General features: G+C 39.0%; 3 protein-coding genes and 1 long non-coding RNA gene across 5 annotated transcripts; 2 read left to right on the top strand and 2 right to left on the bottom strand.

Annotated features, from left to right (window-relative positions):
- Positions 1-2,273: 2,273 nt before the first annotated feature.
- LOC105672221 (uncharacterized) lies at positions 2,274-7,430 on the bottom strand. The gene has a single exon (XM_012367012.1). The coding sequence runs from the start codon at positions 7,428-7,430 to the stop codon at positions 2,274-2,276; it is 5,157 nt and encodes a 1,718-aa protein (XP_012222435.1).
- Positions 7,431-48,643: 41,213 nt separating this feature from the next.
- LOC136998496 (uncharacterized) lies at positions 48,644-50,825 on the top strand. 2 transcript variants are annotated; one of them, XR_010889072.1, is made up of 3 exons: positions 48,647-49,057; positions 49,401-50,022; positions 50,305-50,825. It is a non-coding gene; the product is annotated as an uncharacterized lncRNA (long non-coding RNA). The 2 variants fall into 2 exon arrangements; XR_010889071.1 differs by having other exon boundaries at positions 48,644-49,057; positions 49,401-50,825.
- Positions 50,826-50,861: 36 nt separating this feature from the next.
- Positions 50,862-56,681, bottom strand: LOC136998494 (putative uncharacterized protein DDB_G0294196). The gene is made up of 3 exons (XM_067351164.1): positions 54,180-56,681; positions 52,763-53,059; positions 50,862-52,686 (listed from the first exon to the last, which is right to left on the bottom strand). Exons 1-3 carry the CDS (start codon positions 54,322-54,324, stop codon positions 52,529-52,531), a joined length of 600 nt encoding a protein of 199 aa, XP_067207265.1. The 5' UTR covers positions 54,325-56,681; the 3' UTR covers positions 50,862-52,528.
- Positions 56,682-59,985: 3,304 nt separating this feature from the next.
- On the top strand, positions 59,986-62,330 carry LOC136998493 (uncharacterized). Its single transcript, XM_067351163.1, has one exon. It carries the CDS (start codon positions 60,120-60,122, stop codon positions 62,238-62,240), a length of 2,121 nt encoding a protein of 706 aa, XP_067207264.1. The 5' UTR covers positions 59,986-60,119; the 3' UTR covers positions 62,241-62,330.
- The last annotated feature ends 9,759 nt before the right edge of the window (positions 62,331-72,089 follow it).

The raw sequence follows: 72,089 nt of genomic DNA, 5'->3' as shown, positions 1-72,089 counted from the left end.
TTCGCATTCACGTTTGCAATCCGCCCCACAAGCCAAGATCTTCATTCCGTTAACCATTGATGGAGCTTGCTTGATTGCCTTCATGTCGCGGTGGCCAAGTACTCGATGCCACTCATGAATGCATAGCCCCTGCTCGTCCGCTACAGCATTTACCTGATGAATTCTCGTTCTCAATTTGTATAAGTTTCCATTTATGTCACCAACTCCGACTTGTCGTCTGCCATCTGTAGACCAAATTTCTCACGTTGTTCCATTGAAGTTTACTCGAAATCCTATGTCCGTCAGTCGCTTTACTGATACCAGGTTCGTTTCAATTAACGGAACGAATAATACTTCATTCATCAACACCCGTGATGATTCACCAATTGCGTTTGTCAAGTACAGGCGGACCTTCCCTCTTCCGAGCGCTTGAACTTCATCACCATTTGCCATGGTGATCACTTCATCGTGTGTCTCATCCAATTCGATGAAATCGCTTCGATTGCAACCAATGTGGCACGTTGCACCTGAATCTAAAATCCAACCATCAGTCTTTCCGACTAAAAATAAAAGCTCACCTTTGTCGTTGAATTGCTGTATGCAATTTGCCCCGTGCTTGGATCCACCATCATTGTTGCCATGATCCGTCTTCCATCAGTTATATTTTTGGCAGTCACGCTTGAAATGGCCCGGCTTCTTGCAAAAATGACATGTCAATTTCTTCACTGCCGAATTTGTCGCCTTTTGATTTCCTTTCGCGATTATCTTGAGTGCTGCATCACCATTTCCAGCATTCCCAGCACTGTCGCGTGCTGATCTTCTACGGTACTCCTCCATGATAACACTCTTTATTGTGTTGATGTTGATTTCATCCTCACGTCGCGATTGAATTGCTAGTACAAGTCCATCATAGCTTTTAGGTAGAGAATTCAACAATTTATGTTGCACACAACATAAATTCCGGTTCAAAACTACCGAGTGCTAACAGCTTCTGAAACATCTCGGTCATTGCATGCACATGTGCCAAAATGTCGTCATTCTCATTGGCACGTTTTCCGACGATTTCTGTCAATAATCGCATTTTGTTACCTGGAGTATCTCGCTCATGTACCTCTTTCAATGCTCTCCACGAGTCTTTGGCCGTATCAATTCCACGAATGTGCTTGATTTGGTTGTCATCCACTGACAATCGAATACATGTAACAGCAGCCGCATTTTTCTTTTCCCATGCCGCGGCCAACGCTGCATCTTGTGGTTTAACTTCCGTAATTGCTGTCCACAAGTCCTTGTGTTGGAGAATTGTTTCCATGCGGAAACTCCAATTAAAATAATTCGTATCATCAAGTAACTTTACTTGATATTTTGAGCTGTTTTCATCCAATACGACCGACATCTTACTTATCCGAAATCTCGTAGAAACTTTATTTGCTCGACGCTTCTGGGCCCATAACCTATTGGGCAATTACTTAATTGCTGTACGCACTGGATGAGCAAATAAAGACACACTGGAGCTTTATGATAAATACACTTTAGAAAATATATTTATTCCTCGAATAATGTCGTGAAAAGTATAAAGAGAGTATGAACTTTATATTGTAGTGATTGCGACTGTAAGTAAGAATTACGTGAAGAAGCGAAGAACAAAAAAAAGAAACAAAAACATGGCCGCTGCCATAGTAACAGATAAATAAAATATAATTGGTGGAAACGACAGCATGACCATTTGTTCTCGTCTCGCCGGTCGAAAACTCGCTCGTTGCGGTTGGAGACGGAGAGTGATGTGGATTGGAAATCGAGACGACGCTTCACACAGTTTACTTCACTCACAACGTATTTAATTGTTCGATAAATAAGACTGAGTTCACTCAGGTACAAATGAGCCGAAATACAGACACGTAATTCGGCCCCGAAAAGCCGTCGCTCGCTCGTGTGACGATCGATAGAAGCTCAGATCGCACACTCACTCTGAAGCGCGCGAAAACGATACGCGCGGGGCCTCCTTCCCCTTGCCCCGAGCTCCTCGATCCACCCTGCAAGCAAGGGGAAGGACGCCCGCGCTGCCGAATATGACAATACTAAATAAAGGGAAAAACGCTGAGTCGGCGCGGTGACAATAGCATGTTTTCGATATCGGGATCGAAAACATGTTTCGATCGCGCGACCTTCGTAATTCGGCCGCCGATATCTCGCGGATTTTCGCTCGCTCTCCAACATACCGCCCGCCTCGTCCTAGCGACGAAACAGGGTGGAGATGTAGGGCGGCCGCCCGCCGTGATTCGCTCGCCTGGTTGACTCTATGAGTCCGATGACCCGGGTAGCGGACAGATCTTCGCGATCGGCCGCTTCAACGTGGCGATGGCCGTGTCGACGGTCACCACGCGGACCAGTCCATCAGCTCCCGGATGTACCGCTCGCACCCGTCCGAGCGCCCATTTGGCAGGTGGCAGAAGGTTGTCTCGCAGCAGCACGAGGGCGCCGGGTTGGATGTTGGCCGTGCGTTCCCTCCACTTGCCCAATTGTTGGAGGTGCTGCAGGTACTCCTGCGACCACCTGTGCCAAAAATGATCACGCATATTAGTGATCAGTCGTGATCTGATCGTTATCTGTCCCGGGGGGATCCTCAACGTGGAGGGCTCCGGTACATTGATCGGAGCCTCCCCGATGAGGAAGTGACCGGGCGTCAGAGCCACAAAGTCCGTGGGGTCCGCGCTCAGCGGACAGAGCGGCCTCGAATTGAGGCATGCCTCAATTTGGCAGAGGAGTGTGGAAAGCTCCTCGTAAGTCGGGGTCTGCTCCCCGAGGACGCGTCGGAGGTGGTGCTTTGCGGACTTGACCCCAGCCTCCCATAGCCCGCCAAAGTGTGGAGCCGAAGGTGGGATGAAGCCCCACTCGGTGCCGTCGGACGCCAGCAACTCCTTGCACTCCTGGTGGAATTTCGAGGCGGCACCGAACATCTCGCGGAGTTCCCGGTCCGCACCCCGGAAATTCGTCCCGTTGTCGCTCGTCAGATGCGCGCAGCGACCTCGTCTTGCCACGAATCGCCTGAAAGCAGCTAAAAAGGTTGTCGTTGAAAGATCGGAAACCGCTTCTAAGTGTACGGCCTTAGTGGCCATACAAACGAATAGGCATATGTAGCCCTTGTAGGACTTGTGCCCTCGTCCCTTCGAGGTGCGTAGCTGGATTGGCCCGGCATAGTCCACTCCTGCGGACAAGAACGGGCGCACAGCCCGCACACGATCGGCCGGCAGCTGTCCCATCTGTTGCTGTGCCGCTGTGGTTCGGAAGCGCGCGCATCGCACGCAACGGTGGATTACGGCGCGAATGAGCGTGTTGGCGTGAATCACCCAATACCGACGGGCCAAGACGCTCCGCGTCAGTTGAGGCCCCCCATGGAGCGTACGGTGGTGCGCGTCACGCACCATCAAAAGCGAGAGATGACTCCCCTTCGCCAGGATGATCGGGTGCTTCTCGTCGTAATTCAGCGGCGCGTTCTCCAGTCGTCCGCCTATCCGTATCAACCCATCCAGTCCGAGGAATGGCCGCAGTGCCCGCAACGGTGACTTCCTCGGTAAAGGGGCTTCGCGAGTGAGGGCCTCGAGCTCGCCCGCGAAGTCCTGCCGCTGCACGATCCGAATCCATCGTAGGCGGCAATCGTCCAGTTCCTGGGCTGAGAGGTGAGTCGTTCTCGTCCGCGCCCCTCGTCTGAGGACCCTAAGACAGAACGCGCTAACGCGTATTAGTTTAGCGAGAGAGGAGAATCTTACGAGAAGTTCGTTTTCTTCGTTCTCGCCGCGTCCCACCGTGGCTGCGTGCAAGCGGCGCTCCTCGTTGCTCTCGACGTCGTTACGCGCCTCCTTCGGCCAAGACTCGGTTGGACCCGCCAGCCAAGGGGGGCCCTTCCACCATAGTCGAAGACTGGAGAGTTCGCTGGGCGAGATGCCTCTAGTGGCAGCATCTGCCGGATTCTCCGCCGTAGGAATGTGGCGCCAGCGATCGGCCGGCACGATCCCCTGGACAGCGGCCACTCGGTTGGCCACGAACGGCTTCCAGCGGGAGGGGTGAGCCCGCAACCATGCCAGAACTACCCTGGCATCAGTCCAGGCATAAAGATGCTCGCTTGTGAGTCCGAGTCCCGTGGCCGTCCGTTGTAATAGTCGCGCGGTGAGCAGGGCCCCACACAGCTCCAGTCGTGGAATCGACACCGGCTTCACCGGTGCGACTTTGGTCTTGGCGACAAGTAGGCTCGTTGTATGAGCGCCATTCGGCCCAGTGCCCCTCAAATATATCACGGCTGCGTAAGCTCTCTCCGACGCATCGGAGAACCCGTGCAGCTGTAAGTTCGTACGGCCGTCCGCGTCCGTGACTCCCGTCCACCGGGGAATACTCAACCGGTCCAATTCCGGTAAGGCAGACGCTAGTCGCAGCCAGCGATCTTGCAGCGTCGGCGGAAGCGGTTGGTCCCAATCCAGGCCGGCCATCCAGAGCTCTTGCAAAAAGATCTTTGCCCCTATTAGAACAGGAGCAGCCCAACCCGCCGGGTCGAATAGCCTCGCAACGTCTGAGAGCACGGTTCGCTTGGTCGGGTTTCCGATCGAGTGTAGCGTCGGAATTGCTCTCAGTGTGAGCTGGTCGGTGGCTGGGGCCCAGTGCACGCCGAGAGTGCCGACGGTGTCCGCCGTTGAGAAAAGGCGCTCAGTCTTGTCTCCCTCGGGGCAAAGAGCGGCGTGTGATCCGGCCCATTTGCTTAGCTCAAAGCCGCCCGCCTTGAGGAGGCCCACCACCTGGCTCTTGACCTCGAGCGCGTCCTCCAAAGAGCTCGCTCCCGCGAGTACGTCGTCGACGTACGTGTTGGATCTGATAGCGGCTGCCCCTCGAGGGAAACGTGATTCTTCATCTCGCGCCAGCTGTAACAGAACGCGAATCGCGAGGTACGGCGCAGACGCCGTACCGTAAGTGACGGTAGAGAGGCGAAAGTCGTGTACCTCCGCAGCTGGGTTCGCCCGCCATAAGATCCGCTGTAGATCCATGTCGTCTCGGTGGACGCAAATCTGACGAAACATCTTCACGATGTCCGTCGTGAACGCGAACTGATGCAGGCGCCAGCGGGTGAGAACGAGCCAGAGATCCGCCTGCAGTTTTGGACCTGGGAGCAGCACGTCGTTCAAGGAAACGCCAGTCGTGGTCCGGAACGAGGCGTTGAAAACCACCCTGATCCTCCCGTCAGGATCCGTCGGCTTTACTACTGCGTGATGCGGCATATAGTAAGAGCTACAGGCTTCCTTCTCCCCGCTGGGCACCGACTCCATGTGCCCTAACGACAGATAAGAACACATAAACTCTGCGTACTTTGACTTGAGCGACGGCATCCGCTCGAGCCGACGCTCCGTGCTGAGCAGCATCCGTTGAGCCCCCCGACGAGAGGCTCCAAGTCCCGTCGGCGGGTTCTCCCGTCGAGGAAGTCGCACGATATAGCGGCCTCCCTCATCGCGTGTGTGTGTCTCTGCGAAGAGTCGCTCGCAGTATGACTCCTCGGGGGTTTGGATCGGCTCCGTTGACACCTCCTCCAGCTCCCAAAACCGGCGAAGATCTTCTTGAAGATCCGGTGGTAGTATGGTGTGATGGGTGGCGATGCTGTTTGAATCTGCCCTGGTGAGTGGGCCCATCAGCACCCACCCGAAGACAGTCAAGTGAGCGGTTGGCTGTCCTGGGGGGCCGCGCTTCACGCCGCCGTCGAACAACATGCCGTATACGTCGGCTCCCAGCACGGCGTCAACCGCTGCAGGCTTATCAAACTCTGGATCAGCCAATTCCAGACCCTTAAGATGAGGCCAATCGTGCCTCGCAACGCGACTTCCTGGTGTCAGCGTGGTGAGTCTGGACAGCACCAATGCCCTCGGAATTGCTATCCGCAGAGATGGCGACCGGTCGGCTCCAACCATCAAGGTCACCGCATGAGTCGCCTGGCCGGTGGTGACGCCTTGCAGGCCTGAGACCGTGACGTTGACTCGACGTCTCGGCAGTCTCAGCTGCTGAGCCACGCGCTCCGAGACGAAAGACGCCTCTGATGCTGAGTCCAGTAGCGCTCGTACGGTCAGGGCTTTCCCCGACTCTCCGATGAGGCGAACAAGCGCCGTCGCGAGGAGAACTGTGCCGGAGGTGGAGCTGGACAGCGCTGCAACCTGTCCAGTCTCCTCCGAGGACGAAGGCCTCTCCGAGTGCGCAGTGGATTCTGCTGCAGCTCGAGGAGTCTCCTGCGAAGATGTCGTATCGTTCCCCGCCATGTGAAGGAACGTGTGATGCCTCTCGTTGCATTGGCGGCAGCGGAATGAGGATGGACAGGCTCCTGCTGTGTGACCCTGTCCCAGGCAGTTAAAGCATGCTTTCCGCTTACGCACCTGCTCTCGGCGCTGTTCCACCGAATATCCCTTAAAGCGCGGGCACGCCCGCAAAGGATGCCGTTCCTTGCACAGCGGACACGGCGATCCCTTTTCGTCGCTGTTCGTGGAGGTTGCGTGTGACGAGACGTCGTCTCGTCGCCCATTCCGCTTTGATTTGCTCGAGGTCGTCTGCGTCGAAAGTCGCGGCGCGGCGGCGTCCAACGCGCGCGACCGCGTGAGGAGAAACTCCTTGAGCTCCTCATACGTTGGAAAGTCACTGCTCGATTTGCGCGAAGACTCCCATTGGAGGCGGGTAGCGGAATCGAGCTTCTCCACTAGAATGTGGACGAACCAGTCGTCCCATTGTTCCACCGGGCGTCCCATCGCCCGGAAGGAGCGCGATGCCTGATTCACGACACTAATCAGGCGATTGATCTCTGTCGCGGATGATTTCGCCGCTGGCGTAACCGAGAGGAGAACTCGCATGTGCGTCGCGAGTAGCACCCGTCGGTTGTCGTATCTCGACTCCAGCTCTTCCCACGCCGACGAGTATCCTTCCGAGGACACCTCGATATTCGCCACGACGGCCGCAGCCTCCCCGGTGAGGCTTGCCTTCAGATACTGGAGTTTCTGCGTCGCGCCGAGCCCGTCCACGTTATGAACCAACGATTTGAATAGGTCGCGAAAACCCTCCCATTCCAATTGATCGCCGCTAAAAGTCGGCAGATTTATTTTCGGCAATTGGATTTGCCTCATTACCGCACTCGAGTCATCTTTTGACTCCGTGGATTTGGCCGGTGGAATGTACGAGGTAATGCGAGCCTTCATATTTATATAAAGTTCCTCGGTCGTAGAATAAAGGTCCCGTTTCATATAGTCGGACGCGTCCACCCTTTCAAAATCCATGAGCGCGTAATGAGCGTCGTAAAAGGTCGACCAGTATCGTTCTAATAAATCGAGGCGCGCCGAGAGAAACGATCGAGTCATTTTATCTTTCCCGACTTTAACGAGGTTATCCCAAAACCGTTCGATAAAGCCGGCCGTGGTCATTTGTTTTTTCAGCGCGATCTCCATCGTGGAGATTTATACGCGACGGAAAAGCGAGCGTGAGACAAAGCGCGACAACCGCACGTGAAATTCCGCGAAGATACGCTCAGCTGATCGCGGTCGCGAACACGTGAACGCGGCGTGTGCGGAGCGACGGATCGCCCGAGCCGATAGGCAAGATGGGCGCGGAACGCGGGACGTCACTAGCGCGAGAATCCGAGCGACGGGCGGTCGAACCGTAGGCGAAACGCGCGCGGGGGCGCGGAACGGCACTATTGTTTCGATCGCGTGGTCACTCCCGCACTTTCACTTATTTCACTAATCAAAGCGTCACTGTCGCGAATGTCACTAACTCTAATAATTGTTAATAAAAATAAAAATAAATTGTCTAGCAATGTCTAATGTCTAGCAATATAATTACACACAAAGTCTAGAACGAGATAAGATCGCTTACCGTGTGGGCGTCGTGCACGCAATCCGGCTCGAAGGACCAGCAATGTTCTCGTCTCGCCGGTCGAAAACTCGCTCGTTGCGGTTGGAGACGGAGAGTGATGTGGATTGGAAATCGAGACGACGCTTCACACAGTTTACTTCACTCACAACGTATTTAATTGTTCGATAAATAAGACTGAGTTCACTCAGGTACAAATGAGCCGAAATACAGACACGTAATTCGGCCCCGAAAAGCCGTCGCTCGCTCGTGTGACGATCGATAGAAGCTCAGATCGCACACTCACTCTGAAGCGCGCGAAAACGATACGCGCGGGGCCTCCTTCCCCTTGCCCCGAGCTCCTCGATCCACCCTGCAAGCAAGGGGAAGGACGCCCGCGCTGCCGAATATGACAATACTAAATAAAGGGAAAAACGCTGAGTCGGCGCGGTGACAATAGCATGTTTTCGATATCGGGATCGAAAACATGTTTCGATCGCGCGACCTTCGTAATTCGGCCGCCGATATCTCGCGGATTTTCGCTCGCTCTCCAACACCATTGACATCTATTGGTAAATGGAATTACTATTCTAACATCCCCTTGTACGCCGGTGGAGGTGGTGAAGGGGCATGCCGACGGTAAACGTCGGAAGGGTTCCAAGGATACCCCTCCATCGGGCGGCCGTCCGCTGAAGAGGAAAAGGACTCGCGACGGGCAACATGCTTACTCGGACGCTGCTGACCCTCTGGCGAGGGTGATTGTGGCGGAGAGCTACCCCGAGACAGAGATCACTGCTGAGCAGTTGACTCTGTTGAGGGGTGCGGTTTCGAAGGAGTTCGACGGGATCCAGGAGGGTCCGGTGCCCAGATTCCACGGCACCTCTCTAAGGAGTAGTGCGGCGGTGGTAAGATGCGCGGATGAGGCGTCGCTGGGTTGGCTCGTGGGGCGGATCGGCGGCATCATTCCGTGGGAGGGCGCCAGGCTCAAGGTGATGGGCTTGGACGCGCTTCAAAAGCAACACAGGGCGGTGGTTTGGGTCCCGGGACCTCCCGAGGGCGCGTCCACGGTCCTGAAGCGGCTAGAGAAGCAGAACCCAGGTCTCGTCACCGGGAGCTGGAAAGTGTTCGCGGAGGGGGTAGGGGCCACCAGGGAGGGTGGGAACCTAGTCCTTGGTGTCCCGGGGTCCAGTGTCCTCAAATTGAAGACACTGGACTTCAGACCATTCTTTGGGCTTGACAGGGTTGCCTTTCGGGTAAGTGGAGCCCAGGGGAGGGAGGGTAAAGGGGGATAAGGAGGAGCCCCCTAAAACGGTCTCGCAGCCAAATGGCGGGATCGAGAGGGGTGGCCTTCACCCAGATTAATCTGCATCACAGCAAAGGGGCCTCGGCTGTTTTGGCCAGGCAACAAGCTGGGAGGCAAACATGCATATCACTGATGTAAGAACCCTGGGTAATCCGGGGTTGCATCAGGGGCTTGGCGGCCTGCGGTAGGCTCTTTAGGGCCCCATCAGTGGATCGGCCCAGGGCCTGCGTGGCCGTCAAAGGTATGGAAGCCCAGCTAATACTTCACTTGTGTTCCAGGGACGTTGCGGCTGTAGAAGTGGATTTCACTGATGACTCCGGTGACAGGAAGAAAATGGTTATTTGCTCGGCCTACTTCTCTCACGACGGGGGGGAGGCGGTGCCGCCTGCACCGGTGATAAAACTGGCAGAATACTGCCAGGAGAAACGGCTTCCCCTTATCATGGGATGTGACGCTAACGCGCATCCCACTGTGTGGGAAAGCTCGGACACCAACAAAAGAAGAAGAAAAGTGTTGTAGTTCCTAGCATCTACGGATCTGGAGATTCTCAACACAGGAGACGAGCCCACCTTCTGCACTATAGCGAGAAGAGAAGTGCTCGATATCACTGTCAGTTCCAGGCAGTTGATACAGGAGGTAGTGGAGTGGAGGGTCTCGACGGAGTCCTCGCTCTCAGACCATAGGCAGATCACCTTCAGGATAGCTAAGGCTAGGGGGAAGGAGGTCAAATTCAGGAACCCGAGAAAAACCAAGTGGGACTTCTATAGGGAAGACCTGGCCAGCAAAGTTGCGCTGAAGCATGTCAGGGCTCTGATTTTGAGAGGGGCCCTGGGTGCTATGGTTACGACACCAGTGGCGGCGATGGGCGTAATGTTCGGCATCGAACCATTTTATCAGGTGGTGGTGGCTGCTGCAGCAGTGGCGACATACCGTCTAAGATGCGAACTAAAATGGAAGAAAGGAGCCCGGCATACGAGGCTGCCGGAAGACGTTCTGCTAGATCCGATATTCGAGATGCGACAGGACAGAATACCTATTTTTCGGGCTTCTGATAGGCGCTTTAAAGTGCATATACCGAGGCCGGAGGAGTGGGAAAAGGAAGGTGGAAACTTAGGGGCTTGAGTGCGTGGAGGGGACGTCTGGTATACGGACGGCTCCAAGACGGACACGGGCTCCGGGGCCGGCTTCTTTGGCAGTCGAGAGGGATGGAAGGAGAGCATTTCTCTCGACAGTTATGCCACAGTATTCCAAGCGGAGATTGTGGCTATTCTAAATTGTGCTCAGACCATACGGAGTAGGATAAAAGCGAGAGAGCACATTAGAATTTGCACGGACAGCCAGGCAGCCATAGAGGCGCTAGGGGCTCCGACAATAACGTCGCAGTTGGTTCGGGAGTGCAGAGGCGTTCTGAACGAATTGGCGAGAGAAAGAGAAGTCACCTTTACATAGGTGCCTGGTCACTCAGGCATCCAGGGTAATGAATGTGCGGACCAGCTGACAAAAGCGGGTTTAGAGACAACGATGGTAGGACCGGGGCCGGCTCTAGGAATCCCCTTTTGTCTAGGAAGGGGGAGGATCAAAGAATGGCTCCGCAGAGAACATCTAAGACACTGGAGAGTGGAATCTGAGTCCAAATGCAGACAGGCTAGAGCTCTGATGGGAGATACTCCTAATAGGGAACTGGCTTAGAGCATAAGGGCTTTGAGTAGGAGAGATGCCAGGACAGCGGTACACATACTGACGGGTCATGGCACCTTAAACTACCACATGTACAAGCTTGGGCGTAGCGATACATCCAAGTGCAGGGTATGTGGAGACGACGAGGAAACAAGCCTCCACGTACTCAGCGAATGTCCCGCACATGCAGGGTTGAGACACAGGATGCTGGGCTCAGCACTACTTGGGCCCGAGCAGATCAGAGAGCTTCCGGTGAGGGATCTGATTCTCTTTTGGAGAAAAACAGGTCTCTCATGAATAAGTTTATGAGGGGAGGCACAATGGACAATGTCTGGGTGCCGCGGGCGGCGCTTTGAAAGAGGAACGCCCCCCCCCCCCGTTACGTTATAATAATAATAATAATAATAACGGTATTCTATAATTATAGGGCAAGGTATATATATGTGAATACCGTGAATAACACATGTAATATATACAAATATATAATACAATAAAAAGTGATTTTAACAAATCACTTATAAAATAATAAGACGTCGCGCAATAAAAATGGGTAAAAACGACGTCAAAACATAACTGATTTTTTCAGTTCTTTATAGAAAATCTATATTATATAGATTTTCCGTGATAAGACTTGCTAGTTTGAGATTTATGTAATTGTTTTAACTGTGATTGCAATCTTTGCGTCATGCTCATATAAATGCCAACTAAAATATATATACACGTATATAAATCTTTAGTGCAATATTATAATTTTTCTTTTAATGTGCATTCTACATTAACAGAAATTTTATTAAATTAGAAAGGAAACATTTCCGAATTTTGTTTATAAGGTTTTTTTTATCCTTACTGTCTGAATATATATATTTATATATATGGGGCATTCTTTCTCAACTTTACACCCATGCTGCCCATTTTCTATTTGATCTAAAAATTTTTGAAAAAATCTTAAAATTTACAGAAAAATGTAAGCTTTCCAATGACGCGTGGCAAAATTATCAAATTCAATTGGATCATACTTAAAATTTCAGAAAACCGAAAAAAAAATAAAATCGGTAATTATTCAAGTGTAGCGATTATTCATTCGACGTTTTTTTCTTCCAATTAACACTTTCGAATACTCTGTTTATCTGTGCACTGTCACATGAATCTAAACTAAAATGGCGGATCCAATATGGCCGCCAAAAATTTAAAAAATTTAAGAAATTAACTGATTTTTATAAAACTTGGTATCAAGGGGTTTTTCGGGTTACTGTATACGAGTCTAAAGTTATCTTTCAAAAATACAAAATGGCGGATCCAATATGGCCACCATAACATTTTGAAAATTTTTAGAAATTAACGAATTTTTATAATACTTGGTATCAGGGACTTTTTCGGGTTGCTAATAACGAATCTGAAGTCGCATTTCGAAAATTCAAAATGGCGGATTTAATATGGCAACTAAGAATTTGAAAAATTTTTTAAAGTAAGAGAGTTTTATAAAATTTGAACAGAGAGTTTTACGGCCAGCTAAATACAAATTAAGTCGGATTTCGAAAACTGAAAATGTCAGATCTAATATGAAAACCAAAAATATTGAAAATTTAGGAAATTGACAGATTTTTATAAAACTTGATACTAGAGATACCTTTGATTCTGATGTCGCCTGAGCTCTTACCCCCTACTTTTTGAAATCTTGATATGAAAAAGTCGAACTATTACCAGCATTGGAATATCTCTTAATCACCATTTCTTTGTTGATTGGGACGAAACAGTGATTTCTCAGAATCTCTGGAACTGGTGGAGCTACATCAAATCGTTTTTTCAAAAATCTTTTTGTCTTTTGGTGCTCTGTCATTATATGACAGTATACTAATGGGGCATTCTTTCTCAACTTTACACCCATGCTGCAACATGCAACTGCATACTTTTTTTTAAAACCAATGTGTTTTCTTTATACCAATTGATTCGTCTCATTATTTTGTGCATAAAAGTATTAAGGTAAGATTCCCAAAAATTGAATATTTTACAAGTTTTTGTATTTGAATGTTTGTGAAATGTTTATTGAATGTTTTTGTATTTTATGTCAAAATACTGTAATTTACAAGCCTCATAACTCGAAAAGTACTTAATAAAAAATAACTTCATTGTAGTGTTTTGAAAAGCTCTTGACACCAGCTATTAGATTTTGGAATCGAAAATAGGTGTTTCCATTTAAAAAAATAATTCTGACCTTCAAATGACTTTGAAAATTGACTTCAAGGTCAAAGTCACTAGCATAAATAGGTGACCCCTATTGTTTTGAACAACTTTTGTCTGAACCATTTTTCTGTATTTGGCTTACTTACGGAGTTATTTGCGTGGATGGATTAAAATGGCCCACCCTGTATATATATAGAAGATTATTTATTGTATATATTATAATTATACTCATGATATACATTTTATATTTCAAGATTTTATATATCATAGTTTAAAAAAATCGTAGTAATTTAATAGAATGTAATAGTATGTAGAATATATCGCAGTATATTAAAACTATTGAAAAAGAGTAAACTGTACAGAATTTTATATTTCAATTCATTGTCAGTCAAGTCGGGCCAAGAAGGTAGAGTCAGGGTGGATATATGTTGAATAGATTGATTTATTCACTGTCTTCGTTTCATAAATTATTTTCCCGTAGTCACTACAAGCGAAACTTCAAAGTGTAATATGCGCTGATAGCAAACTTGTATATGACAACGCGCTGCGCACGAAATGCAGCGATTATCTATAAAGGTGTAATGTGGAAGGGATGCTTTAGCAACAATTTTAGTTAACTTTTCTTCCTCAAATATGTGATAACATGTTATTTTTATATTTATTTAAGGATGTTTAGTACCTATTTTTAAAATGTTAGGAATTTAACAAAAATTTTACAGATTGTTCTTACATATGTTCGTAGACTTGTGACAAAATTTGGGATCGATTTACTGAAGCAATCAAAAGTTATAAGGATTTGCAATTTACCCGTAACTTTATGGAAAACATATAATTATGTTGATTTAAATGGTTAAATTGATAGAAAAAATGATAGGAATTAGTTCAAAATTTGAGAAAATGTACCTTAGATATAGAAGAAATATTTGATTAAATAATTTTGACGAAGTACTGAATGATTCCAAAGATATTGAATATAATTCATCTATTATCCGAATTGATGCGTGATTCACTGTGAAAACGTGGCAACATCGCACTGTTATGTCTAAACGGCGTACATGTGTTACGCAGCACATATACGCGATTCTCTAATATTGTATAAGTTGAGAGTTGAGACCTCGTTCACACTGACATTAAAAAATAGTATACAGAAAATAAAATTTACCAAAATTAGAATTTGTTCATTATAGTAATATCAAGCCATTTATTACAACTAAATGTCAAGAAATTTCACACAAATTGCACATTTAAAAAGATTTATATTTATAATTACAAATACTACATAGGAGATAGGTTTATAACGATAATTTATTAATATATAATGATTTCTTATTAATAATATATTCTTATTTATATATCTATATTTATGTTGCAAAGTATAAATTTCAAAAATAAAAGAACTAAAAAATAAAATATAATAAAAAGAATTCAAAAATAAAAAACTAAACGAAACAATCTTTTAAACAAAATATTGCAAACAATCAATCAATCTAAAGAAGAAGAATAAATCAATGAAATCAGTCGATTATTTTTTGAATGCTAGCTTTTTGTATTTGTTGTAATTTTTTATTTTTTATTTTTTCTTCGATGAATTTTTTTACGGTTCCCGCACCTGCAGCCTCATATTTATTTTTTAAAATATCCAAAGTTATTCCGGCCACTGCTAATTTTTGCCGAATCAATAAAACCACAATATTTTGTATTGGCAGCAAGGTTTGCAAATTTTCTTTGGTTTTAATTGCTAGTTTCCAATGGTTAGTCTGTTTTGAAAACGAAATTGCAGTTTCCAACAAAGTGTTATTGCTTATTTTTAATTTTTTCAATATTTTGTGAAGAATTGCACAATCATTAACTGCATTATGTGCTCCAATTTTTGAGATATTTAATGCATCGGCTAATCCACTGAGCGTACATGAATCTTTACCTTTTCTACCTGTTATTTTTCTTATAATCGATAAGGTATCTATAAAGCCATAAATTATCATTGAAAAATCATCAATTAAGTTGTTTTTAATGATTGCTTTGAACAATCTGGGGCCATCAAAAGTAAGATTATGCGTTGCTATACAAATTTTTTTTCCGAATGATTGCAACCAAATATGGAAATCTCCCAATGCTATTCTAATGGGAACTGATGATACTTTTATGCCATTATGCATAAGATCGCCGTAGCAATTGACTAGACCATGAACTTCAGTAGCCTTTGGTGAAATTTGTTGAATCGGATTGATATAAGTTGTGAAAGTACTTTTGTTACATTTGGCGGCAATTTGTAAAATATCACAGTCAGCTTGAAACCCAGAAGTTTCTAGATCAAGGAGGATAATAGGAGTTTCACAAAGATCTTCTTCTTCAGGATCGGAATTATTTTCTTCATTTATTAGAACAGCAGGTTCAGTCAAAAGAGCACAATTAGTCTCATAAGTGATACCTTCCGTATTCTCTTTTCTATGTCGTACAACAGAGCGAAGTTTTTTTAATTGCATACGTCTTTTTTTATATTCAGGTGTTTTTATCAATTTGCGTCTCCTCAGCAAAAAAAATTCTCTGTTTCCTCAATACATGCTGAGTGTGGTGTTTTCCTGGTAATAAATTAATCTTTTTAGCAATTTCTTGTGTGTATGATTCCCCCAAATTTTTTTGGCCTATAGCACAAGCGAAACGAAAGTCAGCAGAAGCAGTCATGCTATAGCACCTAGACTTAGGAGCTTTACTGGCCATGGTTGCATTTAAACTTTTGTTTGCGTTGCTAGATGCACCGGTCGAGAATTTTTGTGCATTTGAGGCTAATTTGTCGAAGATATCCTTGAGTTCTTCAAATAATCGCTGATCCTGAAAACCTCCAGGTATAATTTTGTGATCATAATTTTCTTTATTTTCATAGAAGCCGCACCACGTACCACATTTAGTGTGATCATTGAAGGCATGATAAGGAATGCTCCGAACTGCATTTGCTAAACCTACACTATTGCCTTTGTTCTGAGCCAGAGCATATGTAAAACATCTATGAAGATATATGATGCAATCCTTTGTTAACTCCTTGTGATTTTTTTGAATGTTGTACATCTTTTTTTTCACTCCTCCCGACGTATGATTGACATCAGACTGTTTGATAATTGGATGATTAACTGCAGCCCTACATGCTGCAATAGTAGAGCTATCATCATCTCCTACTAATACCCCAATTTCAACGTTTTCATTTCGAAGAATCTCACTTTCAACTACAATTTTCTTGGCAACATGAACTTCCATTGCCTTTGCCGATCCGTAAAAATTTCTTCGACAATTATGCTCCGGTGTTGGACCATCCTTGCCGCATTTTCTACATTTACGATTGCATGTCGAATAGTCTAAAACCAATCCACTCAAACAGCCTATAATGGCTCCAAAACCATTGTTACTATCATATTGTCGTCCTGCACCTCTGGTACTCCATCCCATGTCATATGAGACTATAATTCGAACTACATCATTCCATGATACAGTAGGACTTTCTTGCTCATCAGGTTCTGAAGAATCTTGAAGATTAGAAGAGGATGTTGATGGTTGAAAATCAGGAGATTCATTTATTGGTCGACGATGAAGAATGAAATTGGATTGGAAATTTTCAGGTCTAAATAAAATAATAAATATTAAGTATTGTTTAGTGTTAATTGTTTATTATTAGTAGAAAAAAAATGACAGAAAATCCGTACATTGTATATATTGTAGACAAAAATAATCGTACTACACACATTATCTTTGTATATAAAATGTATATAAAATTATATTTATAACTATCTATATTATTAATTCTATATTATTAACTATCTCTCTAATATATTATTAATATTATTATATATATTATAATTATTACTTATATAATATTTACAATTGTTTCTCGATGTTTTCTGCTTGTTCTATTGTTAATTTTTTTTCCAATAGGACTGCATTACTGCAGCTTTGTTTGGCTATATCTTCTGCAAAATCTCCAACTTTTTGCTCATACTTTTTAAACGTTCTGAACTCAAAGCATGGAATATTCATACACGCCAGTAATTTTTGAAGATGTGACCATCCCAATCCAGCATGCAAAGCACCTATAAAAGAGAGGATTTCACGTACATAACTAAATTATTTTATATTTAAAGAAATTCATACACATACAAACGATATGTATCTAATATAAAGTATAGGAAAGGAAGAGGTAAAACGGACCTTCTTTGACCTTGAATATCTTGAAAACTAATCAAGAAAATGCAAAAAAGTTTGCGGAATTTAAACGTTAATTTTTAAGCTTTTTAGTGATGCAGAAGTTTCCATATTCACTCAATTGATTTCCGAGATATTGAAGCTTGAAAATCTGTTTTTGCTTCACTTTACCTTATATAATATGATTGTTAAATACTGGAAAAAAAATTCAATCGTACCTATTACTGCTTTGTAGTTTATATCAAAACGGATACTGCGTTTGTCATTCGAAGATTGCAGTGTGCCTGTCGCTACTTCATTTATAAGTAAGCATTTATGACACCGTATCAACAACTGTGAGCCCAATCCTCGACGTATCTCGTTTTCTATGGGCCACTTTTTCCAACGTCGGTTAACTTTAACCGACTGGTAACTTTTCAGAATAGCCAACTAAAAACTCGAAACTTGTATATACATATACATATACAAATTTCGAGTTTTTAGTTGGCTATTCTGAAAAGTTACCAGTCGGTTAAAGTTAACCGACGTTGGAAAAAGTGGCCCTATGTAGTCTAAAGACAAAGCTTCTTTACATGAAATGCACCACATATGTTGGCCCAGGAACTTCAAATCGACAATGCGTCGTCCGTCGCTCTCCTGAATTTCAGTCTCGATATTTTCTTGATTCTTAATCTCGATTTTTTCTTCATTTTCTGCTAAGATTGGCACTTTTCTGCGTTTTCTTCCATTTTCTTGTTGAAGAAGTTTCTTTTCGTACACTTTTTTGGTCACTATTTTTCCTTTCTATCGATAAGGGCCTATTTTTGGCATTATGGAAAACTAACCTTTATCCGCCAAACGTCAAACATACAAGTATAAGTGTCAAATCATCAGTAAACTTTATGTATATAAAACAATCTGGCCAACTTATGAAAAGTTACGGTGTTGCCACATTTTACTCTCCTCAGAGAAACGACAAATTATTAAATTTATCAATAAAATAATTGAAAAGTTTTTATATTTTGTGATTATTCGCTATTTTTATGTTTATTTTGACATTTTAAACCACTTTGTACGAGTAAATTATTTCATTTTTATAAATTAAATTTCGTGCTGTAAGGTTGGATTTGGGTATATCATTACTGTCAAAAGTTTCTTATTATAATTCAGAAAATTATAAAATTCTCAGAAAAAAACAACAAAAATTCAAAAAATACATTTCTGCAGTCTAGTTGTAAATAAATGATAACATTCTACGCAATTTATATTACTCAAACTATATAAGAAGAGCATATATTCGTCAAAATCAAATTTTAGCAACTTTTTGCTACGATTGTACGTACAAAACATCCTTAACGACTATTGCGCAACACAAGTGCGGTATAAGCGATGCGTCATGCAGCGCGACGCATATAGTGTGATACTGATGATTCATTTTTGAAAGATGCGATTTCGGAACATAATAAAATCATATGGTTAAATTCAACGTAAAAAATGCTACAACTTTTGTCATTACAAAAATTTTGAAATTCGAAAAAATAATAACAAAGGGTGGGAGTAAATTAAAAAAAATTACATTTTTTGAAAATCCAACTACACAGTTATAAAGCCTATTACAAGCCATACAACTTCTATTTGAGACATTTTTTTATATCTCCTACGGTTTTGGCAATAGTTACACACAAAGAAAAAACCGTTTTTTTTTAAAAGGTTGTTTTACCCCTTAAATTTGAGTTAGGGCCGCTATAAAAAAATACGTGTCTCTTCAAATTGTATGTTTTACAACATATTTCAAGGAGAATCAAATCGGGAGGGGACACTTGTGAACGTTCCCTTGTCAGTCTTGAAACCTGATCTGCGTTGTGATAGTCCAACCACTTTCCGTTAAGCCACTGCACATTATTAAGAATGAGATCGATGCTATCGTTACTTGTATTACATTTGCATAAGAGACTGAATTTCTTTCTACATTGAAATTATTATTTGAATCACTCTTTACGATTAATACTTTTTTTTTTGAAGGATCGAGAAAGAGAAAACATTTTTTAATACAGATCATATGTTAGTTATATAAAAAGATGTATATTTTATTGTACATGGCATGTACTAAATATTACAAAAACATTATAAAAAGCATTTTTTAATATAAAAAATTTTTTATAATTATTTAATAAAAACTGATTTGTTATTGTTAATAAAAAAATTAAAAATAATTTTACAATTCTACAATAAAAGCTTATTAAATATTATTTTTATATTAACATTATTTTATTATTAAACTTTATTTTAATTTATTAATTTGATTATATACAGTTAAAAAAAAAATGCAAAAAAAGGAAAAAAAAAGTTGTAAAAAGCAGGTCTCGAATATGGGATCTTTAATATTCAAGCGATTCGCCTTACTCGATTAAAAAACGCTTGATTCTTTGTTGTACGCTGCTGTTAATCAAACAGTCTAACGCACGGCAAGGACGCGTGATGTAAATAGCTTCGCTTGTGGATATAACATGGACATAAACCATCTCAGAAAATGACGTGACTTTTTGACCGATGCGGAAAATGGACGTGGCTATTTAGTTCCTAAGCCGGCCGAAAATGGACGTGCGTCACTAGCGTACGGCCTAGAGAAAGCGTCGTACGGAAAACGGTAGCGTGGCTTCTCTCAGGTTTCTCTCTGGTATTGTATATAATATTTTAATAATACACCGTTGCCTCCGGGACCACCGCCATTGCCACTGGAATTACCGCCGTCCACCGGGACCGCCACACCAACTCTCATCATCTTCTTCATCGCTTCCGGAATCCAACCATTTACCACCATACATTATAAACGGTAAGAATTAACATATTTTATACATATTAATATAAATTTCATATTTTAATATTCTTTTCAATACATATTAATATAAATTACATATTTCAATACTCTTTTCAGAATAAAAATTTGGCAGCGGCAGCAACAACGACAGCAGTGGCAGCAGGGAGGACAATTTATACCAGTGCTACGTAAGTTATTTAAAAAAAAGCATCCTGAAATGAAAAAAATAAGTAATTATATTTGTTTTGTTACAGCACCACAATGGAATTGACGAAGAGGAGGCCGCGGTGGAGGTCGCGGCGGAAACCGAACGTTCCACCTCCACTTTTAATATATTAATATACAAGTTATTGTGTTTAACATGATTATGTAATACAAAAAAAAGAATAATCATATATTTTGTATTTTATTGATTGTATTTAACATGATTATGTAATACAAAAAAAATAAACATTTTGTATTTTATTGATTTAAATATTAAATAATTTAAAATGTTAATAATATATTTACTATAAATATCATGTAGTATTATCTTGAAATAGATAGAGCCGTGTACAGACGTTTGATTTTTAATTACATATATTTATTTTATAAATACCACAAATTAAACAGTTAAGATAAACGTCTCTTAGATTGAATATATTTATAGTAAATATGTTAATATTTTATATTAAAAATCAAACGTCTTTACACGACTCTATCTATTTCAAGATTTACACGAAAATTTGGCGCTGCCACACCGAACAACATGTTAACTTACATAATGTCAATTAATTAATGATGTCAATTAATCATTCTATATATTACATTATTACTCATTTTCATTGTTTTATAATACTTTGAGGTGTAAAGAGGGGCGGAGAGGCGGAGAAGCCCCTCGACGGGGGTGAAGGGGAGATGGCGCGAAGGGCTGCGCTGGGGGAGGAGAGGCGATTAAAGGGGAGGGGCGAAGCCCGTTAGCAGAGCCAAGTTTTTTTCTATTTTTTAATAAATATTTTGTTATTTTAATTAAATTTTTTTCAATCAAATTTTGATCAGTTTTATTTATACATTTTATGAATATTTTATGTATGTTTTTTTTTAATTTGCACCTTGAATAACATATCAGTTACTTTTCATGTTGGTGATATATTAAAAATTTAGATAATTAGTAGTAGTAGTAGTAATAGTGTTTTATTTCCCCTTAGGGTTCACTCTCATACATACTTACATTTAATGCTTACATATAACTTAATTCTATCCTTAATATTAACTTATATTTACGCTTAACCTAAAATAACCTATCCAAGGGATTCAGGTCCAGGCGATCAACCGTCCAACAGGCTATCATCCGGCCTGCGCCCTTCTCCTTCTCTCTTTAGATCCTACACACACACACACCCTTCTCGCAAAAGGTGACTTCCGTTTCCTCGCGCCTTCAATATTTCCATCTTTCACAATCCACTTCCATTCCCACCGTCTCTCTCTCTCTCTCTCTCTCTCTCTCTCTCTCTCTCTCTCTCTCTCTCTCTCTCTCTCTCTCTCTCTCTCTCTCTCTCTCTCTCTCTCTCTCTCTCTCTCTCTCTCTCTCTCTCTCTCTCTCTCCCCCTCTCTCTCCCCCTCTCTCTCCCTCTCTCCCCCTCTCTCTCCCTCCCTCTCTCTCCCTCTCCCTCCCTCTCTCCCCTCTCTCTCCTTCCTTCTTCCCTCCCTTCCTTCCCTTCCCACCCTCTTCTCCCCTGTCTTTCCTCCTCTATCTCTCTCATCCACCATTCCCCCTCCTCCTCTCTACATATCTTCCACGTATGTTCCCACGTCTCCTCTTCTAATCCGCATAGCCTGCATCTCCTACTCTCCTCCGTTTCCCAATACCTTCCCTCCCTCATTTCACTTCCTAACCTAAATCTCGCCACTCTCCTCCATCTACTCTCCCCCCAACCCTTTTTCAAGTATCCCGGAATTCCCTCCCCCTTCACTCTCCCATACCATTTGTTGTACCTAGACCCCCCTATTTTCTCCCCCCTCTCCTTTTCCTGTATCTTTTTGTCCTTTTTTTCTATCTCTCTATATCCTAGTTCCCTTTTTTCTCTCTTCTCTTCTATCCCTTCCAAATCTAATCCTCTCCCTTCAAAGAATTTATTTCTCTTTTCTTCCCACTCCGAATTTGCCTTCCCTTTCCCTATTCTTTCCAACATTTCCCACCTGCACTTTTTCGCCAAATCACTCCCTTTCCCTTCCTCCAATCTTCTCTCAAAATCCCACGCCCTTTTCCCTGCCCTTCCCCTCAGCTTTTCCCTCTTCAGCTCCTCCCTTACCATATATCCTGGTGTCCTTCCGTCCACTCCCAACACCCACTTCAAATACCTCTCCTCCAACTTCTCCATCATCTCCCTTTCCTTCCACCCCCATATCTCCGCTCCGTATCCCATCACCGTCCATACTAACCTGTCGAAGAGCCATAGCCTTCTTCCCCAGTCCCTCCCAAACCTTCTCTTCCCTATTCCCCATACCTGTCCCATTATGGTCGCTGCTCTTTTAACCCTCTCTCTTACGTGTGCCTTTTGCTTCCCGTTCCTTTTAAACGTATACCCTAAATATTTGAACTCCTTAACCTCCTCTATCACCTTCTCTCTCCACCTCCATACCTTCTTCCCCATCCTCCCCCCCATCCTAAACCTCAATATCTTCGTTTTTTCACATTCAACTCCAATCTCTTTCTCTCCAAATATCCCTCCAGCCTCTCCAGCATACTCCCCATCTCTTCTTCCTTTTCCGCCACCATAACTATGTCGTCTGCATAAGCCAGCGTGTATACTTTCCCTTCTCCCAACCTAACCCCTCCCCATTTCACCTTCCCCATTTCCTCCTCCAAATCCGCCGTCACCACGTTAAACAGCAGCGGACTTAGTGGGCACCCCTGTCTTACCCCCCTTGCCGTCCAAAAAGCCTCCCCCGTTTCCCCTCCTACCCTCACCCTGCTCCTCGTTTCCCTCAATATTTCCTCCACTCTCACTACCAGTCCTCCCCTTATCCACCGCTCTCTCATAGCCTCCACCAGAACCCTCCTCTCTACCGAGTCAAAAGCCGCCTTCAAGTCTACAAATACCGCCACCATCTTTCCCTTTTTCCTTCCCAGTTGTTTATTCACCTAATAATTTAAAACATAAATGTTATCAATCGTCCCCATCCCCCTCCTAAAACCCGTCTGATTATGAGGCATCAATCCTTTTCCTTCTATCTCCTCTCTTAATCTCTCCGCCAGTACTGTTGCATAGATCTTATATAGCGTGGGCATCAACGTGATCCCCCTATACTCCTTCACTTTTTCCCCCTCCCCTTTCTTAACTATCGGCACTACCACTCCCTCCTTCCAATTTTCCGGCCAACCCTCTCCTTTCCACACCCTGTTGCAGAATCCCCATATCCACTCCTCCAAATCCTCTCCCCCATACTTCCAGACTTCCGCCGGTACCTCGTCTATCCCCGCCGCCTTTCCGTCTCTTAGCGCTCTCACCACTTTCCTAACCTCTTCCTTGTCTAACTCGTCCTCCTCCTCCTCTCCCTCCCCTTGCCCCCTCCTCTCTCCCCCTCTGACCACCCTCCCTTCAACCCCCCCTAGTGTTCCCATGAAATGCTCCTTCCATTCCTCCATCTCTATCCTCTCATTCACTCTTCTCTTCCTCCTCCTCTCCCTATTTACAATCTCCCATACTTCCTTTTCTCTCCTCGCTTCTTCCGCTTGTTTTTCCCATTTTCGGTTCTCCTCCTCCTTTTTTCTCTCACACATTTTCCCGTATTCCCTCTTCTTTCTTTTGTACTTCTCTCCATCCCTCCCTCTCCTCCTCCACTCCCTTAATTCTTTCCTTACCCTTTTCTTTTCCTGGACACATTCCTCATCCCACCACCCTCTTCTCCTCTCTTCCGCTCTCCCCAGCTCTTCCTCCGTCAACTCTTTCTCCTTCAACGCTTCTTTTATTTTGCTCTCCAGATTATTCCATTTCTCTCCTATCTCTTTCCCTCCTATTTGTATCCGTTCCATTTTTTCCGTAAACCTCTTCCTCCCTTCTCTGTCCCAAATTCCCCTTCTACCCCCGCCCCTTTTCCTCCTCAACGCTCTCCTCTCCTCTCCTCCTCTCAACCATACCTCCGCCGGGTGGTGATCCGAGTCTATCCTGTCTCCTATTCTCATCTCTATCCTGTCCCTTATCTCCCCCTCCCCTATTACATAATCTATAACTGTGTTTCCCTTACCCCCTGTGAACGTGTACTCTCCCTCTTCGTCTCCTCTTACGCTCCCGTTAAAAATTTCCCACCCTTTTTCTTCTATATATTCTACCAACTTCCTTCCCTCCCCATTTATTTTTATGTCCTTTGATCGCCTTTTTCCCATCTCTTCCTCCTCCTCTTCTTCCTCCCCCCTTACCCCTCCCCCTTCCCTTCCTGTTCTAGCATTAAAATCCCCCCCTATTATCTCCCTTACTCCACCCTCTCTTTCCCCAATCCATTCCTCTATTCCCTGCAAAGTCCTCTCCACTCCTCCTTCCCCCACATATACCCCTATTACCTTCCATTTTTCTCGCCCCGTATTTACCCTTCCTACTATCATCCCTTCCCTCTCCACCTCTATCCTGGACCTCTTTTCCCACAGCTCCTTTTTTATCCCCATCACCATTCCCCCTATTCCTCTCCCTTTCTTACATTTCCTCTTCGCCAGCTGCACCCCCCATTCATATCCCTGTGGTAACCTTTCCCTTATCTTTTTCCACCCCTTCTCATCCATCCACGTCTCTACGAGTACCATTACGTCCCACTCCTTAAGGCTCTTCCAAAAATCTCTATCTTTCTTTTCTAACCCTGCTACATTCCAGAATGCCAACTTCCATCTGTTCCCCTCTCTCCTCCTCCCCTTCTCTTCCTTTTCGCCCTTTTTTCCGCCTTCCTTTCCTACCTCCTTTTCTTTTTCTTCCTTCCTCCCCCCCCTTCCCCCTGTCCTCCCTTTCTTACGTTTCCCTTTCCATTCCTTAGCACTTCCTCCGTCTCATCCCACTTCCACCATTGATCGTCTATCCTAATCTTACCGTACCCAATCCACACCCTTTTCTCTTCTCTTTCCTTTTTCCGTGCTATCTCCTCAAACCTTCATCTCATTCTTCTCTCCCCCCAAGTCCAATCCTCCATAATTCTTTCCTTCCTGCCCTTCAGCATACTCTTCCTCTTCCACACCTCCCCTCTCTGTTCCTCGCTCCCCAGTTTAACTAGAAGCATCTCCTTTCCTTTGCCATCCTCCCCTCCTAAGCCCTTAATCTCTATGATTTCCACCTTTGCCCCGACTGTTTTAAAAATCTCCTCCACCGCCTCTTTCTTCCTCCCCTCCTTTACCTCTATCCCTCTAATTAGTATGTTCTTTTTCCTATCCTCCCTCTCCTTCATCTCCATCTTCTTCTCTACTCTCTTTAACCTTTCCTTTGTTTCCTTATCTCTCTCTTTCCACTCCTTCCCTCCCTCTTCCGCCTTCTTCCCCCCCATTTCCTCTACTTTTTCTTCTAGTCCCTTAATGCTCTTCCTCATGTCCTCTCTCTCTAAATTCCCTCCTCATTTCCTCCATCTCCTCTTTTACCATCCTCCCGTAATCTTTGATCCCCTCCTTCACCTCCTCCTTCATTGCCCTTAATTCCTCCCTCCATCCTTTTACCCCTCTCATTTCCTCCATTACCTCCTCCATTTCCTTTTTCCACATCCTGATCATCTCTTCCATGTTCTCCGTCCCTCCCCCTCCTTCCCCCTCTGTTTTCCCCAGCGATCTCTGCGTCTTTCTACTTTTTCTAAATCCCTCATCCTCCTCATCCCTTCTCTTCTCCTCTGATTCCTCTCTTTTCCTCTTGAACATTTCTTCTACGTTTCCTAGGCTCATGCATCTTCCTTTTGCCTTCCTCCCATCTATCCCGCCAGATCGCGCCCTCCCATCCATCTCGGCCCACTCGCGTCGCCTCTCTGCCTACCTAGTCTATGCCTGACTCTACCTGTCACCCTCCTTGTTCTGATCCCTTTTTTCCTTCTATCCCGCCCTTCCCTATTCCCACCACACTCACACGCTCTCTCACACCTCCACTCTCTCCTCCACACACTCCTACCTTTCCTCTCTCTTCCACACACTCTCTCCTTTTGCCACTCACTCTCTCTTATTTTCCACGTGTCACACTCTACTGCGCCGGAAACGGAAGTCCCTATCAATTTAGATAATTATTAAAATATAAACATATTGAAGTATCTTTTTTGGAACTTGGCTAGACCTTATCATTTATGAATTTTTGTGCTATATCACTTACTTTTTTATAAATGTACAAAATTAATTATGTGACAAAATTTAAATTATTTTTAAATTATTTTTCTACATTTCGAATGTAACATTTATATTAACTTAATAACATATTAACTAAATTATTTTACAATATAAGTTTTGCGACTGGATCGATGTCGACGTCGATGAGATGTTCTTCGTTCATTAATACTAATAAAATTCTATTACATGGCAGTTTATTTGTTAATAAAATATTAACAAGATTAAAGGATATAATTTTCTTTTTTATACTTTGCAGAAGTTCTTTTTAATACTTTTCGAGTTATTTTATATTTTAATCTGACATATTTCGATATAAAATTTAAATTAAATTATCTCTGAAAATATTAAGTTATGAATAATCTTACCGTAATACTTTTATGATTAGAATAATGAGAATCAAGTGGTATAAGGAAGACGCATAATTGTTAAAAAAAGTACATTGTAAATTACATACTTGTTCTTTAAAATAACAATGAGTTTTTTTACACGTATTGATTCGTTTTATTATTCTGCGCATAAAAATATTACGGTAAGATTATCGATAACTAAATATTTTAAGAGATTTTAGATTTTATATCAAAATATGTCATATCTGTCTCTCTCTCTTTCATATTTGCGAAATTTTTGTAGTGCAACTTGGGGAAATCGAATTCATTGACCCTTGGCACCTGATGCAAGAAATGCACGTAGCGCAACTCGGAGTACTCGAATTCGTCGACCCTTGGGACCTGGTGCAAGGAATTCCCGTAGTGCAACTCCCGAAAATCGAATTCGTCGACTCTTGGCACCTGGTGCGAAAAATTCCTGTAGCGCAACTCGTGAAAGTCGAATTCGTTGACCCTTGACACCTGGTGCGAGGAATTCCCGTAGCGCAACTCGGGGAAGTCGAAATCGTCGACTCTTGGCACCTGGTGCGAGAAATTCCCGTAAATTTTAATGATAATGATAATACCCTGGGTCCCGTAAATTCTTCATCCGCCCCTGCGAACAGAGGAGAAGAATAAGAAGACAACATTTCTTAATTTTTGCATTACCAACATCACTTTTTGACCGCTTGTATCTTCGGAACGGCTGAACCAATTTTAATTTTTTTTGGCTCAAATTAGTCGTGGCGATGCCGCCTTTAAGGATGTATTATGTGTTTTTATAAAATTTTTTATATTTTAGTTGCTACAAACCCTCGAAAAGTCAACTTCGTGCGCGCAGGATAAGAGACTTAGTAGTGTCATTTTCTGAACTTTGCCAGAGACTCTTTTTCTGACTTAGTAGTGTCGTTTTTTGAACTTGGCCGGAGACACTACCGCGTCTCCTGATATTAAAAGTAAAGGTGGAGGTGGTTCGGTTTCCACCGCGACCTCCACCGCGGCCTCCTTTTCGTCGATTCCATCGTGGTGCTGTAACAAAACAAATATAATTACTTATTTTTCATTTCAGGTTTTTTTTTTTTTTAAGTTTAATTATATATTATATTATACTAATTACTTACTTTTTTTTGGTTCTGCAAACATTTTGTGTCATCTGTCTATCAGAGTCGACAGCTATAGAGTCATATTTATAAATGACTTACAAACTGCGCTACGCCTCAAAAATATTCAATTGGTGTTTTCCGTAAGCCAATCTTGTTTATAATGACAGCTAACAAATCACAATGCAGCATTTCCACTTCTCGTAGCACAGTTTGTAAGTCATTTATAAATGTGACTATGGCTGTCGACTGACAGATGACACAAAATGTCTGCCGTGTATATTGTTATTCATTATTTGTGTTTACAGTAAAGCGGTGGAAATATTTACGGTGTTCTTGTGTTAAAAACTGCATCAGTATATTACTTGAGGTATGTTTCCGTTGTTTATTTATAATTTAAGAGTATATATATATATATATATATATATATATATATATATATATATATATATATAGTATTATATATATCCCAAAATATAGCAGCCGTGTTAGAAATGTAAGGTCCGTTTATGTCAGGATAGAGATAGAACGTTTTAACGTAACAGTAATTTATTAACAAAATATAATTAACGAATAATAGATTAAACAAAGAATGTGATAAAGCGATAAATGAATGTCTGAATAATGCACTTATCTTAACCGTGCTTTCCGGCGACACGTAACCAAACTTGAAAATAAGCCAAAGTCCTTCTTGGTAAATAATCTTAACTCGCAAAAGTCCCTCTTTCCTCGTTAATTAAAAATTCTGCAAAAGTCCCTCTTTGCAGTTGGAAAATGATGTCTCTTTGACGAAGTCCCTCTCGTCGTTGAAACACTCACTTGTAAAAATTGACTGATTTTATCTCTCTACTGATCAGAGCCAAAAAGCCTCGTTGCCTGTTCGGGCCCTCTTATATATCCTTTTTCGAAAGAACGTTCTCGTTCTTTCTCGAACATTCTGAAAATCCGTTCCCTCCCGGCGACGCTGGAGCGCTTTGCGCATATACGACATAGGCTAGCGCCTTCATACACAAAATAGAAACTAATTGATCCGCCGTTATCTACTTTATCATAAGAGATTCTTACAGATTCGGCCGTTTTGACCATGCAGTTCGTCCTCGAACTGTTCACACTAAAATAATTCTTTTAAGAAATTACTCTATTAATATTCTATTAATACTCTATTACTCTATTAATATTACTCTAATAATAAGAAAATACTGTATCGTAATCTAAAAACATAATTAATTTTAGACAATAACAAACTTTTATTCTAAATTATATTATCTATATAAATTTAACAAATTATCGGATTCTATATTAGACAAATCGTTTTCTATATTTTCTGGCTCAATATTAGCGTCTGTCTTATTTTTATCTATTATGCAAATCCAAGGCTTTAATTTGTCTGGGGATAGAATGGTATTAAGTGGTTTGGAAGATAGGTTATATCCAGAAATGTCTGTAACCACATATCTATATTTATTTAAAACCGCTTTTATCCGATAAGGACCTTTGAATTTTGGAACTAATTTTTTATTCGTTCCTGGTTTAAAATGTAAAGATTTTATCAGAACTAGATTATTCACTGCGTACTTAGTACTGCAAGCCAATCACGAATAAGAAACTAGATTAAGGTTGTCCACAAACGTATTTTATAAATGGCGACCTACATCTCGATACTTAGTTAGGTCGATATATATCGACTCCTAATCTCGATAGAAAAAGTCGAACAGAGCTGTATGCAAGAGAAGCCAGGCAGTTCTAGACCGGAACCAAGACAAGGCACAGCGTGGTGTGTAAAATAAAGTGCATCAACATCATTCAAGGGCCTCTGGACATTTATTTATTCCGTTGATCCCATCCTGACACATATTAGTTTTGCTACGTGCAGTGACTTTCGTTTCTTAGTAAGGATAGCTTACAGTACACTTTTTATGGTGTTCATCATATATCTTTTTGTTATACTCCTGTAATTGTTTATTAACCGTTCGCGCCGTATCTTGATTATTAGATCTTTCTATATCGATATCGCGATCTATGCCACATAATACGTCGAGAAAATCACGTAGATCTTTATCTGATTTATAATTCTGTTCTTATCCCAAAAGAATTTTGCTCGGTGTAGACCCCACAGCTTTATTAAGCGTATTATTAATGACGAATTGAACTTTACTTAATGCATTCTTCCAATTAAATACGTCATCCGTAGTTTTAGCTAATGTTGATCTCAAAAACCGATTTACCCTTTCAACAATATTATTTGCCCAAGGTGAAGCTACTGCGGTCATTGTAAGATTAATTTCATTCTCTTTTACAAATTGAGCGAAAACATGTGAAGAAAAAGCAGTGCCCCGGTCACTAATTAGTCTTTTCGGGAAGCCAAACAAATAAAACAACGAGTTTAAATGTTCTATTACCTCTAATGTGCCAGTGGATTTGGTAGGGAATAACCAGACAAAACGTGAGAAAGCATCAACTATTACTAATATATATTTATATTTATCTATTGTTAATTCTAAAGGACCATAGTGATCTAAATGCAATGTTTGTAAAGGAGACTGATCTCTTTTTACTAATTGCATTTCTCCTTCCGTTTTACCTGCAGAAACTGAAAAAGTTAAACACTTAATACAATTTTCAATATACTGTCGAACTCTTAATTTTAAACAGGAAAGCAATAATGAGTCAGAATTCCAAAAATTGTTTTTCCAATACCAACATAACCTATGTCATCGTGATGAATGCGTATCACATTATTGACCATATGATCTGGTATGACAAATAAAGTTTTATCTTTATACAAGCGAAAAAGCAGACCCCGTTAATCAAAGAAAAATGTTTACTCCCTTTTAGTTCAACAATATCAGCAAGTTCTTTAAGTTTAGAATTTGTAAGCTGTTTATGCATCAGCTCATCTTCCAAAGTGATCGCATTTACTACTGTTACGTCCTGATAGAAGTAGAATTTTTTTCGTTGGGCCCGGCGATCAACGTAAACGGGCCTGACCGCACGAGCCAAGCGGCACGTTTAGGACTTGCGACGGGTCAGCGACTGGAAGAGTCGTTTTTACTCCGTCGACAGATCAACCGCTCGTGGTTCCCTTTTTGGGTCAAGGAATTGAATCCCTTTTACCCGGGACGGAACCTTTGTGCGCAATTTGAGAGGGAAGGTGTGAGGGGGTGACGAACGAGGAGGGTGTGGTTAAATGAAAAAGAACAAAAGTTTAATTTACTAAAGACAATATTTTAATTTGATTGAATTTAATATTAGAATACAAAAACTTAATTCTTAATCGCATGTGCTTATAATTTTATTTGTGTATGCTTTACAAGTGTGTGTGTGTGCGCGCGCGCGCGCGCGCGTGTGTGTGTGTGTGTGGGGGGGGTTATTCCTCAGGGGAGAGAACTAGGTTTAGGAAGTCAAACCCTGTGAATACAGGGTGAGGAAGATGCGAAGGAGGCTCGACGTATTCGATGGTGGTGGCTTCGTAGTTGACGGATATGTTGTCGAACTCCGGATCGTTATGTGGGAGTTTCTCCAGTTGAGCCTCTACTGGAGGAGGGTGGAAACGGACAGGCGAAGGAGGTCTGTACTCTAGGAGCTCTTCAAGGATCGGAGAGATGGACCTGAGGGTAGGAAGTGATGAAAGGTCAAGAAAGGGTTGAGGAGATTGTTGAGGAGATTCCTGAGAAATCGATGGTGATACAGGAGGTGGGTCGGTTCCGAACGGTTCCGACGATTGTTGGGTCGCGGCGAATGTTCAGTTCTCACTAATAAATAACACAAAAAATTTTAAACGAAATAGGGATGGAGCACATAATAAGAATAAAAAGAATACTAATGAGAGGAAAAATAAAAACAAATGAACTAACTTACTCGTTACAGGATAGTTTCGGATCGGGTTAAATATGTTCGGTGGTTTTGAGTAGGCGCCCCGTTGAGGGATGATGTTGTATAGGCGTCGGACCCTTTTGTAAACGTGTGGGCACCCTGCTGCGGGATGGTGTCGTCAGGGTGCCCACACAGATAAACCCTCTACTTGAGATGCACCACTTGGTCACGACAAAGTATCGACTTTTTTTTATTTCGCGGCCCGAACTACTTGAAAAACTGTCTGAAGAACTTGGCAAAAACTGCTTGATGAACTGAGTGACTAATTGTGTATAATTGCGTTTGGAGCCACCAGAACACGGGTTTTTATACCTTTTCCTTGGAGTGGATCCATTTGGAAAATCTTAGATTTTTGAAGCGGGGATCGAATAGGAATTAGTCTTGTGAGAAGATTTTTAATGTGGGGGAGGGTGGCGTCATATTTAGCTAATAGGGTTAGGTTTGGGTAATTAAGTTACTTGGAATAGGGGTAGGAAGAAAGGGGCCTTAACGAATAAGGAATAGCGTCGTTTCGGGTCCATATGCGATGGGGGTAGGTTTTTGAGGTGGCGTAACCCGGTTGGTGTTAATTAGTATAGGTGGGGTGCATCTCACAAAGGGTGGGCACGAACTGTAAAATACGAAATGGAATGAGCCATAGTTCATTCGAAAGGGGAGATCGAGGGTATAAAAAATGTAAAAGGGTTTGGGTGCATGGGCCTTAGTTTCGGAGAAATTTGCATGTGAAGTTAGACATTCGGTTGGCTGGGCGGTAAGTACTATGAATAGTTCCAACAAAGCATGAAGCGCCGTGGCTGCGCAGCCTAAGGCGCGCGCCTATAATTTTTCTCATCTATAGCGAGGACAGTTCGAGACCTCGCTGTACCAACTTTTTTTTTATACGACTATCTTTAGCAATGTAATAAATTTTTATTATTCTTTGCAGTAAAATATTAATTACGCAATCTTTATATTTATATATAATATTTGTTTTATATTATGTAATAAAAAATAACACCAATTTTTATATATTTATTTATTTATTTTATTTTATTTATTATAAAATTCAGACATTGCCGTACAATGTTGTGCATGAAAATTTACGTAAAAACATTGGAAATATCAGAAATGTAAGAATATAAAAATAAATATGTTAGGAATATTCTGGTTTCGTGAGCAGGTATCTGTTCTCTTTGGCACATGTGCACGGATCACAACTTTAAAAAACCGTTAGGGTCACGTAGAGCTCTTCTGGCCAGTATTCTCTTGAGTATCGATCAGTGTAGAAGTCTTCCAACCGTTCTCTTTGATTTATAACAATGGAAAAGGCAACTGTGCAGATATTCTTATTCATGGAGAAAAGATAGAATTGATTTCTCGATATGATGCGATAAGAATTCAATCATTAACTTACTACTTATTATGTGCTCCAAAGTTAAAAAATATGATACAATATGCTTGGTACGCATCAAAGTTAGCAAGTGAACGCGACATTTTTTATAATGTTAATCAATTATGTTTTCCTGCAAACATACATAACATTAAATGTTCATGTAAAACAAACTACTCTTTTATAAAATGTTCATGGTGTGAGATTTGTTTGTGTTTCCAATGTTTTTACGTAAAATTTCATGCACAACATTGTACGGCAATGTCTGAATTTTATAATAAATAAAATAAAATGAATAAATAAATATATAAAAATTGGTGTTATTTTTTATTACATAATATAAAACAAATATTATATATAAATATAAAAATTGCATAATTAATATTTTACTGCAAAGAATAATAAAAATTTATTACATTGCTAAAGATAGTCGTATAAAAAAAAAGTTGGCACAGCGAGGTCTCGAACTATCCTCGCCATAGATGAGAAAAATTATAAGCGCGCGCCTTAGGCTGCGCAGCCACGGCGCTTCATGCTTTGTTGGAACTATTCATAGTACTTACCGCCCAGCCAACTGAATGTTTAACTTCACATGCAAATTTCTCCGAAATTAAGGCCCATGCACCCAAACCCTTTTACATTTTTTATACCCTCGATCTCCCCTTTCGAATGAACTATGGCTCATTCCATTTCGTATTTTACAGTTCGTGCCCACCCCTTGTCAATGTCTTAAGATCTAGGTGGGCGTAGTCTTTAGACCGTACGACGGAATAAAGGGTGGTCTATAGAGGTGCTTGCCCCGATTCCCGGCTTTCGAATTGGAGAATTGAGAATCGGTATATGAGTTCGCAAGGCCTTGGGTCACTGATCTAATAAATTTGACAGTTTACGACTGTCGCGTGGCCCTGGGGTCGCGTGGAGAGTGCGATTAATGCACCTCGGTTTCCCAGACCTACTGAACACGTGCACCGTATCAGGTGTCATGCCTTCTAGGCGTGCGACTGTGGTCATTGCTCGATCGTCACTCGGTAAAACCCTATCTACTAGCTAGGGTTCCCGTAAGCGGAATCCAAGTATATGGCTAGCTGGTGCCAGTTTTTATTTCTTACTTTAAACATCTGGAGTCGACTAAAGACTCCGGTTACCGCAAGTTTTGACTTTTATGATCTTTCTGACGACGATAAGCACGCTGACCGACCAAGGTATTTTCAAATATCTATCCCCCTTGCTATTTTTTTCTGTGAGAAAGTTCGAGCTCCTGGTGTCTCGTGAGAAAAACAGCTTTGGCGTTATAATATTCTTTAAGAGTTTTTTGTTGGTCCCGTGTTTACTAGGTCTGGTATTTAATGAAAAGAAAAAAATCGTGAAGTTTGATCAGGACGTAACACTACCATGACATTTCTACTTAGACAATCAACATGAGTCATTCGGTCAGCTGTTCGATGTATCAATTCGAACCGATAATTTTGTAAAGCCAATGACCATCGGGCTATTTTTGGATTGATATTAATTTTCTTTATTGCGAGTACAAGTGCATTACAGTCGGTCACAATGCGAAAAGTGATTCCCTGCAAGTACACATGGAATCTTTCAATAGCTTTGACAATGGCTAGAGTTTCGAGCTCGTAACTGTGGGATTTTTTCTCGGCCTCAGTGGTAGCTTTGCTAAAATAAGCAATAGATGCCCATAAATTATTTTTCTGTTTTTGTAGAAGAATGGCCCCAAAACCATGTAAACTAGCGTCGGTATGCAATTCCGTTTTCGCCGATGGGTTATAAATATGGAGTACTGGTGCCGATGTTAATTCTTTTTTAAGATTTTCAAAAGACACAATACAATTCTTATCAAAATTAAATTTTACATCTTTCCTTGTCAATAACACTAATGGTCGGGATTTAAGTGCATAATCCTTAATAAATCTACGAAAATAATTAGTTAATCCTAAATATCCTTGTACCTGTTTAACATTACTTGGTTGGGGATAATCCAAAATAGCTTGTACATGACGATTGCTAATACCTTTTTCCGATACAACATAACCAAGAAATTCAATTTCTTTTTTCAAAAATAAGCATTTTGCTAAATTTAATTCTAATTTATAACTTTTTAATAAAAATAGTACCTCACGTAAAATTTGCAAATTTTCATCCATAATTACCGTGGGTATAAGAATATCATCTATATATAATAAAATTTTACTATCCTTCAATAAATCTCTTAGTATAAACAAAAGTCTCTTTTGAAACTCAGCCGGTGCCTCTGAATATCCGAAAGGCATTTTTACATATTCGTATTGAGCTCTGTGTTGCAAAACTAAAATATTTTGTATCTTCTGAATTAATTTTAATTTGATGAAAACCATCTCGCAAGTCAAGTTTCGTAAATACTTTTTTACCATAGAGTTGATCCAATTGATCATCTATCAAAGGAAAAGGAAACTTTTGAGGATATATACGTTGATTAAGCGGACGAAGATCAATGCACATACGTTTGACTCCATTTCTTTTAGTTACCAGAACTATACGCGAACAGTAAGGTGAAATACTAGGTTGTATAATGCCCCTTTTCAACAAATCATCAGTAATATCAGTAGTATGTTGGCAGGTATGGGGCGTCACAACAAACCCCCACCACCTACCCCGTCTAGGCCCCCCGCAGTGGGTCTGGCGCCAAAACATTCCCCCACTCCTCTCTGACGGGATGGGAAAAAAAGATGGTGGCTACGGGTAAACAAGATGGCGGATGTTGACAAGATGGCGGAAATTTTTATTTTTCCGAATTGAGAAAATCCAAACGGGGTTCGAACCTGGATCGCTGGATTTCTAGTCCTGGTCCTAGTCTGTTGGGCCACCTATAGATCTAATGAAATAAGTCGTAGGGTCGTATTTATGGCAGGCGCGGGATGACGTAAATTTTTTATTTTTTTCCGAATTGAGAAAATCCAAACCGGGTTCGAACCTGGATCGCCGGGTTTCTAGTCCTGGTCCTAGTCTGCATGGCTACCTCTAGATCTAATGAAGTAAGTCGTAGGGTCGTATTTATAGCTATGGGGTCTGGCGGGTTTGGGGCCTGGCAGGTATGGGGCATCAAAACAAACGACGTCACACAGTCGCCTCTAGTCCGTGAAGGGAAGGGACGTATTTATGGTGGGGCCGCGTCTACATGAGGTACCCCGGACTCTCTGGCAGGTATGGGGCATCAAAACAAACAACGTCACACAGTCGCCTCTAGTCCGTGAAGGGAAGGGACGTATTTATGGTGGGGCCGCGTCTACATGAGGTACCCCGTACTCTCTGGCAGGTATGGGAAATGTAAACAAACATCGCCAAGGTGTCGGGCGGGGGTGATAGAACTACGGCCAAGAGACCTGTGAGCGGGCAAGTATGGGAGAACAAAAGAACGACGGAGTCAAACGGTGGATTCTGCTAGACCGATATTCGACGAGATGACGACTAAGAGGGTGCAAACGGTATAGAGCGTGCGCCGGTATAGCGAACAAAAGAACGCAGCGACGAATGATCGGACGACTTTTAGTCTGATATTCGGCATGCTGGTTAAGGTGGTAGCGATATCGCGTGAACGGGGTGAGCCACCCCGCGGATTGAGCGCGCTGTAAGGATTGGCGAGTGCAGGAACATACGAAAAGAGGAAGGAAACAAACACGAGAAATGGAATACAAAATCGTTTATTTGGAATTTTTCTTAAGAATACATAATTAAACTGACAAAATAAAGTTTATACATTTTATGATTTTAAATAGAATGAAATTTAATTATAAATGATAAAAGTATACATTAATGTATGAATTACAATTTTCGTTGAAATCTAATTATATGTACAATTTGATCGAAGTAAAGAGCAATTAATTCTAAAAATACAATTTCAAATTGATCGTCGAGAAATGTTAAATTTTTTAGTTGCGTACGTACATTAGTTTGTATTTCGTGACAATTAGATTTGAACGCGAGTTTTATAATATTGTTTTCGATATAACCCACGATAGGTAGTCTTATTTGTATTTCATTAATAAGATATTTAGCGCAATCATTAGCACTAGTGGTGATTATATTCAGTCGATTCAAATTAGCGTTTACACATTCGAGTATATTTTCTAGTCCCAGAAAACTAGCTCTCTGCATTGCTATAGCGAGCGAATAAGTCCCGCGTTTCTTCGGAGCTTGAATTTCTTCTTTAGTCGTGGTATTTTCCAAAGGTTGAACTTCTTGTCCGTTTTCTCGATATGTCAATAACAAAGCTCTTGCTCCATAAGCAGTGGTGAAATTTATAATTATCTTGTTGATAATAATCGAGTTTGCCGTAATACTATTTCTATTTAAGTAATCCGACATTTGCTTCATATTTTCTTGAAATTTTTGCCATTCCGCCATGTTGAAGCAAATACCATCGGCTCCCTTGGATGAAAATTTAACGAAAGGTTGAAAATCAAACTCGTCGCTGTTGATTGAAGTTTGCAGCCCAACATAAATTTTCTTCGTATAAGAAAAATTCAATCCACATGTTGTAGATAATAGCATGCAATTCTGCACAATTTTTTCGGTGATGTCGCATCTTGCTTCGGAAGTGTCGCTGCACTTTGTCGGTTTTTCGGATTTCACAATTTCCCGGCGTTTATCCATGACACTGATTTTTATACGCAGACGCAAAACGAAAACACGAAAACTGAAACTTGTTCGCTGTTGAACTTGCAGGTTCGAATGCTAGGAGACGAATGAGAAAAATGTTACAATCTTCCGCGTAATAGAAAATCGGAAAAACGGTGGGGGAAATTTGAACACATATAAACTTTTAAGCACTATGATTGGTCGCAAAGGCGAAGCATTGACAAATATTACTTTTCCGAATTCCCACGAAAATTCTACTAGATAAAGAAAGTTTCGATTTTCGTGTCGCGACATGTTACGGAATAAATTTTCATGATTTTACAACGGAAAAATTTTTGCACTCTATTGTGATTTTTACTACGCGATTGTTATATAGAGGGATTATTCTTATTCAAACAACAGAATTTCTACCCGTCGCGTAGTATTTCTTAACAAGTTAAGCGTCGTCGGAATTTTTACTACGTGTTCAATACTATAGGATTATTCTTATCCCGATTCGATTATTTAATATTTTTATTTTTTCCGAGGCGCCTCGCTCTCCTATCTTGAAGTACCATTCGTTGAATAATAGGATTATCGTGAAAAGTACGTGCGAAACGTTGTACGACGAAAGGACCTGGACCGTTGTCCGGTTTCAAAGGAAGTGTAATAAAAATATTTGAAAACGATGCTTTTTTCCTAAATTTTCTCAAGGTGGGGGGGGGGGGGGGAACTGGTATAAAACGGGAAGACGCTAAAAAATCGCACAGTTTCACATTTTCTTGCGCATTCGGGATCATAGCAATCTGTATTTCCGTCTTCGTGTAATTTCACTGCGTATCGAAGCCACGTTGAATTAAAAATGTCTAGTTTGCAGGAAATTATCGAATCGTGTTTGCGATTGACGCGTAGTTTAAACGGGCTCTGCATCGATAATTATTTATCGTCGTTATCCGACAACGACGATAATAATTATGTTGTATTCGCAAAGTTTGCGGGTGCGTGCCCTAGCGCGGTGCTCGCGGTTTTATTCCGTTTGGGGCATTTCTCAATTTACCTCCAGCTTTTGATTATTGCCGGCGAAATAATCGAGATGAGACGTGTGTTTAACGACAACGAAGAAGAGGATGCGGGAGGCTATATCGCCGGCCTGCTGAATTACTATCGTGGTGCGGTAAAAAATGGTAAGTTTCTATTTTTTATTATGAATATTTAAAACAAAATTTAAAAAAATTAAAATCATTATTTTTTAGGAACGCTACAATGTCACGAGCCGAAAAAAGTCATGGCGGTGGAGGGTGTGGTGCGTAGCGTGCGTCAAAATTATGTCGAAGAGCGAGCTACTCAACGCCGCGGGGTAAGACGGCGAGACGATACCTCGCCTGAGGCTAGACCTTCGTGTAAGTAATAGACCTTCGTAAAAGTAATTTATATGAAATAACAGCATTGATTTAATATTAGGAAATTTTTCAAAAAATTTAATGTTTTAGCTCGCGCGCGAATTATTCTTACGCCAGAGCTTGTCGATCTTGTGAGCAACGAATCGACGAGTCAGCCGGCTCCTTGCGAAGTGAGCTCGTTCGATGAGGAGAAAATATTCAGTCCTTTGTACAGTAAGTGATAAGAAAAGTTATCTTAGCAGAAGCATAAAATAACTAAAAAATTTGAAAAATTAATAACGTAAATTTTTAAATAACGACCGTCAACAGAGAGTAATATTACCCGGGGCTGACAACGAAGAGGAAGAGCAGGAGGAAGAGCAGGAGGAGGAGGAAGAGGAAGAGCAGGAAGACGAAGAAGAAGAGCAGGAGGAGGAAGAGCAGGAAGAGGAATTACAGGAGAGGAATTATGAAGGAGAGGATGAACAAAGCCACGACGGATGGGGAATGGGTGACAGAGGTAAAAAAAATTGCAAATTTTTACAGTTGCTTTTATGCTCGAATTTTATTTTTTAAACATTAAAATTAAACATTAAAATTTTCACAGGATACAGTCCCCCTGTGATTTCTTACTCTCCCAATTACAATTATCAAACGAGGGTGTAAAACAAAAAAGAAGAAAATCTAGAGGTGAGCTGATTTAACACTTTTTCGATTTTTATTGCAAATAAAATTCGAGCATGAAAATATAAAATATAATATTTTATCAAATTTTTTAATTAATTCGCTAATTTTTTAATTTTGACTTTTGTAGTTCAAACAGGTGGCGGTAGAGAAGAAGAAGAGTCGGAGGAAACTCGGTCGGGCGTGGAATCGACTGGCGAAACCGACGAAAGAGCGCCGCAGGAAGAGGAAAGAACGGAGGAGGAGGAAACGAGGCGAGCGGAGGATATCGATACAGCATCGGCGGCGGAAAGGAATAATAATCAGGTTGGCGATAATTTTAATTATATAGAATTAGTATCGGAAAACACGCGTAGGTTTAGAAATTTTGGGGTAGAGGGTAGAGAAGCTAGATTCCGTATACTTCCCTTTCCCGAGGGAGGAGGGGAGGTTTACACATGATTGGAAAACGCGTTTCGCGAAATTCACTCTTACGCGATATTTTCATGCGTACCGGGAGATTATGTTGGATTGTCTTTCGACTCTCCGGCTCTTTCTCACGGCCCCGCTGGAATATCGTTCCGTCCGGCGAATGATTTGACTCCCGAGAACATTTGGAATCTCGTGAGTTTATTAGCTCAAAGTTCAGGGGGGTTAAACGTAGCGCAAGAGTTTAATATTCGCGTTTTTCGTATCACCCCTCCCACGGGACGTGGATATAACGCTCTAGATATTGTTGGTAAACGTTTGATTTTAACAATAAACAACAACGATAATCTGTGTTTTCCTCGCGCGCTTGTGACGGCACAGATTTATAACGAGCGTGGAAATGTGCGTACGGGCGAGTTGCATGCGAGATGGAACGCGGTGAGAACACGAAATTCGTCGTTGCAACGCGAACTCGCCGGCGAGTTGACGAAAAAAGTCGGTATCGCGATTCCGGAAGTCGGCTGCGGATTAGGGAAATCGAACATTTCCAACAATATTTAGCCGCGGAAAATGTCGCAATAATAGTTTACAATTCCGACACTTTTGGTCGCGGGGGTAAACCGTTATTCGACGGAACAGCGGTGCTAGCCTCTCTACATCGAGAACCTATATCTCGATTAAATATTTTATTTGTCGCCGAATCGCGTCATTATAGCGTGATTTTAAATTTAAGAGCCGCTGCTGGAAGTAGAGGATATTGCATTCCGTGCAACGTAGCTTATCGCAGTGACGCGAAAGGGCATCGATGCTCTAATAAATGCCCGCGTTGTAACATAGTTCCAACTTGCGAGAGATTCAAACATGAGCGAATACGCTGCACGGAATGTAATCGCGAATTTTTTAATCGCGCGTGCCTCGAGCGTCATCGCGCCCAAAAATCGTACGACGGGAATTCGCTTCAAAGCGTTTGTAGCGTTATACGATTTTGCAGCGAGTGCGGTCGTGTAATCGAACGAAAGAAACAGCACGAATGCGGCGCGGCTTTCTGTTTCACGTGTCGATCTTACCAACCGCTAAATCATTATTGCTGCATGATGTCGATCAATCGAGCTTCGAGTAGCATCGTGGGTCGCTCTTCGGAAGAGCATTTCGATGATCAAAATGAGGATGAACACGTGTCGAAAACAGAAAACCGCTCCGCATTCGTGTTTTACGATTTCGAAACACGACAGGATGAAACGCTTCGCGGTACCGCTAATGTAAAAATTCACGTGCCCACTCTCTGCGTCGCGCAGCAGATTTGCGAATCGTGCGCGGAAATAGAAGATATGTCGGTGCGGTGTCGTTGGTGCGGTATCCGCGAATTTACATTTCGTCACGATCCTGTTAAAGAATTTGTAAATTTCGCGACGCGTCCGACGACATATTTTAAAAAATAATTTGTATTGCTCATAACGCAAAATTGTTCGACGCGCAATTTATCCTCCGATATTTAGTAGAAAGCGGTATTTCGACAGAACCTCGTGTAATTTTGAGCGGTACTAAAATCATAGTACTAACGGTAGGAAATACGAAATTTATCGACAGTGTTAATTATATGCCGATGCGGTTATCCGAATTACCAAAGGCTTTCGGGCTGGCGAATACTTTGGATAAAGGCGTTTTTCCGCATTTATTTAACACACTCGATAATCAATTCTATGTAGGACCGTTGCCGGGCGTCGAGTATTACTCTCCGGAAACTATGAATACGAAAGAACGCGAACAGTTTTTAGCATGGCACGACGAGTTAACTCGGACGAATTATATTTTTGATTTTCAACTTGAGATATCGCGCTATTGTCGCAACGACGTGGATATTCTTAGACGAGCGTGCATGGCTTTTAGGAAAATTTTCCTGAGGCGCGGAAAAGTGTGCCTATTCGAGGAATGTACAACAATCGCTTCCACGTGTATGAGGGTTTTTAGAAAAAACTTTCTGCGTGAAAGCGAGATTGGTATAATTCCATCGGGTGGGTACAGACACGCGAATACGCAATCGCGCAAAGCACTGCGTTGGCTGGTGTGGATGGAGCGAGAGCTCGGTCATCCCATTATTCACGCAGGGCGTACCCGCGAATATCGCGTACTCGACGGCACACTCGTCGATGGATATTACGAATCGTTAGAAAACGGCGTAACGCGACATCACGTGTTTCAATTTCACGGATGCTTTTGGCACGGTTGCCCGTCGTGCTTTAGAATCAACCGCGACAGTAACCTCTCCGTAAACAGCGAACGTAGGGATACGATCGATTTGCGTTATGAGCATACCGTCGCAACGACATATCGTCTTCGAAAACGCGGATACACGGTGACGGAGAAATGGGAGTGCGATTTCGATCGTGCGATAGCTGTAAATAGCGTAATGCGGGAATATTTACAGCACCATCAAATGGTTGAAAACGAACCGCTCAATCCGCGCGATGCGTTTTACGGCCGTACGGGGAATGTCGCGACTCGATATGAAATTACGGGTACAGAGAAGATACGATACATCGATGTATGTTCTCTGTATTCGTATGTTTTAAAAACGGGTACTTTTCCGATCGGACATCCCACGGTGTATGTCGGGAAGGAATGTTCGGTGCTAATCGGAGAAGGCCCGAATTACAATTTCGACTCCGTCGAAGGCCTCGTACGTTGCAAAGTACTCGCACCGCGCGATCTCTTTCACCCCGTGTTACCGTATCACGTACGCGGAAAATTGTTATTCGCGTTGTGCCGCAGTTGCTGCGAAACATTTTTACGCAAAGATTGTACACATGTGCCTTCCGAACGTGAATTTACGGGTACATGGGTATCGTGCGAATTGCGCAAAGCGTTTGAAAAAGGTTATTTCGTGTCGGAGGTTAGCGAGATTTGGCAGTACAACGCAACACGCTACGATCACGGTACGCGGCAGGGTGGGTTATTCACCGAATATATTAATACATTTTTAAAATTAAAACAAGAAGCCAGCGGGTGGCCGAGTGAATGTACCGATGACGAGGCTAAAGAACGATATCTTCGCGATTACGAGAAAACCGAAGGTATCGTTCTCGAAAGTAACAATATCGCGAAAAATTCGGGATTACGTTCGGTCGCGAAGTTGTGTTTAAATTCTTTTTGGGGGAAATTCGGCCAACGACCCAACCTAACGAATACCGAAATCGTAAAAACTCAGCAACGATTAGCGAGTTTGCTCACAAGCCCCAAACATGAAATAACCGAAATACTGCCGGTAAACGAAGATGCGATGTATGTTTTATGGCGACTGCGGGAAGAGGCCGACGTTCCCTCGCCTCTTACCAACGTCGTTTTAGCGGCGTACACGACGGCGCTAACGCGATTAGTGTTGTATAAATATTTAGAACGCTTAGATCGACGCGTTTTATATTACGATACCGATTCTTGCATTTATGTAAGCAGCGATGATCCTTTCGAATACGAGCCGCGTACGGGTAATTTTTTGGGCGATATGACGAACGAACTCGAAAGCTATGGGTCCGGTAGTTACATCGAGGCGTTTGTATCCGGTGGCCCGAAATTTTATGCTTACGTTGTTCGCACACCGGAAGGACTCACGCACGAAGTTTGCAAAGTAAAGGGTATAACCCTAAACTTTGCAAACTCATGCTTAGTTAATTTTAATAGTATAAGAGAATTAATATTGCAAAAAGAGCGAGAGGGACGAGAAGAGGAAAGTGAAGAAGAAGAAGAAGAAGAAGGAAAGTCACATAGAACATCGATAAATCTACGTTTCAGAGCAATTCGGCGTACGACTTTTCACGAGTTAATAACTCGCGACGAAGTGAAAGCTTGTACTCTTGTGCTATTGAAACGTAGATTTCTCAATAGTTGTTCCGTTCCTTACGGTTATGCGATTCGATAATTTTTACAGAATTGTTCTTTCGCTGTCGACGGATAGCGTGTGTTTTCCGACTTTATATAAATAACTTTAAGTAAATTTATAAATTTTTGTAAAAGTATAAATAAAAAATTTTTTTATTTAATTTAAGAAAATATTGCTAGTTTTAAAATGTAAAATGTATAATTGTATAAAAACTATGTAAAAACTATGAAAAATTTAAGAAATAAAAACGAATATTTTTATTTTTCTCAAATCATGTACTTTTATTCGTAAAAATAAATGTTTTCTCGCATAATTTTTCTTAAAGATTTTTCTTCCTCCTAACTTACTTTCCCGTATAAAACCCTCATTTTTTTCCGAGAAAAAAAAGCGCAAAGTAGCGTTTCCACTCTTGGACGCTGGCGCGAGCAATTTCGGTGGTTGCGCTTGTCCAGCGTCTCCGCGGACCGAATCAGCTTGTTCGAGTCCGCGAGTTGTACGCTAGCGCGGTTGCGCTTGTCCAGCGTCTCCGCGGACCGAATCAGCTTGTTCGAGTCCGCGAGTTGTACGCTAGCGCGAGCAAGCGGTCGCCGCCGCCGCCGCCGCCGCCGCCGCCGTCAGTGGGCAGTAAGCTTATCGCGTCATAGTGTTTCGCTGATTTTTTTCGTTTATGAAGGCGCGAGCGAACGGCGAAGAGTTCATTTCACAAGATGGACATACGCTGGAAACATCCTTGGACGTCTATTGTCAGCGGTCCCACCGGATGCGGCAAAACGGTCTTTGTAAAAACTTTTCTCAAATATCTATCCGAAATGGCCGATGTTTCTTTCTAAAGAGTTTTATTTTATTACGCCGAATGACAGGATGCTTATCGACAACTTCAATACGCGTTTGAGAAAAAAGAAAGGAACGCTGCGGGAAAAATAAAGAAAAATGCAATCGAGTTTCGCGAGGGGTTGCCACAAGCGCATGATTATTCCCACGATCCTCTCACACCAAAGTTGGTGATAATCGACGATCTTATGAGAGAATCATCCTCGTGCGACGTCATCGTGGATCTTTTTACAAAGGGTAGTCACCATAAGAATCTCAGCGTTATACTTATCACGCAAAATCTATTTCACCAGGGACGCTGTCAGCGCGACATATCGCTTAATACCAATTACATCGTCGTCTTTAAGAACCCGCGCGATCGCGCTCAAATTCGCCATTTCGCGCGACAGGTGTACCCCGATGACCCAAAGTTTCTAGAAGAAGCATACTTTGACGCAACCTCACGCCCCCACGGATATTTATTACTCGATTTGAAACAATCGACTCCGGACAAATATCGATTTCGGACAAGCATCTTTCCCGACGATGCGTTGCGTTACGTCTACGTACCGCGCAGATCGTTCTCCAGCGTATAAAAAGTATGCACCATCGCTCGCGTGACGACAGTTGCGAGTGACTTTCTCACGATGAAAGAAGCGGCGTTGGACGGTGCAACGAAAACCGCTAGACGTTCGATCGGAACGAGAAACGTTTGTCTTCTAGAGGCGCTGTGTCATCTGAACAAAAATCAACGCAGCTCCTTCCTGCGAACCGCGGACGAAAAATTTATTCGCTGTATTTGCGAATGCGTTTTCAACACGCTCAATGGTAACGTTGCGCTCGAACGGCGCGAAAAAAATCGTCTGAGCAAATACAAAACGACGCTACGTCGTATCGCGTCAAAGCGTGGAAATTGGAAGAATAAAAGAAAGCTATTGGTACAACGAGGTGGATTCTTATCCTATATTATCGTTCCTCTATTAGAGGCCTTATTTTCGCGAATCATAGACAAGGTGACGGCTTAAAACACAAGAGAGAAAATAATATCGAGTGTTATGAAAAGGGCGAAAAAAATGGTTTTAATTTCTACGGAAAATCTCGAGAGAATGCAGCGTCAATTGCATCAACCGACTACCGACTACGGCGCACCGCTCGTGGAAAACACCGGACGAAAGCGCTAATAATAATAATTATTATTATAATTCCGTACGAACACCCGGAACCGCTCTATCCAGACTCGATGCGGAGATGAGTCGAATTCTTAATTCGCCCTATCCGAACGACGAAGCCGAGAGATGAAAGATGTACAGAGGTTTTTTGGCGATATCTTTACTTTGTACGAGTAGCACACGGACGACGAAATCAAGACGCGCGTAACGCTGAGGAAGAAGAAGAGGAAGAAGACGCAATGGACACTCGCGAAGAAGTACCGCCGAGCGATCTCACGGACTCATTTGCTCCGGGCTCTAGTCGTACGAGAAGCCTCCCGAAAGAACACGACGTGAGTCTCGGGGTGATGAAAAGCGTCGAAAGAATAGTGGAAAGCGTACCGAAATCTTACCGTGCCGAAGCTCGCTTACTGATGAAACGCTTGCTCGATAAAGCATCGTCGACTAGAATTAACTGGGACGAGTACGGAGTCGTGACCATAGACGGTAACGTCGTAAAAGATTCAAATATCTCAGACCTGATAAACGAGGCGATGCGCAATAGAAAAACCGTGAAAGCCGCCGGAAGAGTTCAGTTCGCGCGATTACTTCACGACTTGAACATTCCCTCCGCACTAGTGAGAAATAAAAAATTATTAACAGCCGGTTCTTCGCAAAATATCGCGAAACTTACCGGTCCTGCGGCGAGTTCCACTCCTCAGAGAAACACGGATTCTCCACCAGCGAGACGCCTGTTCGAATGGAGTAAATTGGAATGACGGCTCTTGAAAAATTGTACTACGATCCCGCGCATTATGCCGGCTATTCGGCTGTCGATAATCTGTTTCGCGCGGCGAATTTACCCCGTAACAATGTCGAGCAATGGCTTGAAGCGCAAGACGCCTACACGCTGCATCGTCCATCGCGACGGAAATTTCCGCGAATGCATTACAACGTAACGAATATCGACGATCTGTGGGAGGCAGATTTGATCGAACTCCGAAATCTCAAAAATTACAACGAGGGATATTCGTATTTACTCGTGATTATCGATGTACTTAGTAAATACGTCTGGGTAGAACCATTGCGCGACAAAACGAGTAATTCCGTAATGAGAGCTTTTCAGAACGTGTTTTCGAGAAGTAACGGACGCGCGCCCGTATACCTACAAACGGACAAGGGTAAAGAATTTCTCGGGCGATCGCTACAAAAGTTTTTGGAAGAAAATGACATTTGTTTTCGCGTAGCCCGCAATCCGGATGTCAAAGCCGCCATCGTCGAGCGCTTCAACAGAACGTTGAAAGAACGAATGTGGCGTTATTTTACGCATAAAAATACACGACGCTACATAGATGTTTTGCAGAATATCGTAAACGCCTATAATCACACCCGTCATTCGAGCACCAGAATGCAACCGTATGCTGTTACGAGAGAAAATGCGCGTATCGCGCGTGAAAATATAACGCGTCGATGGAGGAGCAACGGCGAAGCGAACGAAAAACGCCGAAAGGCTAAATACCACGTCGGTGATCACGTTCGTATCAGTAGAGCAAAAGTCGTCTTCGAGAAAGGATACGAGGCGCGGTGGAGTGAGGAGATATTTCGAATTCATCGCATACTCGATTGGCGAAAACGACGTGTGTACGAGCTGAGCAATTTAGCGGGAGAAGTCATAGACGGCATTTTTTACGAACAAGAATTGGCTCGGGTTGAGAAAAACTTGCAGGAGGAGGAGTTTATCGTCGACCGTGTGATAAGAAGCCGGGGTCGCGGTAATAATAAGCAGGTGCTGGTTAGCTGGCGTGGTTATCCCAGTAAGTTTGATTCTTGGATCCCTGCTTCAAGTTTAACCCCGCTTATTCAAAATGAGGACGGATCAATTTCTCTTGATTCTCCCCAGCAATAGCAGCATGCGTTATTTTCCGCACAATGCAACCACTTCCTTCACCACAGAATTACCTCAACCTATACACTTACACGGCGAATGGGAAGTCGCGCTTAACGAGATCCAATTTCCCACTACTTTTTTACACATAAACCACGTTGAAAATGTCATTAGATTCGTCGATATTGAAAATGGATACGAGACGAGGAAAAACGGGGCGTCGTTAACGTCGACGGAAGGCGTAATACCGAATCAAGAGACACGGTAGTGTCTCGCGCCAAGTTCACGCGCAGCGCAAGACCGACCGTGTATCTTTACGCGAGCCCGAAAGTTGAGACAAGCCGAGATTATCGGATCTCAATAACGGCTGGGCCGATTGAGTTGGCAATAGGCTCAATCGATAGCGCATACCCAAATTACATAAGAAAAGTCTGCTTGTTTTTGCTCTGTGTGCTTTATAAAAATAAATATATGCATTCAAAGTCGAGAAATCTAGAAAATCATCTCGCTAGGGGTGCGTTCCACTTAACGCCCGCAACGCTCCTAGAATCATTTTATCCTCGTTTAACTTTCGATGAAAAACAAGGATAAAATGATCCTAGGAGCGTTGCGGGCGTTAAGTGGAACGCACCCTAGGATGTATGTCGCGTTGAGATGTATGTCGCGTTGAGATGTATGTCGCTCGTGTCTTATTGGTCAGCGTCATCATTTTCTATTCTAACATGGCGGCGCTCAGACCTGTCAGCTCGCAGTTTTGATGTATATATTAATTACATTTATATATTAGTATCGGTCGTAAAATTATATATAACGTGTTGTGGAGACGAATAAAGATAGTGTATATCAAAAATAATAGTATTCTTTATAAAAAAAATTTTTTTCGATCTTAAAGTGCAGAAGTGTACACTCTCAGTATTCTGTAGTTAGATAATTAGTGGACAGAAAGTGTACTTTGTGCAGATGGTGGAATCTGCAAGTTTCTGACGTTAGGTGCGCCGATGGCGCTGAGAAGCCGCGCGGCGCGCGCTTACGTTTGTTTGGCATTTATATAACCTTTCAGTTCAGAAAGTGTTAAAATAAAAAAAAAAGTAATTACAGTGAATTCGGTCTAACAAATTTGGCCACTCGCACTATGCACACTTAATAAGACTGCTTATCCAGAGCAGTGTAGTGCGAGTGACCAAATTTGTTAGAAATTCGTATTAAGTGAAATAAGTGTATAAGTGTATATATATATCATTGATCAACGAGATTGTCCTTTTATGGTAAGAAGCAAAAAATTATAATTTTTATTTTGCTTTATATGTTATATAATACTAAGGCACTAGATATGTAGGTATTCTCATCCGCCATTTTGGTTCCTATTAGATGGAGAATTATAGCGTATACAGGGTGACACTTAAAGACTGCCCACTAAGTACATAGCGTTATTCCTTGCCAAAAAATGAGTCGAAAAAAGTCCTGAATCATTTTTAATAATTGACGTGTTACACATGTACGCTATACTATACTATATACGCTATAATTCTCCATCTAGTAGGAACCAAAATGGCGGATGAGAATACCTACATATCTAGTGCCTTAATAATACTTTCATATACTGTTTAGCGGCGCTCAAACAGAAGCGGTAACTTTCTTGGGCAATTGGGCAATCATGAGAGCAGTCGCAGTTTGTACGCTATTCCAGGATTAGATTATGTTGCTCATAAAGATGTGTTGTTGCCATATACTACAAATAAGAAAGCAGCATTGCAACACGAATTGTTCGATAAATTTTTGACCTATCATCCAGACAAGGAACCATGTTTTGTAGCACAAAAGATCTTCCGAGCATGGCAGAAAAAAAAATCATTCATGGCTTGAATTATCGGAAGTACATAAAGAAACAGAGAATGTCTGCGTTATATTACTGTTATATATATATATAATTTTTACCATTTACATGAGTTTTCAATATAGTAGTCATATGAGTTTGCAAGCTCCTAGTGGTTATATATGGTATGATATGATTATCTAATTTTTATCAATATATAAGCGTTGTTTTTTTAATTTTTATTTTTTAACTCTAGGGAAACATTTAGGATGGAAAGAGAAGACGGATATTCATTTGATTTTGATTACAATACCACCTTTTTCTTTGGAATCGAAGGAAGAAGAGTTATCTACACCTAAAGTAGAAATCTGATTTCAAAGGATAATGTCAAGTGCGATTGATGAACTTGACCTGAACGTAATTTCTTGTGATTTTATTCTAAAAGCAAATTAGATAACTAATTAAACAAAAAAAGTTAGAAAATTATTAATTTTAAGATGTTAATAAGAGTAATATATTTTTTTATTATGTAATTTTACTGTTTCAAAAGAATTTGAAATTTATTAATTTAGAGGATTAGATAACTAATTAAACAAAAAAAGTAAAAAAATTATTAATTTTAAGATGTTAATAAGAATAACAAAACAACGTTATATATTATTTTATTATGTAATTTTACTGTTTCATTTATCAATTTAGAGGAAGCACGTCAATCCTGGGGTAATTATTGATGATTGACTGCAAATGTCGGAAGTACATAAAGAAACAACAGAGAATGTTCGCGTTACTGTTATATATAATATATATATATACCATTTATATGGGTTTTCAATATAGTAGTCATGTGAGTTTGCAAGCTCCTAGTGGTTATATGTGGTATGATTATCTAATTCTTATCAATATATAAGCGTTGTTTTTTTAATTTTATTTTTTAATTCTAGGGAAACATTTAGGATGGAAAGAGAAAATTATATTTATTTGATTTTGTAGAATACCACCTTTTTCTTTGGAATCAAAGGAAGAAGAGTCATCTACACCTAAAGTAGAAATCTCATTTCAAAGGATGGTATCATAATTATAAGCAATGACTAGTCAGTTAAATATATAACATTTTTTTAAATGACTATGTAATGTCAAGTGCAATTGATGAACTTGATCTGAACGTGATTTCTTGTGATTAGAGGAAGCATGTCAATCCGGGGGTAATTATTGAACTAGAATAATAAGTAACAAGAAGACTATAGAATAATAATTTTTATTTATGGCTCTTTTTTATACGATGCAAGTAGTACCAGCAAAGTATTATTATAAAATGATATAAAAAAACTAGTATATACTTATATACTATACTTAATATTCTGTTGTAGTATTCTAATGCTTACATATATATTTTAGATTTATGTAATCTAAAAATTGTACGCTTTAATAAGTAATTATTATTCTATAGTCTTCTTGTTACTTATTATTTCTAGTTCATTCAATAATTACCCCCGAATTGACATGCTTCCTCTAATCACAAGAAATCACGTTCAGATCAAGTGCAATTGATGAACTTGATCTGAACGTGATTTCTTGTGATTAGAGGAAGCATGTCAATCCGGGGGTAATTATTGAACTAGAAATAATAAGTATAATAAGTAATAATAAGTAACAAGAAGACTATAGAATAATAATTTTTATTTATGGCTTTTTTATACGATGCAAGTAGTACCAGCAAAGTATTATTATAATAAAATGATATAAAAAATACTTATATACTATACTTAATATTCTGTTGTAGTATTCTAATGCTTACATATATATTTTAGATTTATGTAATCTAAAAATTGTACGCTCACTTTAATAAGTAACAAAAAGTAACAAAACTATAGAATAATTTTTATAGCTATTTTTTATACGATGCAAGTAGTACCAGTAATACTTAAAACTTGATCTGAACGTGATTTCTTGTGATTAGAGGAAGCATGTCAATCCGGGGGTAATTATTGAACTAGAAATAATAAGTAACAAGAAGACTATAGAATAATAATTTTTATTTATGGCTCTTTTTTATACGATGCAAGTAGTACCAGTAATACTTAACTAATGCTTACATATATATTTTAGATTTATGTAATCTAAAAATTGTACGCTTTAATAAGTAATTATACGATGCAAGTAATACCAGTAATACTTAATTACATTTATGTAATCTAAAAATTGTACGCTCACTTTAATAAGTAAAAGTTTTTATTTTTATAGCTCTTTTTTATACGATGCAAGTAGTACCAGTAATACTTAATATTCTGTTGTAGTATTCTAATGCTTATATATATATTTTATATTTATGTAATCTAAAAATAAAAATTGTACGCTTACTTTAATGAGTAACAAAAAGTAACAAAACTATATTTTTTATACGATGCAAGTAGTACCAGTAAAGTATTAAAAACGATATATATAAAAATAAAAAAAACTTAACTACTATACTTAATAATATTGTGCAAAACGACATAAAAAGAACTTAAGAACTATTATACTTAATAATATTATGCAAAACGATATAAAAAGAACTTAAGAACTACTATACTTAATAATATTAATTATATCGATAACGAACAACTACTATAATTAATTATAGTAATAATTAATTTATTATAGTAGTTGTTCGTTATCGATATAATTAATATTATTAAGTATAGTAGTTCTTAAGTTCTTTTTATATCGTTTTGCATAATATTATTTAGTATAGTAGTTCTTCAGTTCTTTTTATATCGTTTTGCACAATATTATTAAGTATAGTAGTTCTTAAGTTCTTTTTATTATACAACTACTATAATTAATTATAGTAGTAATAACTAACAACTACTATAATTAATTATAGTAGTTGTTAGTTATTGTTACTATAATTAATTATAGTAGTAATAACTAACAACTACTATAATTAATTATAGTAGTTGTTAGTTATTGTTATACCACTTTTAGCGCCTCGACCGCCTCGACCGCCTCGACCGCCTCGATAGCCTCGACTGTCTCGATAGCCTCGATAGCCTCGACTGCTCCAAACATTCCTTTGGCGGCCTGCTCTATTCCATCTTTTGGCTAAAATAAAAAATTGTTTATATAAATTGCTATTTCTAAAAAAATAAATATTTTATTATATAGTTGCTATACTTACGTTTCTGCTGTTCCTGCTCTTTCTGTGACGGCTGCGATGGCAGTGGCGGTTGCGATGGCAGTGATGACTGCGATGGCAGTGGCGGCTGCGATGGCAGTGGCGGCTGCGATGGCAATGGCGGCTGCAATTGCAGTGGAGGCTGCGATGGCAGTGGCTGTTGTGATGATGGTGGTGGTGGCTGTAACGGGGGTGGCGGTGGTGGTAATGATGCCAATTGTCGCTGCTGTTCTTCTTGCAGCACAGCTGCATTTATAAGTGTTGTATTATCAGTTTCCGGCATTTGATCGGCTTGTGACACTAAAAGAGAACATATATAGTTAAATATTTTTATTTTAAAATAAACTAGAAATCAGACATACTTCTTTACGTTCTTGAATGATCATTTGTAATAGAATGTGATGAATAATACCTCAAGCGTTGTTAACTTCATGATTAATTGCATTATTTTGCATTATTGTGCATTATTAGCAGACTTATATCTTAATCAATTTAATAATTGCATTATTTTGCATTATTAGTAGACTTATATCTTAATAATTTAATAAAATGACTAACTACTACTAATTTAATTAATTAAATTAATTTAATATCCTGCATTTTTATTAATATTTCTATTTATTTTATGAGTTAAGACATTAAGCTTGCTAACAATCATGAAATTAACAATGATTGAAGTATCATTCATCGCTCATTCTATTACATTTAGGAATATAAAATCTGAATTAGATGGAATTCATTGTTTATATTGTATTAAAATTTCATTGTAATCAAAAGTAAAAATTCGTTTCTTATAATATCATAATGGCTGCGTTCGTCTTGCTCGCTTTTGTACTGAAAGCGTTATTCTAAATTGATGCTTTCAATACAAAAGCGAACAAGACGAATGCAGCCATTATGTGATATTATAAGAAACAAATTTTTACTTCTGATTTTGATACAATAGAAATAATGAATTCCATCTAATTCAGATTTTATATTCTTAAATATAATAGAATGAGCGATGAATGATACTTCAATCATTGTTAATTTCATGATTGTTAGCAAGCTCAATGTCTTAACTCATAAAATGATTAGAAATATTAATAAAGATGCAGAATATTTAATTAATTTCATTAAATTAATAGTAGTTAGTCATTTTATTAAATTGATTAAGATAAGTCTGCTAATAATGCAAAATAATGTAAATAATCACAAAGTTAACAACGCTTGAGGTATTATTCACATTCTATTACATTTAGGATCTGAATTATATGAAATATCATAATGGCTGGATTCGTCTTGCTCGCTTTCATGCTGAAAGCATCAGTTTACCTTTCTTGCTCATATGTCGAAGATAGAATAACGCTTTCAGTACAAAAGCGAGCAAGACAAACGCAGCCATTATTTTATATAATATTATAAGAAATTTGCTACTTACTTTTAATATCCTTGATTATTTTCATTGATTCTTGATGATGAAACACAAATCCTTGAATACGTGAAAATCTTTGAATACGTGATGTGATGAAATACACAAACTTGCGAGCGCGAGGCGGAAACAACGTTATTAACGGTAGCGCCATAAATCATCGAAAGGATAGGACAATGATGAGACTCACACGCGTATACCTACAGTATACATAGATGCGGAAAGCGCCACAAACGCGATTCTTGATTGGCTGCGTGGGTCCTGTCTTTTCCATACATAAAAGATGCAATTTTATTGGCTACGCATTTCTCGCACCGATTTCTAGTATCGTGGACATTGGTCTTTAGATCTATAATAGGTGTAGTAAATTTTAAGTCGCAAGAAATTGACCAATCAGTAGATTGACAGTAATTATTCTTCTATAATGTCTGATATGGCTCTGTGATTGGCTTATTTTAAGACTGTAGAGATGGTCTTAAATATAAGAATCAACTATGAATACCGGCCTAAGTGATTAATTTCTTGCGGCTTAAAGCTACACCTATTGTAGATCCGATCTTAGCTGACAGGACCCATACACAATCAATCAAGAATCGCGTTTGTGGGGCTTTGCGCATCTTCTGTGTATACGGCATTGTAAGTATACGCGTGTCAGTCTCATCATTGTCGTATGTCGTATTATTTGTACTTATAAATAAGTGATTTCTTAATAAGTGATCAATAAATATAAAAAGAAGAGGAAGAAGCTATATTACGCAGTTTTTGAGGTATGTGTACTAATTATATATATAAAATAAACTAGAAGGTTTTTACGTTCTTAATAAGATAAGATAAAGGTTATTTGTATTAATTATTATAAAAATGATCTGTAAATATGTTCCCGTGTTAAAATTTCATTGTAATAAGTTAAAGTCATAAAAGTAAAAATATTTTCCCATAATATCATAATATGTAATAGAATGAGCAATGAATAATACTTTAATCATTGTTAATTTTATAATGTTAGCAAATTTATATTAATCAATTTAATAAAATGACTAGAAATTAATTAAATATTTAATAAATTTTTTGTCATTTTATGAATCAAAATATTGAGTCTGGTAACATTCATGAAATTAACAATGTTATTTATTATGGTTTATTCTAGCAAATTCTAATCTTTAAAATGACATTTATAAACGTAAAATTATTTATCGAGACTTAAAAAAAATTTACATTGCTAAATTTAACATTTTATATATAGAACTCTTGGAGGATCGAGGACTTTGTGGAATTTTGGTGCAGATTTCTCTCAACAGGTAAGTATATTTATTTATTTTAATAAAGGCTGTTGTGCGCCAATACAAGGCTGCTGTGCGCCTATAAAGAGCGGCTGCTGTGCGCCCATACAAGGCTGCTGTGCGCCTATAAAGACCGGCTGCTGTGCGCCCATACAAGGCTGCTGTGCGCCTATAAAGACCGGCTGCTGTGCGCCCATACAAGGCTGCTGTGCGCCTATAAAGACCGGCTGCTGTGCGCCCATACAAGGCTGCTGTGCGCCTATAAAGAGCGGCTGCTGTGCGCCCATACAAGGCTGCTGTGCGCCTATAAAGACCGGCTGCTGTGCGCCCATACAAGGCTGCTGTGCGCCTATAAAAATTGGTTGCTGTGCGCCTACAAAAATCGACTGCTGTGCGTCTGTAAGATTGTTGTGTGCCTGTAAGAATATAGAAAATATAGAATAATTTTAATAATATTAATAAAACAAAAATGTCTATCAAAATAGAAAAACAGATGATGTTAAAATCAGATCAAAAAAATATTATTGTTCAAGGTGATTGGTTAAACGATAAACATATGGATCATTTTAACCAACTTTTAAAAAATTGTTCAGATTATAGACCTGAAGAGGTATGGAAATTGCAATGCCTTGAGTATATAAAACCTATACCAGAAGATAAAAAACATATACAGATATTACATAGCACAAATCATTGGATATGCAGTTATTATGATAGAAAAAATTTATTTATCTATGATTCATTAAATAACAAAGAGTTGCACAGTGATTATGAAAAGTTCTTAAGACAATTATTTCCAACTTATCCTTTTAATGAGCGGCCTGTCAAGTTTCCTACTGTACAAAAACAACCGAATAGTAATGATTGCGGTGTTTTTGCTATAGCTTTTGCAATTTCATTATTATTTAATATTAAACCTGAAAAAGTGAGATATGATCATAGTTTAATGCGTTCTCATTTAATAAAAATTTTTGAATCTAATGTGATTAAACACTTCCCTCAGGATTTAAATAATACTCTTCAAAAAGTGCTTCTATTAACAATGATTCAAAGGAGAGAAGCTTTAGCAACTCGTGCACGTATGAGACGTCAAAAAGAGACGGAGCAACAAAAAGCAAATCGATTGCAAAAAAATCGTGAATTTATTACAGAATTACGAAAGAAAAATGAAAATAAACATGAAAATCAAAAAGTTAGTAAGATAAAAACAGAAATTGTACAGATTACGCAGTTATCAGATCAGAAAGATATTATTGTTCAAGGCGGTTGGTTAAACGATGAACATATGGATCATTTTAACCAACTTTTAAAAAATTGTTCACATTATAGACCTGAAGAGACATGGAAATTGCAACGTCTTGAGTATATAAAACCTATAGCAGAAGACAAAAAACATATACAGATATTACATAGCACTAATCATTGGATATGCAGTTATTATGATAGAAAAAATTTATTTATCTATGATTCATTAAATAACAAAAAGTTGCACAGTGATTATGAAAAGTTCTTAAGACAATTATTTCCAACTTATCCTTTTAATGAGCGGCCTGTCAAGTTTCCTACTGTACAAAAACAACCGAATAGTAATGATTGCGGTGTTTTTGCTATAGCTTTTGCAATTTTATTATTATTTAATATTAAACCTGAAAAAGTGAGATATGATCATAGTTTAATGCGTTTTCATTTAATAAAAATTTTTAAATCTAATGTGATTGAACACTTTCCTCAGGATTTAAATAATACTCTTCAAAAAGTGCTTCCATTAGCATTGATTCAAAAGAGAGAAGCTTTAGCAACTCGTGCACGTATGAGACGTCAAAAAGAGACGGAGCAACAAAAAGCAAATCGATTGCAAAAAAATCGTGAATTTATTACAGAATTACGAAAGAAAAATGAAAATGAATATAAGAATCAAGATCAGTATAAACAAAATGTAGAAAATGTCTTAAAACGGCGTCAATTTGAAAATAATTTGGAAGAAAATTGCGCTAAAAAACGACGTCTATATAAAAAGAAAAATAATTTAGAAAGATGTTGCTCTGAAAAACGGTCTCAAGATGAAAGTGATTTAAAAAATGATTGCGCTAAAAAAAGATTGCGATATGAAGAAGATTTTGTTGAAAAAAGCACACAACAATGCATATTTTATGCTATAGGCTCGCAAAACAAACAAAGTAGACAAAAAATATTAGAGCGTAAATGTTGTAACAGACAATATTACGAGAAGAAAAGAGAAGAAAGAAGAAAAGAGAATAAAAGCAAATTTGTAATAAATAAATGCAATGTTGCAAATAAAATTGTTAAAAAATATAAAAATTTTCGGTGTCAGAATTCAACAATAAAACTTCATACTTCTTTGACACACACACACAATAATTATTAAAAATATTTCAAATAAATTAAATATTACAGGTCAGATCGAAAAACAATTAGAAGCCGAGAAAATAATACGTTGGTGTATACATATTAGGAACGGTTATATTCGCAAGATGTATAATATATTAGCTGTACTTAAAAAGAAATCAGAAGTATGCTTGACTCTTGTTGATAAGTGTTGTGGAATTAATGAAAAATTAGATGTGTTATGTGGGATATCTAGACACACAGCATCATCTGAAAATTATTTTGTAGAGTCTACATATTGTAATGCAATTTTGGAAGAATCTTTAGTAATGAACATGGAAGGGCAAATTGTAAATGTGTTACCTTTGATAACAGCACTAGCAAAAAAATCGTGGTCGTGCAGTACCTCATGTAAAATTGACAATCCAGTTTTGATTGAACGATATGAAAAATTTCTTGAAACTGTTAGTACATGTACTGTAAAGAATGTTCCTAGATTGATAGAAAGTATTCGTACATGTACAGTAAAAACATCAAATACGAAACTTGGTCATGCACAAAGTTGCTATATTAATTTCACTATTTGTGGAGCGATGTTTCTACCAATTCTATTGTTATCGCCCCATTTTCCGAAAGTAAGAAATATAAGGCGTTTGATTTATCAACTTATAAATTTGTATCAAAAAATGTTGAATTTAGATGAAGCATTAAATTGTGCTGATTTGGAAGCATTAAATAAAACTGTTATTGCTGCACAAGAGAAAGCAGATATATACAAACATCAACAAACCGATGCAAATATAAGTGATGATGATATCTTTTTTAAGTATAAGAATGCGTTTAAAGCCTTGAAAAAACGTCTAATGGATACACCGCGTTATGCTTGTGTATCATGCGAAAAGCTTTGTTATAAAAAAAATGTTTCTGAAATCATTAAAGCAAAAATAGATAATCCAGTTTGGAAAGATTTAATGATACATGTGAAGAAACAACAAATTAATGCACAATATATATGTATTTATTGTAAACAAAAATTTTGTCAAGGTTTAATGCCTGCGTATTGCATTTTGAATAATCTTTTTACAAATAATGTGCCTGAAGTAATATCATCTCTTAATACATTTGAAAAGATTCTTATACAGAGAGCTAAAGCATTTCAAACTGTTGTTAAAATGACAACTGTTATGAACAAAAAATTACCTGAAAGGCAAATGATACAAAAAGTTAAAGGTAGAACATTTCATTTACCACTTCCTATACAAGAGACATTAAACAAATTATGTTCTAATACCGATGCGATAAATATTAATCATGAATTATATATCTTAGTCAGAGGTATTCTCACAAAATCAAAAATTATATGGGAAGAGATGGTAAATGTTAAAAAAGTATTTGATGCATTAATATGGTTAAAGAATAATAATCCTTTGTATTCTGAAATAATATTACCAAATAGTCATAATGAATTATCTTTGGAAAAATTAAATAATCTGGAATTCCAGATGCAAGAGGATGAAAATGTTGCAAAAGATGTATTGGATGAGGAGCATGTGTCATTAAGTAATAATTTAGAAACCGAAATACAGGGAACAAAAAATCTTGGAGATGCTGCATTCAATCAGCATGAGGCAATGCTAACTCAGGTTATTAATGATGAAAATGATGGTTATTATGAGCAATATACTATATATCCATTATATGAAAAGAGAACAAATAAAACTGCAACAGCTTTATATCAAATGTTAAAAGTCTATGATTTACCTTTGGATAATCGTGAGAAATGTTTGGATTTGTTATGTTTTCCAGATTTATATCCTTTTGGTATTAATGGACAGCACGAAACTAGGCAGGTCAAGCTTCATGATCATGAATTTGTTAAATGTCGTTTGATGTCTAAACATCCACAGTATAGATTAAATCAACAATACCTATTCTTTTTGTTAAATAATACGAATATCCGTCAATTAAATCGTGGAATTTTTCATAAGATGAATGTAACTAATCCACAAGTTCGTTATACGGCTGCGGAATATTTAGAAGCAATGTCCAAAAAATTGTTAGAATCCGATTTAACCACAATATTTTCGACACTAAGGAATACGGAACAATTCTGGAGTAAACCGCGAAATAATTTAAATTGTATGACACAACATTATGGACCTGCAACATGGTTTCTAACATTAAGTCCCGCTGAATGGTTATGGGAAGAGTTAGGTGAATATATTCGTGAAGTAAATGGATGGTGCGATTCTTCGGCATGCACCAGTGTACTTGTTGCTAGAGATCCTGTGTCAACATCGAGATTTCTAATACGTTTCGTGCGATGCTTGACTTTATTTGTTCCAAAGATCATCCGATCGGAGAAGTCACTCATTATTTTTGGCGACGAGAATACCAAGGTAGAGGCATACAACATTTTCATTTATTAATTTGGATAAAAAATGCTCCAATTCTTGGTGAATCTTCTATTGAAGAAGTTTCCAAATTTATTTTACAATATATAAGCTGTAAAATGCCAGATAAAAATATTTCACCATTATTGTACAGACGTGTTAATACGCATCAACGACACAAACATAATGATTACTGTCTCCGTTCTAAAAAAGTTGGACGTAAAGTTGTTCGGAGATGTTGTTTTGGATTTCCTCGTCCTGTCACTGAGACGTTAAGTATAAGAGATGTCACAACTGCCATAGCAGGTAGAAAGCAATTAAAACATAGAAGCAGGCTTTATGATCTTCCGCGAACTGAAGATGAAAGTAATATAAATGATTATAATCCTGTTCTTCTTACTGCATGGGAAGGAAATATGGATATACAATTTATTGGCGAAAAGTCGTCACTGCTTACCTGGTACATTACTAAATATATGAATAAAGCGGGAAAATGTGAGTTGTCTGATACTATTATTAATACTAAAAATAATACGAATAAATCATTGATGAGCTATCTTTGGAGTATTGCCTTGCGATTCACGAGTAATAGAGAATGTGGAGCTCTTGAAGCTGCTGATACATTACTGGGTATTGCTTTATATGGAACTGATCCAAATACAACTATTAGATGGTTAGATGTTAATCGAATAAGATGTAGAAAATTGAAAACTCGTAAAGAGATTGAAGTACTTGATGATCAATCGACAGATATATTTTGTGAATCTTTGATAGATAACCACTATCCACAGAGACCAAAAGAATTAGAATGTATGTCTTTTTATGAGTTTGCAAAATGGTATGATATTACAAAAATCAAACCACAAAATAAGTTTGTTGAATTCTATAAATTTAAAAATGGATATCTTAGACGACGACAGCGTGGATATCTTATTAATCATTATAGATATAATGTTAATACACAACCGGAAAAGTATTTCTTTGCGTTATTACTTCTGTTCGAACCGTGGAGAGAATTAGAAGAGCTTAGAAATGGATGTGATACTTATGCAGAATCATTTTACAAGGTAAAACTACATTTAACAGAAGCATTACAATATCACGAAAAACTAGAAGAATTGCAAAAAGCATTTGAAAATGCTAAAGAGTTAGTGCAGCAACATTTAGATGAAGTACAAAAACATGAGTCGCAAGATGATCCTGACAATCCAATAGGTGTTCAAAATATAGAAGCTGGTGAAGCGATGCAAGATTTTAAGGATCTCGGTGATAAAAATATTAAAGATATTGATGTATCAGAAATGATTGCGAAATTAAATATAGATCAAAAAAGAGTATTCGATAGAGTTATTACTATTATAGAGTCAGATAAATCAATATTGCGATTATATGTTAGTGGAGAAGGTGGTACTGGAAAAAATTATTTAATTAAAACTGTTAAGTGCTGGATAAAACAAAATCTCAAAAAAGATACTGTTGTAGCAGCACCTACTGGCATAGCAGCGTTTAATATAGACGGTTTGACAGTTCATAGATTGCTTCAATTACCTGTTGAACATGGTAATACTCCTAAATATAAACGATTGTCTGATCATGTGTTAAAACTTTTACGAGCGGAACTTAAAGATGTTATTCTTTTTATAATCGGTGAAGTATCAATGATATCTAATTTGACTTTAATGTACATACATCTTCGATTGTCTGAAATATTTGATTCAAGTGATTGTGATGATGGCTGGTTTGGTAAAAGGCATATTCTTTTGTTTGGAGATTTGCTTCAATTGCCTCCTGTACATGAAGATTCTGTCTTTAAAGATTTGTCAAATGAAAAAGTTAACAAATATATCGGTTGCCTACAGACTGTAAATTTGTGGACTACATTATTTGATTACGATGAGTTGACAATTAATATGCGCCAGCAAGAAGATGAGTCTTATCGTGAATTATTGTCAAGAATTCGTATTGGTTTATTAACAAAGTCTGATTATGAAATTTTGGAAAATAGGATATCTTTACAGGATATCTTTTACAGAAGATTCCTTCGAATCTAGATTAAATGAATTATGTGATTTTATTAACAATTTGTCATCAGATACCGTTTGTTTATTGCCCACTTGTCACATGTGTGACGTTTTGAATGCTGCAATGTTAAGTCGTATTGCTTCGAAAGAAATATTATTAATTGCTGAAAATACAATCGAATGTATTCCATATATAAAAAAGAAAATATTAAAAGTGTTGGAAAATAATGATGATGATAATTCTAAAACAGCTGGGCTTTCGAAACAAATTGTTATAAAAATTGGGGCAAAAGTTATGATAAGGCGTAATATTGATGCTAGTTTGGGTCTTGTTAATGGTACAATTGCTAAAGTCATTTCAGTTGTACAAGATATTTCTAACGGTTATATAGAAAAAATTAAGCTTCTTTTGCCATCAGGTTTAGAATATTTAATTGAAAGAGTAAATGTCAAATTTGCGGTGATGGAGAAAGCATATGTTATTCGAAAACAATTTCCATTGTGTCTAAGTTACGGAATTACTGTTCATAAAAGCCAAGGCCTGAGTTTGCAGAATGCTATTATGGACATAGGTAATTCTGTATTTAGTCACGGCCAAGTTTATGTTGCATTGTCACGAGTAACATCTTCAGATGGATTGCATTTGATCAATTTTGACCCTTCATCTATAGAAGCTAGTGAAGAAGCTATTGTTGAATATAATCGATTAAAACGAATACACAAATCCAAAACAGATATAATTTCTGTTTCAAAAGAAAAGTATCGTAAAATAAAAGATATTTTATGGGTACAACCCAAAATAATTAGTTCTGTTCAAGAATCACATAAAAAAGTTCGAAAAAATATTACTTGGGTCACGCATGGTTTTCAAAATATAGATAAGGGTTCGTGTTATGCAAATGCAGTATTGCAATGCTTTTTACATTTAAATGTTATTAGAAAATTAATATTTGAGTATGATAAATTAAGTATTTTAGGTATTTTAATAAATCAATATGAAAACAAACTGCCTAACTTGAATACATATGTAATACGACAAAGTTTAGGAGAATTTTTCTCCAAAAATGTTAAACGAGATGCATGTGAATTTCTTATAGCTCTTTGCACGAAATACGATTATATAAAAAATTTAGTTGAGCATCAAGTCACTTCCATTAAACGATGTAAAAATTGTCATAATACGACAACTATTGTTAATAAAAATATCCTTCTTTCAATTCCTGTTAATAAACGGAAGAAAAAAAGTTTTGATCTTAATGAATTATTAAATGTAACATTTTCTCATTGGTGTCAATTACACAACGAATCATGTGAAAATTGTACAGGAAATGACATATTATGTAAAAGTGAATTAATATTAACCGGAGATATAATTGTCATGCATTTAATAGCAATTCAAGACGGTATATCAACAAAAACAGATAAGTTTACTTTACGTGCTATCCCAACAACTAAAATAAATATTGCTGGACAATTCTACAAAGTTATGAGTGCTATATTCCATCATGGATCATGTATCGAAAATGGTCATTACACAAGTATATGTAGAGAAGAAATGTCTAATACTTGGATTGAAGCTGACGATGCGCAAATTAGAAAAAGACAATGGCCTAGAGGCGCTAAAGATATCTGTATCATTTTCTTACAGAAAATTGATAAGTAGTTGGTGGTATTATTTGATCATATCTTTTGATAATAAATGGTAAAAAGAATTGTCATATATAATCAAATATTTTATTAAAATATGTTCACTGATGACGAAAATCTTTATGGATAATCAAATATATGTAAAAAAAAAGAAAATAAAGAAAGTTAAGCCAATGACGCTTAAATTAGACAAATACAATGGCCTAGAAACGATTTGTTTGATATTTACATAATTATATATAACTTTGTATTATTGCAACATTAATCAAAGAGGACCGTTTTATATGACGGGGGTGGTGGTGGGACTCTTTAGCAAAATCTAATTAATTATTTCACAATTGTTATTTCACTCTGAAATATCAATATAAAGGCCGGTATTCATAGTCCGTTCTTATATTTAAGATTGTCTTAAGTATTGTCTTAAAATGCTACGAACCAATCAAAAAGCCATATTAGTATCTTAAGACGACGATGACGACGACTTAAGACGATCTTAAATATAAGAAATGACTATGAATACCGGCCAAAGTTTATATATTTAGTAATATTTTTACTGAAAAAAAGAAATGATATCCATCAATCAACAAATTACCTTTTTAAAAAAAGGTAAAAAAAAGGCGCCAAGTACACGCAAACCTTCCAAAAAAAAGTTGTTGTATACACGCAAACCTTCCAAAAAAAGTTGTTGTATATATCAACACGCAAACCTTACAAAAAAGTTGTATATTTTATATCAATCAACAAATTACCTTTTTAAAAAAAGGTAAAGAAAAGGCGCCAAGTACACGCAAATCTTCCAAAAAAAAGTTGTTGTATACACGCAAACCTCCCAAAAAAAGTTGTTGTATACACGCAAACCTCCCAAAAAAAGTTGTTGTATATATATACCAAAAAAAGTTGTTGTATACACGCAAACCTCCCAAAAAAAGTTGTTGTATATATATATATATATAAACACGCAAACCTTACAAAAAAGTTCTTGTGTATTTTACCTTACAAAAAAGTTGTTGTATATTTTAAAATCAACAAATTACCTTTTTAAAAAAAGGTAAAGAAAAGGCGCCAAGTGCACGCAAATCTTCCAAAAAAAAGTTGTTGTATACACGCAAACCTTCCAAAAAAAGTTATTGTATACCAAAAAAAAGTTGTTGTATACACGCAACCTCCCAAAAAAAGTTGTTGTATATATAAATTCCAAAAAAAAGTTGTTTATATAAACACGCAAATCTTCCAAAAAAAGTTGTTGTATATATAAACCTTTCAAAAAAAGCTGCCGTATATATTAACCTTCCAAAAAATTTTATCTTTTACAAAAAAATGTATATATTAACAAATAACAAACCTTTCAAAAAAAGTTGTTGTATATATAACCAAAAAAAGTTGTATATATAAAAACTTTCAAAAAAAGCTGTCGTATATATTAACCTTCCAAAAAATTTATCTTCCACAAAAAATGTATATATATTAACAAATAACAAACCTTTCAAAAAAAGTTGTTGTATATATAACCAAATAAAAATTTGCTATATATTCTGCCTATAAAAGAGGTGATATCAGAAAATGACGCCAAGTTTAAATAAAAAACCTTTCAAAAAAACTTGTATGTATATATTTAAAAAAAAGTTGTATATACCAAATAAAAATTCGCTATATATTCTGCCTATAAAAGAGGTGATATCAGAAAATGACGCCAAGTTTAAATAAAAAACCTTTCAAAAAAACTTGTATGTATATATTTAAAAAAAAGTTGTATATACCAAATAAAAATTCGCTATATATTCTGCCTATAAAAGAGGTGATATCAGAAAATGACGCCAAGTTTAAATAAAAAACTTTTCAAAAAAACTTGTATGTATATATTTAAAAAAAAGTTGTATATACCAAATAAAAATTCGCTACATATTCTGCCTATAAAAGAGGTGATATCAGAAAATGACGCCAAGTTTAAATAAAAAACCTTTCAAAAAAACTTGTATGTATATATATTACGAAAAACGATTATATTTATTGCGCTTATTGCGCTTACAGCTTTTTAACCAATAAGCATCGATAAGATTGTATTTAGTTATTTTTGCATCTTTATCTAGTTATTTATTTAAAAATTATATTCATATCTACAATTAGTTAATTTTTTTTCAAGTATACATTTTAAAATAATTGCATCTGTATCTAGTTACTTTTGCTTCTATATCTAGTTATTTAAATTTAAAAATGATATTTGTGTTTATATCTACTATCTAGTTAATTTTTTTTAAGTATACTTTTTAAAATAATTGTATCTGTATCTAGTTATTTTTTTATATCTGTATCTAGTTAAATAAAATAATTTTTTAAATAAAAGTATTTAATTTAAAAATAAAAAAATTTTTCAAATTTAATCAAAATAAAAAAATATTACAAAATTTCGCAAAAAACTTGGCGCTGCTGTACTGAACTACATGTTAAATACATCTTAAAATATTATAGAGAATGAAAATGGGCAATAATTTTACAATTTACATGATTAAGTGTTATAATGACTCAAACTGACCAGAGCGGCAAACGGCGACGCGATAGCCAATTAAACTCTTGTTCTTACGGTAAAATTGTAAGTTGATTGGCTATAGCATCGCCACTTGCCGCTTCGTCGCTCTAGTCTGTTTAAGCCGAAATTTGTTTGCATCGCTTGCTTTAACATGCTCCTACTCGCTCTAATACTCCAAACTAAACTATAGTATTACGTCACATATACTATAGATTAAAGTATGTTGGAATGATTAGGAGCATGTTTAAAGTATTGCGATGCGAATCTTATGTAAGTTAATAGTTCAGTACAGCAGCGCCAAGTTTTTTGCGAAATTTTGTAATATTTTTTTATTTTGATTAAATTTGAAAAATTTTTTTATTTTTGAATTAAATACTTTTATTTAAAAAATTATTTTATTTAACTAGATACAGATATAAAAAAATAACTAGATACAGATGCAATTATTTTAAAAAGTATACTTAAAAAAAATTAACTAGATAGTAGATATAAACACAAATATCATTTTTAAATTTAAATAACTAGATATAGAAGCAAAAGTAACTAAATACAGATGCAATTATTTTAAAATGTATACTTGAAAAAAAATTAACTAATTGTAGATATGAATATAATTTTTAAATAAATAACTAGATAAAGATGCAAAAATAACTAAATACAATCTTATCGATGCTTATTGGTTAAAAAGCTGTAAGCGCAATAAGCGCAATAAATATAATCGTTTTTCGTAATATATATACATACAAGTTTTTTTGAAAGGTTTTTTATTTAAACTTGGCGTCATTTTCTGATATCACCTCTTTTATAGGCAGAATATGTAGCGAATTTTTATTTGGTATATACAACTTTTTTTTAAATATATACATACAAGTTTTTTTGAAAAGTTTTTTATTTAAACTTGGCGTCATTTTCTGATATCACCTCTTTTATAGGCAGAATATATAGCGAATTTTTATTTGGTATATACAACTTTTTTTTTAAATATATACATACAAGTTTTTTTGAAAGGTTTTTTATTTAAACTTGGCGTCATTTTCTGATATCACCTCTTTTATAGGCAGAATATATAGCGAATTTTTATTTGGTATATACAACTTTTTTTTAAATATATACATACAAGTTTTTTTGAAAGGTTTTTTATTTAAACTTGGCGTCATTTTTTGATATCACCTCTTTTATAGGCAGAATATATAGCGAATTTTTATTTGGTATATACAACTTTTTTTTAAATATATACATACAAGTTTTTTTGAAAGGTTTTTTATTTAAACTTGGCGTCATTTTCTGATATCACCTCTTTTATAGGCAGAATATATAGCAAATTTTTATTTGGTTGTATATACAACAACTTTTTTTGAAAGGTTTGTTATTTGTTAATATATATACATTTTTTTGTGGAAGATAAATTTTTTGGAAGGTTAATATATACGACAGCTTTTTTTGAAAGTTTTTATATATACAACAACTTTTTTTGGTTATATATACAACAACTTTTTTTGAAAGGTTTGTTATTTGTTAATATATACATTTTTTTGTAAAAGATAAAATTTTTTGGAAGGTTAATATATACGGCAGCTTTTTTTGAAAGGTTTATATATACAACAACTTTTTTTGGAAAATTTGCGTGTTTATATAAACAACTTTTTTTGGAATTTATATATACAACAACTTTTTTTGGGAGGTTTGCGTGTATACAACTTTTTTTTGGTATACAATAACTTTTTTTGGAAGGTTTGCGTGTATACAACAACTTTTTTTTGGAAGATTTGCGTGCACTTGGCGCCTTTTCTTTACCTTTTTTTAAAAATGGTATTTACAAAAATATCGAGGAACTTATCTCCGCTATTAATTCGGCTTGCAAAGATGCGAATTCGCATATTAATTTGAAACTAGAAGACGCTAGCGGCGGTAAAATCTTGTTCAACATTACATGCGATGAAAATAAATGCAATCTGATTCATCATATGAACGTTTCCGATAATCTTCTACGAATACTCGGCTGCGGCGGGGCCATACCAACGCCTAGCAATCACACATTATACCACGCTCACTGCGACTAAACCTAATTCCAAAGATATTTTTACAGCGCCTTTTATTAAACTCGGGTTTAAAACGGAACAAGGAGTGCGCGCTGGAAGTTTCTATACCGTCGAACCGCACGGATTGCTGCGCGGTATTCCCGATAAACTCTTTGTTTATTGCGATATTTGCGAACCTTATATAACCGGCGATGTGCAAACTCCACTTCTTCGAATAGTACCGGTCGAGCTGCAACATTACGGACATTATTACACGTACGGCGCGAATCAAGTGAAACATTTCTCCGTCCCGCATTATATCCCATTACGACAAACGTATTTCCGCAGGATTGAAATAGATATAAAAGATCAATTCGGAAAAAGAATACCATTCCAATCGGGAACGCTAACGGTGACGTTGCACTTTAGACGTTTCCAGTAAGAAAAAATCAGTCGGAAAAGCCGCTCGCTATGGCTAGACCGGAGGACCACGAATATTACGATAGCGGAGGTAGGAGCGAAGGAATCACGAGGGTTTTCGTCGGAGCACCCTATCAACGAGGACACGGAATCGGTAGTTTTCTCGGAGGATTATTCAGGAGGGTGCTTCCTTATCTGAGTAAAGGTGTACGAGCGGTTGGTAAAGAAACTTTACGAGCCGGCGTTAACGTGATGGAGGATGTCGAAAATAATACGTCGTTCAAGGAGGCGGTCAAATCTCGTCTCAAGGAATCGAGCGGAAATCTCAAAAGAAAAGCCAAAGAAAAAATAACTAGCTTGATGAAGGGAACAGGTTATAAAGTATCCGCAAAAACAGCTGCGCTTTAGTTTCCTTTCTTCAGTCACGTAAGACGCAACGCTGTTTCTAAGCGCCGTCGTCGTCAGACAAACAAAAAAAAATCGTCGAAGAATAGCAACGCGCGAAGAAAAATCACGAACAAAAAAAGGGCAACGATGAAAATACGCACGGCAGGTAGAAAGACCAACAACAAAAAAAAGCCATCCACAGGGCGCTGCCGTCGAGTCAAGAAACGCAGTGTAGCCGACATATTTTCTTAATCGACGTGTGAATTAGGAATTTACGGAGCATGTCCTTTCTTCATACACATTCAAACGAGTGCTTAAAGAGCAAACTCGATCTCTTTTCTTTACTGCCTACACAAACCAGCATCGAGAGATCGCAATGGATTTATTACAAACCCGTAACGTCGCTCGCGGACGACGCGCCTATAGAATTCGTCATACCCGGCCATGGGGAAGATTATCTAGATCTCACACACACCATGTTGAGTCTTCACGTACGCGTAGAATCTTCCCCCCTAGCAGGAGGCGGTACCGCCGCTGGCACCCCCAAGTTCAAAGTAGGCCCTGTAAATCATTTACTGCATTCCATGTTCAACCAAATCGACATATATTTCAATCAAAAACTCGTGTCACCCCCAAACAACGCTTACGCGTATCGGGATTACATCGAGGCGTTATTAAATTATTCTTCACCCGCAAAAAACTCCCATCTGACCTCCTGCCTGTGGGACGCGGATACCCCGGGCTTAATGGACGCTCTCCTAGAGTCGCAAGCCACGAATCAGGCTCTTGTGAGACGCTCGCGTTATATTCGAGACGGACAGGCGTTAGATCTCATAGGGCATCTTCACTGCGACGTTTTCAATCAGGATAAATTCCTAATCAACGGGGTGGAAGTTAGAATGAGGCTCGTTCGCTCGAAAGATTCGTTTTGCCTCATGGAATTTAATTCGGTGTCAAAAATACGCCTTCTAGACGCTAGTCTGCTCGTTAGAAGAGCAAAGATAAGCCCCGGTGTGTTACTCTCGCACGCGAGAATGTTGAGTAAAACCACCGCCAAATATCCTCTCACAAAAGTCGAGGTTAAAACATTTACGATTCACGCCGGACTCGTAGGAGAATCGATAGATAATGTAATACTCGGACAACTGCCGAAACGTGTAATAGTCGGCTTTGTCGATAACAGAGCGTTTAATGGCGATAGAAAATTGAATCCGTTTAATTTCAAAAACTACGGTATAAATTTCTTTTCTCTGTATGCCGATGGTATGCAAATTCCCAGTAGGCCGTTACAACCGAACTTCTCGAAAGACGAAAAGCTTTACGTCGAAGCCTACCACACGCTCTTCTCGGGAACCGGCATTCACTTCTTGAACGAGGGAAATTCTATAAGTAGAGAGGATTATGCCCAGGGCTACACTCTTTTCGCTTTTGATCTTACCCCTGACTTGTCCGCTCATTGCGCCGGACATTGGAATCTCGCGAAACATGGTAGTTTGCGATTAGAAGTGAAATTTGATAAGGCGCTTACCACGACCGTTAATTGTATCGTTTATGCAGAGTTCGACAATATTCTAGAAATAGACTCCTCTCGACAAGTTATCGTCGATTTTGGCGGTTAGGTTTTTATAACGTCAAACCCCCCACCTCTACTACTACTACTACGTACATTTTTCCCTAACGTCTGTTTTTTTAAATGACGTGTAAAGCAACGGAAAGAGATTCAGTTTTGTTCGAGACGCGAACGGCGTCGCTTCGTTTGAAAAGAAAGAGCGAGTACTTGGACATAACCATGGATATAGTCATCGATATACAGGGTTTCCGCGATGCCGACGAGAAGTTTATTTCGAAAGAAGTGGCTGTTGTCGCGCTTAACTCCGCAATCATCGGACACTGGATTATGACGCCTCCCTATCCCTTTGACGATTTACCTGAAAAATCGAGACGAGAAAACAACTGGCTTTCGCGAAATTATCACGGAATCGAGTGGTTCGATGGCGAAACCGATCTTAAATGTTTCGTAATACAACTGCGAGAAATAACACGTCGAGTGCGCTACATCTATAGCAGGGGGCAAGAAAAGGCCCGCTATCTGAGGCGTCTACTTTCCAGAAACGTATATAATCTAGAAGGAATTTCTCCGGCGTTTAAAAATTTGCCGGAAGACAAAGAGAGCGGACATCGGTGCTCTCACCACGGTTTTCGATTTTGCTCTACAGACAAATTTCTTTGCGCGTTACGCAACGCCGGCAAATTGAAACGTTGGATAGGCGCTCAAAACACCAGCAGTGAATGTAGCATCGTTTCGAGCTGCGATGATCTTTTTCATGAAAATTGGAGCATAAGCGAAAAAGCTGACAGCGGCGTTTTTATGAAAAAGAATAAAAATCTCGATATAATTCGCAATATCGAGGCGTGGCGTACGGAAAAAAAAGAAGAAGAAGAAGAAGACAAGAATCAATCACGTAATTACATTGCAAAAGGTATACCGTGTGTAAAGAAAGAAGAATATCCTACCGATAGCAACGCTCAACAAACCATCTCCGCACAATCATTCGAGAACGTCTACTCTACGCGAAAGGAGATAAACCCCTGCGACTCTACTATACAAATAATTCCTCGCGCACGAGCACCGTCTTGTTACGCGACAAATGAATTCGTTGGAAATCTTACACGCGTTGCGTCGTCTCAATGTCAGATATGCGGGAGTCTATCCTGCCGACAGACTACCGAGGGTGTGGACGAGGTCGACAGCCATTGTCGCTAATACAGACGAGCATGATCGCCCCGGAAGACACTGGGTCGCCTTTTACATCGACGAGCACGGTACCGGCACATATTTCGATAGTTACAGAATCCCGCCACACTCGGATCAACGATTTCATC

Source organism: Linepithema humile, chromosome 3 (genome assembly GCF_040581485.1).
Source record: "Linepithema humile isolate Giens D197 chromosome 3, Lhum_UNIL_v1.0, whole genome shotgun sequence".
NCBI classification, from domain to species: Eukaryota; Metazoa; Arthropoda; class Insecta; order Hymenoptera; family Formicidae; genus Linepithema; species Linepithema humile.
Note: the sequence above shows the minus strand (reverse complement) of the source record. Positions and strands in the feature narration are given on the sequence as shown.

Bases quoted from the DNA above. Each gene is read 5' to 3' on its own strand.
- LOC105672221 (XM_012367012.1), bottom strand. From the start codon at position 7,430: ATGGAGATCGCGCTGAAAAAACAAATGACCACGGCCGGCTTTATCGAA.
- LOC136998494 (XM_067351164.1), bottom strand. From the start codon at position 54,324: ATGGCGCTACCGTTAATAACGTTGTTTCCGCCTCGCGCTCGCAAGTTT. The intron at 53,060-54,179 runs GTAAGTAGCAAA...GTTCTCTTTTAG, and splicing joins AATAATCAAGGATATTAAAA to TGTCACAAGCCGATCAAATG. The intron at 52,687-52,762 runs GTAAGTATAGCA...TTTTTATTTTAG, and splicing joins AGAGCAGGAACAGCAGAAAC to CCAAAAGATGGAATAGAGCA.
- LOC136998493 (XM_067351163.1), top strand. From the start codon at position 60,120: ATGCTTGACTTTATTTGTTCCAAAGATCATCCGATCGGAGAAGTCACT.